We start from the raw sequence: 72,089 nt of genomic DNA, 5'->3' as shown, positions 1-72,089 counted from the left end.
AATTTTAACCTACACGCTGACAGGTTATGTGGATTTTCACATGCTAATTTACCAGTTCAATAAAAAAACCTGAATAGCCCAGTGTGTATCCTTGTCTAGTTCCCAAGCAACTTAACTTACACATTGACAAGTTATGTGGATTTTCACATGCTTATTTACCACTTCAAATCAAAATGTATCTACCATAGTAGCCTGTATATCAGATTACATGCAGAATATTCTTCTTATAACACTCAATAAATGATCTCATGTGTGTACTATAAACTGTAGATCTGTTTGCCAAACTCTGAAGAAACACAGAAGAAATGTAGAAGCTGGTTTTTCAGACTAATTTTACACACAGAGGTAGAATGGAGAAAGCAACTCTGCTTACCTTTGAGGGATGACTTGCACCAGTATGACTTAATTGTGACAACAAACCACATCCATCTGGGGCCTTTTCAATCAAGAATATCAAAGTGTTTAGTCAAGGGTTCTGTGGTACATCTCCAGTTAAATCTGTGAAAGTAGAATGCCCAACTAAAATGGCTCAACCTGGGAAGGGGGAGGGGTAAAATCCACGTATTTGATTTCCCAAGTTTAGGATTACTAAAATCTCTCTCAGGCTGGCTGTACAGTAAGTTTTTTAAAATTAGCAGTCACTTTTGAAAATCGTATCCTACAGGACTGGCCCAATAGTACAAAGTAGATTAATATTACAGCACAAAATTGAGCACAAGAGCTCTTGTACCTAGTCTGTCCATCTAAACACTAGAAATCACTAGCAATCTTCCCCTAAAAATAGCTACTAGGTACACAAACAATCAGAGACACATACAAAAAGGGTATGTTCATTCTGCAGGTTTGAGGGTTTTACATGAACTGTTTGTATTACTTAAATACAGGGTAACCTACAGGCATTTAAGAATGGACATAAGAAGTGGGTCAGACCAATGGTCCATCTAGCCTACTATCTTGTTCTTGACAGCCTCACCTTGTATGAGGGGGGCAGGGCCAGGTCTGCACCTGCAGCCAGGTAGACACCTTCTACCTTGAGGCTCTGCAGAGGCTCTTTTACAGTGCCAATAAAGCTAAGCAGCATGGTGCCTGATCGCACACGCCTTCCTTTGCTGCCTCTAAAGGTTCCAGTATGACTAGCAGCTCTTCTACCTGCAAAACCTTCCCCTGTGAGACCTGGGAGGGCAGCCAGAGTTCTGCCATGACCTGGAAGCTGGTCACCACCTACTAGGGTTGCCAACACTGACTAAAGCTATTCCAGGATTTTTTTTCCCCTTAACATGACAGTGACATTAATAAGGGCGCACCAGTAGAGAGCATGGGGGGGGCATATGCCCCCGCATCTGCACACGGGATGAGGAGTGGCCTGCTGCTGGGGGCTGGGACCGGGGCAGCACCGAGCTGCTTCCATTGGGGGGTTGGCCTGGGCTGCGCTCAGGGCAAGCAGTGAAGGCAGTGGTGCTCAGAAGGTGGCTATGGTGGGGAGCTGCAGGCACCCCAAAATTTGCCATAACCCTGCTTCCACTGCTGCTGCTGCCCACCCCAAGTACAGCCTCAGCCCAACCCCCCTGCTGGGAAAAGCCCGGTGCCACCCCTGGCCCCAGCCTACAGCAGCAGCCCACCCTCACTCCTTATGTGGATCCAGGGGCACAAGCCCCCCATGACATCCCGAGATTCATGCATTGGTGGGAGCTGTGAGCCCCCCCCGGCCCCCAAGAATGAGCCATGCCCTACCCCAGCTGTGCAGTTCCTGCCCCAGCCCCAGCTCCAGGCCCACTCCTTCCCTCATTGCTGAGGCCTCAATCTGCACCCCCATGTCTCTTCCCTAACAACAGACTTGCTTGCCAGACCTAGCTGCTCTCCATGCTGCCAGGCTGTGCTCCTGGCCACCTACATGCTACGTTGTGGCTGCATGCAGCCAGGGGGCATTTATCGGCAATATTATCAGCCATATCAGCCAACAAAAGCCAATTGCTGATACTGTCAATTTTCCTTATATCGGTGCCAATCTGATATGGAGCCAATGTATCTGCACTTCTAGTTATTAATAGTACTGTTCAACCCGTTCACAATATCCATCAATCCAGTCACAGCCCATTCACAATATCCATCTCCCAGAAAATTTCTTTCAGTAGTCACTGGGACATCAATGCCAATTCTGGTAGACTCCCAGCCAATCCAGTAGGGTTGGCAACCCTACCACCTACAGGTCTTCAAAAATGGTCACCTAACAGCCCCTGCTGAAAAACGTTCAGTGGTTGATACGGGTAACAGTGGTGCCCTGGGTGTGCCATAGGATGATCCTGACCAACATCACCCGTAGCAGGGACCTCCTGGATTGTGCCAGGCAACGGTGGGCAGATCCCTTGCCTGGCCCAGGGTATGGACATGCTCACATTGTGGGCCCTGCCACTTACTCCAGGACGTCAAGGCCACACTGCTAGACACTGCCCACCACCAAATCCAACAGGTCCTGTGAAAGGGCAGTTCCCACTCCACCCTTAGCTGCCTCGGCGGGGGGAGGGGGTCCATGAGCATCAGGCTGTGGCTTTAAACCTAGGGCCTTCTCCTGACCCTGAGGTCATCCTTCACTCAAACTTGACATGCTCTGCTTGGACTTTGGCTGCTTCTCCGGACCCTGAGGTAACCCCCCAGACCTGACTGCCTATGATCTGGCATGACAATGGGCACACATCTGGCACATTTGATGGACACCCCTGACACCTGACCCTTCTGTCAGCAGAGGGAGACAATGGTGCATACCTACCTTGGATATGCCAGGTCGCAGCCTCTTCACCTCCTCCTCAAGAATCTCTCTTTGGGGTTCTGGCTACACTACTTCCCACACCTGTTCTGTTAAGCACTCCCCATCCAAGGTGCCAAGACCCAGGACCTCTTGATCAACCTCCTCTAGGTCCTAGCTAAGTTAGCCATCTACCCAAGCAGGAAGGAGAATCTGGGTGGGATGACCCCGATGACATTTGGACTGCATTCCCATTTCATCCATTCATGCCTCTGCATTTTTACTGGGCAGTATCCACTGGCTCTATGGATTAGTTTGAGAGCCTATTGGGTGCTAGCTAGTGTGCCAGCTTGATGCCTGCCCCTCCCCCCCCCACACCCCTTCGCACCTGCTTTGGAGCATTAATAAATTTGACCCACATTCCCATCCCTGTTTTCACTTTATTTGCCCCAAGTAGTCAGCTGTTGCTGACACCTGCCCCTTCTGTCACCAGAGGGAAACCCTGGTACTAGCCTACCCTGACTGTAACGGGCCCCCCATCACTTCTTCAGGAACTTCCTCTTCAGGTTCTGCTGTACTGCTCCCTCTGCTCTTTTTTTTTTTCATAGATTTCATAGACATTAGGGCTGGAAGGGACCTCGGGAGATCATCGAGTCCAGCCCCCTGCCCAAAGGGCAGGAAGTCAGCTGGGGTCATAGGATCCCAGCAAGATAAGCATCCAATTTACTCTTGAAGGTGTTCAATGTAGGCGCTTGAACCACCTCCGCTAGCAGACTGTTCCAGACCTTGGGGGCTCGGACAGTAAAGAAATTCTTCCTTATGTCCAGCCTGAAACGGTCTTGCAGCAGTTAGTGACCGTTCGACCTCGTCATCCCATGGGGCGCTCTGGTGAACAGATGTTCCCCCAGATCCTGGTGGTCATCCCTGATAAACTTGTAGGTGGCCATCAGATCACCCCTGAGCCTGCGCTTTTCCAGGCTAAAGAGTCCCATGGCTCTCAACCTGTCATCGTAAGATCTGTTTTCCTGACCTCTGATCATGAGCGTGGCTCTTCTCTGGACTCTCTCAAGCTTCTCCACATCCTTTTTGAATTGTGGAGCCCAAAACTGGACGCAGTACTCCAGCTGCGGCCTCACTAAGGCCGAGTACAAGGGGAGAATGACGTCCCGGGATTTGCTCGAGAAGCATCTATGGATGCACGCCAGCATTTTGGTCGCTTTACTAGCCGCAGCATCGCATTGGAGGCTCATGTTCATCTTGTGGTCAATGATGACCCCCAAGTCTCTTTCTTCTGTAGGTCTATCCAACGTAGCACTGCCGAGCCTATAAGGGTGCTGCAGGTTTTTCCTCCCAAGGTGGAGAACCTTGCATTTTTCGGTGTTAAACACCATGAGGTTCTCATCTGCCCATTTGCTGAGCTTGTTCAGGTCAGCCTGGATAACCCGCCTATCTTCTGGCATGGATGCTTTGCCCCAAAGTTTGGTGTCATCGGCGAACTTGGCCAGTCCACTCCTGACTCCAATGTCCACATCATTAATGAAGATGTTGAACAGTATGGGTCCCAGGACAGAGCCTTGAGGGACCCCACTGGTCACAGGGCACCATGATGAGTGACTGCCATCAATCACAACCCTCTGGGTCCGACCACGAAGCCAATTTCCCAGCCAGCGGATCGTGGTGGAGCCAAAGCCACAACTGGCCAGTTTGGCCAAGAGGTGATCATGGGATACCAGATCAAAAGCTGTTTTGAAGTCAAGATATATGACATCAATCTCTTCTCCCTTGTCCAGGTGATAGGTCACCTGGTCATAGAAGGAAATGAGATTGGTCAAACAAGACCTACCCGCAACAAACCCATGCTGGCTATCCCTTAGGATGTTAGCCTGGGCCAGTCCATCAAGGATGGCCTCCTTAATAAACTTTTCTAAGATCTTCCCCAGGATAGAAGTCAGGCTAATGGGCCTGTAGTTAGCCGGATCCACTCTCCTCCCTTTCTTGAAGATCGGCACCACATTGGCCTTCTTCCAGCCTTCGGGCACTACACCAGAGCACCAGGAGTTTTCAAAGATCTGTGCCAGGGGCTGGGCTATGACGCTCGCCAGCTCCTTGAGTACCCTGGGGTGCAGGTTGTCAGGGCCAGCTGACTTGAAGGTATCCAGCTTCTCAAGGTGTACCTTCACGAGGTCAGCATTGATGGAGGGTAGGGGATCCCCCTCACCCAGATTTCCCTGTCCCATAGCAGGCATGGGCATCCCGTGTGACTGATGAAAGACTGACGCAAAGTACCTATTTAATAGGTTGGCTTTTTCCTGGGCGTCAGTTGTCAGTTGCTCCATCTGGTTTAGCAGGGGTCCAACATTGCCCTTGCTTTTCCTCTGGCTCCCCACATATCTGAAAAAGGACTTTTTGTTGTCCTTGATGCCTGAAGCTAGTTGGAGTTCAGTTGCAGCCTTGGCTTTCCTGGTTTGGTCCCTGCAGGACCGGACCAGCGCGGAGTAATCTTCCTTGGAGGTGAATCCCATCCTCCATCCTTTGTAGGCTTTCCTTTTTAGCCACAATAGGTCCACTAGGTCTCTGGAGAGCCAGGGGGGCTGCTGTGCCTTCTTGCTGCCTTTCCTCCGTGTTGGAATAGATTTAGCTTGTGCACTGAAGATCGCTTCCTTGAGAAGCAACCACTCTTCTTGAACTCCCAACTCCCTGGGGTCATGGTCCCTGAGGGCCTGACTGACTAGCCTCTTGAGCTTGTCAAAGTCGGCTTTTCTGAAGTCAAGGACTTCTGTGTTGCTGACTGACTTGCCAGCTTTACGGCGGATGGTGAAGGTGATCAGCTCATGGTCGCTGTCATCCAACTTCCCATCGATCACTAGGTCACTGATTAGGTTGTCCCCCGTAGCCAGTACCAGGTCAAGCAGCGCTTTGCCTCTCATTGGCCCATAGACTTCTTGAGTCAGGTAGAGGTCATCCATGCACGAGAGAAAGCTTTGCGCCCGCTCAGATTTAGCTGAGTGATCTTCCCACGAGATGTCCGGGTAATTGAAGTCACCCATGACAACCAAGGTCCTGGAGCAAGTGGCCTCAGTCAGTTCCTGGGCGAAGTCCTGGTCAAGCTCGGGACTTTGAGTGGGAGGTCTGTAGTAGACTCCCACCGTTGTGTCCCCTGTGCCGAATTCCCCAGAATTTTTACCCAGAGGGTCTCTAGCTGTCCATGCCGGTCGCCAACATCAGCTTGCAGGGACATGTAGCTTTCCTTCACACAGAGAGCTACACCCCCGCCCCTTTTGCCAACACGATCCCTCCTGTACAGGGTATAGCCCTCTATCCCCATGGTCCAGTCATGGGTGGAGTCCCACCAGGTCTCCGTTATCCCCATGACATCATATTTCTTTGCACTGAGCAGGAGGACAAGCTCGTCCTGCTTGTTGCCTAGGCTCCTGGCATTAGTGTACAGGCAGGCAAGTGTGCCCTTGGGGGCTCTTGCCTTCCCCACAGATTGTGCCAGGGCTGGGGCAGGGGTGGGGTCCCTTAAGTGCCCCTTTAAGTGCCTTCGTCCGCTGGCTTTGCAAGGGCCGTTCAGTGGGCCAGCAGGGGCAGTAATCCCCCCATCCCCCAGCGGGCTTAGTTTAAAGCCCGGTGGAGCAGGTCAGCCAGCCTGGCTGAGAAGAGCCTCCTCCCCAGGGGAGAGAGGTGGAGGCCATCTCTTCCCAGCAGCTCGCTGCCTCTCTCTCCAAAGAGCGGGCTGTGGTAATGGAAGCCAAAGCCTTCCCGATAACACCAGCGCCGCAGTCTTTGGTTCACCGCATGGATCCTCCTCTCCCTCCTCAGCCCATAGCCCGAGACTGGGAGGATCGATGAAAACACCACCTGAGCTCCCAGACCCCTAAGCCCCGCTCCCAACTCCCTGTAGCACCTCATGACCTGGCTGGGGGTGCTCCGAGCCGTGTCATTGGTGCCCACATGAATCAGGAGCATGGGGTAGTGGTCTGTAGGCCGGAGGAGCTGCGGGATCCTCTCCGCAATGTCTCGGATGTGGGCCCCTGGGAAGCAGCAGACTTCCCGGGCTAAGGGGTCGGGGCAGCAGATTGCCCCCTCAGTGCCCCGCAGGATGGAGTCTCCCACAACAAACACCTTTCGCTTTGTCTTGGGGAGAGCGGGGGCAGTAGCTGTGGTTGAGCCTGGGTTGCCTGCGGGAGCTGGCAACTGCGTGGGCTCTGCTGGGGCTGCAAGAGGTGCGAACCTGTTGCTAAGCTCCGGCGGGGCAGGTGCCTTGGTGTGGCGGGCCTTGGGGCCCTTGACCACCTTGGTCCATGCCCCTGACTGGGCAGAGCAGGAGGTCTCAGAGTCCTCCTTAGTTGCGGAGGGAGATGGAGCTCTCCCCTGCGGCTCCCGGGGGAGAAGGGCCTGGCAGTAGTAGTCTATCTCCTGCTCGCAGTCCCTGATGGCACGCAGTCTCTGGACTGTGGCCTGGAGCTCCTCCAGCTGGCGCGCCAGAGACCCCAGTAGGGAGCAGATCCCACAAGGGGAGGTGGCCATGCTCCTGGGCCCCAGAGCCTGAAAAAGGGACAGGCAGCCCCCGCAGCCAAGAGCCAGGGGCTCCGTCTGCGTGGAGCCCGGAACCATGGGCTCCGTCTGGGTGGCCGTCTCTGAGGCGCCCAATGGGGGGGGCCGCAGAGCCCGAGGGTACCCTCGGGGTGCGGCGCGTGCCCATCCGTGTCATGCCTCTGGTAGGCTGGCTATGGCTGGGTCTGACTACTCTGCGGGGGTCGCAGGCAGGGTCTCGTGCCCTCCCACGCCCTCCCCTGCGTGAACTCCGCGCTAACTCGAGTGCCTGTTTACGCAGCCTGTTCCCGCGGCTCCGGTTGCGGGGCTGCCTGGGGGGCTGGGCCAAGTCGGGGCCTGGGCGGGGGCTTGACCCGGCCGGGCACCAGGCAGCGGCCTCCTCCCAGCAAGCGAGGAGTTAACCTCTTCCCACCACGAGCCCGCTTACCTCCGGCTGTGCTGGGGGTCGGCAGGGGGCTCAGCAGCTGCTGAGGGGGTGTCTGGGGGGCTTCGGGGGAGTGGGGGTGCAGCGGGCTTCACCCGCGCGTCTCTCACCGCTCCAGAGCCTACCTGACTGTGGGGGGGTTTTTTGTTTTTTTGTTTTTTTTTATTTATTTATTTATTTTTGCACCACTCTTCTCTGACAGTGGCAGGTGTGGATGCTTTAGAAGAAGAATGCCAAACTGGATATATCAAGAGTGATCTATCCCCATTACCTTCCCTGGCATCCACCATTTTTGGTTTAGAGATGCTAGAGGTAACAGCACTAACTTTTATGTTCAACAGCTATTAATAAATCTGTTATCTATAAATATGTCTAGTTCCTTTCTTGAACCTGGCTATACCATCTGCCTCTACCAGTTCCTGTAGCAATGAATTCCACAATTTAACTATGCATTGCATACAAAGTTCTTTCTTTTTTTAGTTTTAAACCTGTTTCCTAATTTAAGTGGTTACCTCCATATTCTAGTATTCTAGGACTGGGTGAACAACAGCTGCCTGTTCACTTTTTCCACACCCTCCATGGTTTTATAGACCTTTATAAGATCTCCTCTCAGCCTTCTCCTTCCCAAACTAAGAAGTTCTAGACTTTGTCTCTCCTGGCAGGGCAATTGCTCCATACCTCTAACCATTTTGGTTACTCTTCTCTGTACCTTTTCTAATTCTACTACCGTCTCTTTGAGATGCGAAGACCAGAACTGTACACAATATTAAGGATGTGGGTGCACCATGGATTTGTCCTATGGCATGATGTTATTCTCTGTTTTTTTGATTCCCTTCTTAATGATGCCCAACATATTGTTGGGGTTTTTTTTGGTCACTGCTGCATATTGAACCAGTGTTTGTGGAGAACAATCTACAGTGACTCCAAGCATTCCTCAGTTGTAACAGCTAGTTCAGAACCTAGCAATGCGTACAAATAGTTGAGGGGTTTTCCCTCCCCACCACATCCCCATCCTCCCCATGTACATTACTTTGCTGTTGTTGACATTGAAGTTCATCTGCCATATTTTTGCCTACTCACTTAACTTGGTGAGGTCTTTCTGTAGCTCCTCTCCAACAGCTTAGGATTTGACTACCTGGAATAATTTGGTATCATTTGCAAACGTGGAGATTTTACTGTGTACACTTATTTCTGAAGCATTGATGAAAATGTTGAACAGAATTGGGCCTAGCATATATGACTTCCATCCATCCTGAAAAGTGACTTTTTAGCCCTACTCTTTGCTTCATGTTTTAACCAGCTCTCAATCTCTGAAAAAACTTTCCTTTCAATCCTATAGCAACTCAGCTTTTCTTTTTAAGCCCTTGGTGAGGGACTGCATCAAAAGCTTTTTGAAAGTCCAAATAAATTATGTCAACTGCAGCCCCCTTGTTCACATGCTTGTTAACACCCCCAAGCAACTCCACCAGATTGATAGGGTATGATTTCTCTTTAATGTCTTTAAAAATCCCATTTTAGAGATTTAGAAAAACAGCTTTCAAGCTGCCTGCAGGCTTCTTATGTTTTTGACTGATCCTTTAAATTTCTTTCTAACTTACTCATTTTTCTGTAATTTCCCTTCCTAAATTTGTATATCAGTGTGGTGGATTCTTTTGGCTTACTTCCCCCCACTAGAATGCTGAATGCGATTATGTTATGGTCACTATTACAGGGTGACTTGCCAACAGATACATCTTGAACCGGGTCCTGTGTGTTACTTAGGATAGGTCTAGAATTGCTTCTCCTTCTGTGGGTTCCAAGAGGAGTTATTCCAGAAAGAAGTCTTTTATGACATCCAGAATTTTATCTCCACATCTCATACTGTTTGCAGTGTTCACCCATTCTATGTGAAGGTAGTTGAACTCTCCCATTGTTATTGCTTGTCACATTTTAGCAGCTTCTATAATCTTCCTAAGCATCTTATAGTTTCTTTCACCTTATTCAAATATGGAATTTCTATCGACAGGGCTTCTATGGTAGCTTTTCTTTCAGATAAGATTTTTATGCTGTTACTGTCTATGCTACCCTTAACATACAGTGCCACTCCTTTACCTGCACATCATTCCTATATAAATTGTAACCTGGCATAACAGTATCTCATTATCTGATTATAATCCTTTTGCCAGTTCTCTGAGATGCCTGTTATTTCATAGTCACCATTTAATTTCTGCTCACCCATCTTTTTTTAGGCTCCTATTATCTTTATAAAATCATGTATAATTGTGCCCTTGTTCATCCGTCTATTTCTGCTCATGCTATTTGATTAGGATTCTAGATGTTCCGACTTAACCTATTATCTACTGTTATACTTCTTTCCCCCTTACTATCCTCCTTAGGACAGTATAGAATCTGAATGATGCCCCTTTTAGTTTTGCATCAACCTAACCTGTGTCCTCTTCCACAACTGCTGGCTTTCCCCCGCTTTTTAGTATAAAAATTACTCTACAACCTGTTTCATGTCAACAGCCTGGTTCCATTCTGGTTCATATGGAGCCAATCTTTTCTGTACTTTTGTGTTCCAACCCCAATAGTTCCCCAGTTCCTGATAAACCTAAACCCATCCTCCTTGTACAATCATATCATCCAAGCATTAAGACTGTGGAGCTCTGCCTGCCTCTCTGGCCCTTCATGTGAAACTGGAAGCAGTTCAGTGAATGCTACCAAGGTACTGGACTTGGATCTCTTGCCTAGCAGCTGCAAATTTACCTGCCAGGACCTCTGTCCTACGTCTGTGTCTTTGGTACCCACTTGGATCATGACCACTAGCTCCCACTCAGCATCTTCTAGAAGCCTATCTACACATCTCACAAGGTCTGCTATCTTTGCATCCAGCAGGCAAGTCACCATGCAGTCCTCCCAGATGTTATAAACCCAGTTATCTATGTATCCAATGATTGAATCCCCCACTACAACCACCTGCTTTCTTCTATTCTGTTAGGGTCCCCTCCCTTGGATGAGTATCTTTGGTGCAACAGGACACTAGGGCATCAGCTGGAAGTTGGGTCCCATCTAAGCATTCTTTTTGTCCTTTCCAACTTAATGTCCTCCACTCCTAAGACTCTCCTCCTCTTCAGCAGCACAGCGGCTGCTACATGGAGGCAAGACTTCTCTGCAGTGTCCCTGAACACCTCACGTATGAGGCTCTCCTCTCCAGTTCAGTCACCCCAGCCTTGAGAGGATGCACGTGTTCTCTCAGAGCCAGGATCTCCTTGGGCCCTTGGGCACTTTCACTCTCCGTCTTTCCAAAGATTCTAACTCATGCATTGGGGTTGGTATGAGAGTAGGTACAATGTTTTGACAATAACAACTTGTTTATTCTCATAAATATTCAAGTCTCTTCCTAGAATATTGCACAGCACAAGATAAAACAAAAAGACAATTTGTTCTGTTGTCAAAGGAATGCCATTAGCTGCTCTGAGATCTGCCTGCTATGAACAAAAAATGTTAATTGCTTTTAATTGAAACATTCTCAGTTGTATTCTGCTAGCCTATATGAGTGAAAATACTGGTAGGGAAAGTTAACAAGTTCAATTTTCCCATTCCAAACTCAGTGAGTTGTGTTAAGAAGTAAACATTGAAAAAAAAAAATTCAATATCACTGACTTATCAACAACAGAACTAAAAGCAATGTTAAAGAAGTTCTTAATGTGAGTTTTATGAAACAATGTCCCATTGAAATACCACTGTGACTCTAGGGCATGGTAGATATATTGATCCTGGCATGGGAGGACCCTGGGAGGCACAGTAAGCCTCTGATGAAGGGTGGCAGTAAGCCCAGAAACGGCAGGAGATGGATGTCACTCACCTGCAGGTGTGCAGCTTCTGACAATGGAGCAACGCTCACAGCCATGGCCCCGTTTTAGGAGCAGGTGATCCCTGCACGTCGATGCACACAGGGGATGATGCAATAAGTCTGCTCCTGGAGCTGACAGATGAGGAGGAAGCAGGGCCAAGCAGAGGCAACTTCAGGAGCTCCACAGCTTCAAAGACCCAGCAGAATCCAAAGCAGGCAAGAGGTGCAGCCGGATCCACTGACTGAAAACCTGGAGGGGTTTTCAGCCACCTGGTGACTCTAGACACTAAGAAGCAAGACTCCACATATATATATAATAATATATATTAGACAGACCCAGAAAAGGGGCACATGAGTCAGGAAGTCTTGGACACCTGGGCACTGTGACGACATTATTTTTCCTTTTGATTGCTTGAAGTAGCCAATACTGATTTTGATAATTATGAATTAAGGACTATATTGATTTGAAAGCCTAGGAATTGACTGGCAGCTGGGTTTTGATTCAGATGCATATGAATTAATTGGCAACTGGAATTTTGATTTGAAAGTCCATGAGTTGAGGGCTGAGATTTGATTTGATGATACGGAAATAATTAAGGACTACATTAATTTGAAAGCCCCCTGAAGTGACTGGCGGTAGGAATTTGATTTGGAATGTCCATTAATTCACTGAATACTGTACTGAGTTTGAAGTCTATGAAATGAGTAAATCTGTTGATTTGTGACTGCAATGGTTTGAAAGCCCATAAATTAATTCAAGACCTTGGCCCCGTATATCTGGGACTTGGGGCTGTCATCACAACCCAACACCTGGGTGGTATGTGGATGGGGTGAAGGGGAAGAGGAGCCCTGAAAGCATCCACAATAGGTGCGTATTCGTGAGGGTCATTGTTAACACTGTAGATCCCTCCCTATTATTACAAAAGATCAAGAAATAGCAGGAGAGTCAAGGGGCAGACCCTGTGAGCAGCATGTTCTGAGAGCAACGCTGTACAGCCTCAAGTGACATTCACCCATCTGGCACCACCTGTTTTGGCATAACTGTCCACAACCACAAACAAGATCTTTGACTTTGCTCTAGCTACTTTATGCTGTTACTGATGTTCAAAACTGTCCTAAAACCTTAACTACTTCCTCTGCACTAGCAAAGTCTGGATGGCTCAGAACTGCTATAGTGCCTCTGTCACTTTTCTACCACCACTTGAGAAACCAGAATACTTTCTATCCTGTACCAACCCCTGCAGGGATAGTCTGTTTCAGATTTATGCCTAACCTACTATCAGGGTTCTTCATACCAAGTCTGAGTAGAGGCATACTGGACCAAGCATCTAGGAGCTCCAAAACTGGTTAAGGCACATCTACCACTCTTTCCCCATCTCATGCTGAGCACAGCTTAACTGAACCAGAGGATCTGTCCCTCTGTCTCCTATCTGTTCATATCATGCTAATATAAGGAAAAAATCCCTACAAGCATCAATAATATAACCTTAGTGCCACATTCTGCCTTATGACTCTGCAAAGTGACTCTTAAATACATGCAGCTAATAGAACTGTGAAGCTATCTTGCGATTATAGCAATAACAACAGCTACTGATTTGGATAATTTTTTACAGGATTTAGAAAGCACTTTTTGCAGTTATTAAAGATTACCACATTCTTTCCAAGCAGTTACAGTGTTATTCATTTAGTCACATTCGTATAACCATAATAATTGCCAGTTAAGCCATCTTCAGACTAAGGACTTCAGGTGCAACACTTCTAAAAATCATATTGAAATCACAGTTTCATAGTTTCTAGGGTCGGAAAGGACCTGAGCAGATCATCAAGTCCGACCCCCTGCGATAGCAGAAAAGAGTACTGGGGTCAAACGACCCCAGCAAGATGTTCATCTAGCCTCCACTTAAAGACCCGCAGGGTAGGAGCCTGCACCACTTCTCTTGGATGTTGGTTCCAGATCCTAGCCGCCCTGACAGTGAAGTAGCGCCTCCTGATGTCTAGCTTAAATCTACCCTCTCCCAGCTTGTGACCGTTATTTCTAGTCACTCCTGGCAGTGCTCGGGGTAAAAGGGACTCCCCCAATGCCTGCTGGTCCCTTCTGACTAGCTTGTAACCGGCCACTAGATCCCCCCTCAGCCTTCTCTTGTGGAGGCTGAACAGGTTCAGGTCCCGTAGCCTCTCCTCATAGGGCCGGCCCTGCTGCCCCCTGATCATGCGAGCGGCCCTCCTCTGGACCCTCTCCATGTTGTCCATATACCTCTTGAAGTGTGGCACCCAGAACTGAACACAGTACTGCAGCTGTGGCCTGACCAGTGCCGCATAGAAGGGGAGGATCACCTCCTTGGACCTGCTTGAGATGCATCTGTGGATGCATGACAAGGTGCGGTTGGCCTTCCTAACTGCATCCCCACACTGCCAGCCCATGTTCATCTTGGCATCAATAATGACTCCAAGATCCTTTTCTGCCTCTGTACTGATGAAGTGCAGGAAAGGCTAACTGTACTGGTCTTGAATTATCATTTGTATAAAAGTACCACCTTAATAAGGAGTCCTTTGAAAGATGATGTTCCTGCATAATGGATTGGTAGTCACCAGGAAATATGCATACTATGTCAATATAGTAAGTAGAGTACATTTCATGTGTCATTTTAACTCTATTTTGCAACAAAGTTTTACAAACCCATTTCTCCTTCCAGCTGCCTCAGTGATACAATCAATATGCTAAGCTACTAACTAAAAGGAGGATAACTAAAGTTGGTATCTTTCTGGAGAAAAAAAACAAAACAGATTTAGGATGGCCTTTGGGGGAAGCAGTATGGCATACTGGACAGCACACTAGACTGGGGCTCAGAAGATGCTGGTTCTAGCTCTAACTCTCAGTGACCTCTTGGGTGCACACAGGTAAGAGACTTTCTCTTCTGTAAAATAGGCATAACAATAATGACATCAACCATAGTGTACTTTGAGATCTACTGACAAAAGCTTGGTATAATTATTATACATGAGAAGATACTCTTTAGTCACAGATGCTGGTGTCCTAGAAGATGGATTAGCTTGCCTGTGCTGACATCTATTGTGGGATAATAAAGCCCGCTGAATGTTTCCCCAGAGAATATGTAGGCTCCCCACTTTGATTTCAGGAATAATAAGAGTAACTAAAGCCAAGTTCCTCTGATGATAACTGCTCAGAAAGCAATCAAGATATAAACTCCATCAAAATATTTGTGGAAGCAATGGGTAGTTTTAACACTGCAGTATTCCCTGGGGCATCATTGTCTGTAATCTGATTATATTGCTACAATAGCAGATAATTTTGTAATGAATAATATACTCAAGATGAGCATGGAGTAGGAACATGCTGTGTGATGTTACTGAGGTTAATAAGAATTATATGAATGTGCATTAAAGGATTTGAGAATGAGCAAATCGAATGTGTTAATACAGACTATTATGTCCTCTCTTGAAGGGATTCATAGTATATGTAGTAGTATATATAATAATATATAATAAATATATAATAGTATAGAATTATAGTACTATATATTTTGGAGGACATGGGCCTACACTGTTAGCATCTAATGAAAATTCTCCATAAGCTCCAGTTTCTGGAGCTATTACTTTTGAGGGGAAAAAAAACCACTCACATTTACATTTGCAGTGAAGCTTTAAATGGCCGGTAGCAGTATGCAGCAGAACTGACTGAATTATTAATTATAAATAATATTAGTAAAGTATGTTAAGGTTTTTAACTTCAAAAAATAAGCACTTTCTATTTTACAAAATTGCATTCATTATTTATGGAGTCATTTAGGTCTATAGTGTGTATGAAGTGTTCATGCCAACTATTCACTATTCAGTGTTCATGTTGAGTGACTGGCCCACCTAACTGACACATTAGGACTACTACTTTCTGATGGAAGAACCAGAACAACAACAAATAGTGGAGAACAATTTTAGCCAAAAATTTAGACTCTAAAGCAATTTCCTTAATATTTAACCACCATTCATATGATCTTTCCTTCTCATGAATGAACCTCACAAATAGTAAATCTATGTTGCTATTTGGTAGCTAAAAAATGCAAGAATTGCCTTCAAAAATATTAAACTAGGTTTGCGGAGTAAAGCAGTGATAGAAATTTAGCTTAAGTGGATACAATGGTATTTTCTGATATCCTCCTGACACTGAAACCTGTATGATATTTGAGGATCACTTGAATGCTCTGGTTTTTCCTCCCCCTTTTCATTCATAGAGAAAGCTAAAAGATTATTCTTGTTGCACTTAGTAGCTGGAAGCACTGGAAATCTCATTCTGTTGAAATTTGCTACCCAAATTTAAAGTCTGGAGAACTGAACAAAGTTTGAGTTCTTATTGAAGTATTTAGATGCATATATGAACTAATCTTATCAAACATTCAGCCACTTCTAACAGACACCACATTGCTCATTTTTTTAGGGGCAGAAAGAAATACAGTATATTACTTTATATTTAGAAGGGACTTACTAATAGTTTCAGTGAAGTCAAGATTTTACTTAAGACAAATTTTCTAAAACCTCAAAATGTGTTCATAGCATGCACTACTGTGCACTCAATCAGAGAAAACTATAGGCAAGCTTCAGTTTAACATACCATTTAATAAAACAAATGGTTTGGCTTATTCTGGAAGGAATTAACTCCTTTGTAAACTCAGCCTTCATAGAAATTATGCCAGCTGCCACATGAATGAAATGGAAATGGAAAAAAAATGGAAATCTGCGGGAAAAAAAGCATCTTCAGTCTTAAACATGCTCTTTGGACATGATCAATGCATGAGGGCTGTATTATATGCATAGCTGATTAATACCCTGCATTTGCTTGTTTATTAGAAGAGTAACCACAGCCTCCTATCACTCTGTAGAGATAAAGGATCATTCTGTGATAATATGAAACAACCACAATTCATCATAGAATTACAGAAAACCAAGGATGGAAGGAACCTCAGGAGGTCATTTAGTCCAACGCCCTGTTCAAAGCAGGACTATCCCCAGATAGATCATTCTAGCCAAGGCTTTGTCTACCTGGGTCTTAAAAACCTCCAAGGATGGAGATTCCACAACCTCTCTGGGTAACCTATTCCAGTGCATTACTGCCCTCCTTGTGAGACTGTTTTCCTATTATCTAACTTTAAATTCCCTTGCTGCAACTTGAGATCATTGCTCCCAGTCCTGTCATCTGTCACCACTGAGAACAGTCTAGCTCCATCCTCTTTGGAACCACCCTTCAGGTAGCTGAAGGCTGCTATTAAATCCTTTCTCAGTCTGGTCTTCTGCAGAATAAATAAGCCCAGTTCCCTCATGCTCTCCTCAGAAGTCATGTGCTCCAGCACCCTAATCATTTTCATTGCCCTCCACTGAATTATCTTCAATTTGTCCACATCCTTTCTGTAGTGGAGGCTGGGTGAGGTGCAAAACTTGACCCCGTATTCCAGATGTGGCCTTACCAGTGCTAAATAAGAAGGAAGAATCATTTTCCTCAATCTGCTGGCAACTCTCCTACTAATGCAGCCTAGGCTGCTGTTAGCCTTCTTCACAAGGGCGCACTGTTGGCACATCTTCAGCTTATTGTCCACTGTAACCCCCACATCCTTTTCTGCACAGCTTCTACTTAGCCCCAGCTTATACCAGTGCATGGGATTGTTCTGTCCCAAGTGCAGGACTTTGCACTTCTTCTTACTGAACCTCATGATATTTCTTTTGGTCCAATCCTACAATTTGTCTAGGTCTCTCTGAATTGTAGTCCTATCTTCCAGCATAACTACTACTCTCCCCAGCTTGGTATCATTTGCAAACTTGCTGAGGGTGCAGACTATCCCATCTTCCAGGTCACTGATAAATATATTGAACAAAAACAGCCCAAAGACTGACCCCTGGGGCACTCCACTTGACTGGCAGCCAACTAGATATCAAGCCACTGATTACCAACCTTTTATCCCAATAATCTTGCCAGTTTCTATCCACCTTACAATCCTTTTATCCAACCCATACTTCCTTAGCTTGTTTGCAAGAATGATGTGAGAGACTGTATCAAAATTTTCAGCAAGAATTTCATAGTGATGTCTTTAACTGCTTTATATTCAAGGCTATGAGAACAGCGCAGTATTGCTCCACAGTTTTGATCTGTGGTCCATGATTTTGTGCTACTTAAGCAAGAACACTGGAGATGAAATGGATCCAGCTATCTGAGAACTACTGACACACAGAAGAGGTATCAAAGGGTACTGAAAAGGCATACTACGCCTTTTGTTGTTGCCAGTCTACCGTGAAATGTGTTGAAGGCAAAGAGAGGGCACATCTGAAGTGACGTGAAGTGAAGTGTCCTAGGGACTCCTGGCAGCTGATGGTGCTAAAGCAGCCTTTTTGCTGTTCTAACCTATGATCACCTAGGATACCTTTCCATATTAGCAGAGAGTTGCAATTGGTTCTTTAATGCTTTTGACTTTTCCCCATTCTGCTGCCCTGAGCAGAAGTCCTATACAGCTGAGAATACGGGTTTGAAGAAATACACTAATGTGATTCATACTGTGAGCCATTGGTGTAATTTTTTTTCATAGAAGTCACCAATAATATTTTTTGAACATGTAAATTGTGGGGGAGGTACTATGTTTACCTCTGTGCCTATATACTGCTTACCGAAGAGGTTCTCTCTCTAGCCCTGCTTAGGGACTTCTAGGAACCATTTAAATACTATTCTATGTAGCTTGTGCCTACCCTCCTGCCAAAGAATTAAAAAAGAAGTCATGCAGCTAATCTGAGGTTTGCAACACAATGGCAGCAAACATACCTTGTGCGTTATATCCTTTTTCCTATCACTCCCCTTTAAACTACTTAGTTTGCAAACTTTCCAAAGCAAGGAATGTCTGCTTTATGTTGTAGTATTTTTTCAGCACCCAGCACCACAGATTGTTCCTCATGTACCACTGTAATAAACATTGGTAAAGACAGTCTCTATGTCAATAAAGATGGGTGTAATGTTCTGCCCTGAGGACAGAACAGTCAAATGCACAAATAGAAAATTGAAATGCACTGTAGAAAAGAACTGGGAACTATAGTGGATTGCAAGCTGAACATGAGTCAGCAGTGTAATATCATTGTAAAAAAGTTAATAGTATGCTAGTATATATTAACAGAAGAGTCTTATGTAAGTCACAGGAGGCGATTCTTCCATTGCATCACTGATGAGGGCTCACAAGGAATACTGCATCCACTGTTGGAAGCTGCACTTCAACGGAGACATGGTCAAATCAGAAAGAGTGTAAAGGAGAGCAAGATGTTTGTCTGGAACGGTACAGGGAGGGATAATCCTACCTTGAACAGGGGACTGAAGTAGATGAATTCCTATTTTTCAGTTTAAGGCGAACACAAAAACAAATATAAACTTGTGGTCCTGGGTGCATATGTAAACTAAATTAAAATGAGTTGTATTAAATTCATGTGTAGTAGGACTGTGCAAAGCTTTGGGTGGTGATTCGATTCGAAGGAGATTCAGCTAATTAATGCACATTCAAATAAATACAAATACTATCCTGTGGAGGAGTATCTGGCAAAACAAGTTAATTCGTTTATTCCATCCTAACTGCAGCACATGTATAGATGGTAACATTTTACTGCAGACCTAATTAGTCAACCGCAATAAATGTCTGTGTTAGACACACCCATTAAAATTAAAAATACATCTCTTTCAGAGTCATAAAACAAAATCAGTCTTTCTTGAGCATCTTGAGAGTGCATCCAATGCTTAGCTGAAAGTTATTTTCACACCCATGTTCATGTTTTTAGCTAGTGTTAAGAGCAGTTTGCAGGACTATGAAATGGGAGCTACATTACCTGGAACCACTAACAGAGAGGAGAACTGCAGAACAAAGAACTGCTTAATTAGTGGAACATCAAGACTATTAAAAAAAGAGAAGGGGTTGTTAACACCAGTGGAAAGAAGAATTTAGAAGAAATTGGGCCCTGAAGTCAACTGACTCTGTCACTGATGCCTGAATAAAAATGCTGCTGCCATGCCTATAGGCAGACAAGGCTCTTTGGCTAGATAGGATATCTTTTATGCCCAGAAAGTTGGTTTTAAAATTTGGGTGCAGCAGGAATCCAAGTGGGGTGCAACTATACTAGTGCACCTCTCACACCTGGATCTGCCCCTGTCTATAGGTTTTACTTTCTAATTCATATAATGGGCATAATTAAACTTACTTTTAAAAAGCATTAGAAATGAAGAAGTTTAATAAACATCTTGCTCTTGCTGGCAATACATCCAGATCACTGATGTTTCACAGTGTGAACAGCAGAAGAGGGGTTTCAGTTGATTTTACTCATGATATTTGTCTGTCTTCTTCTACTAGGACAAGAAGTAGATCAAGTCTTACCTATTCAGACACTAATGTCTTATGACCTTGTGAGGGAGTGGGGCCTAGGATCGGCCGTGAACTCCCTAGCGCCCCCTACCGTCACTCAAGGTGGACTCAGCACCCTTGGATTCTCGCCCGCCACGTCTTTGATGACAAATAAGTTTATATGGGAGGCTGCCTTTGCCCCCAGGTGAACGGTACGTGTGTTCCTGCCCCTACTCCATATGGGGTACCGCTGTGCACCCCTGCCTTAAGGGCTATGCGTGCCTCCTACCTCCCCTTTAGCACACCCCAAGCCTTGCAGCTGTTCCCTGGGTGTTGTTTGGCCTCCTGCCCTCTGGCACTCTCTCTGGCACCCCTTTGGCTCGTCCCGCCCTGGTGCCCCTCTCTGGCACCCGGGCTTGTCACCAACCTGGTGCCCCCGGGCCTGGCCCGTAGCCACCGCCCCATTACCGGCGCCCCTGGGCCTGGCACGTAGCCGCTGCCCCGTTACTGGCGCCCCTGGGCCTGGCACGCTCTTGGGCTACTCTTCAGCCCACTGCCCCCCACTGAGGCCTATGACACTCTTCGCGGCCGTTGCCCACTTCTGGGCCTACGCCGCGCTCTTTATGTGCGCTCGCTGCCCCCCTCTGGGGCCTCGCCCTTGCTGGGGCCTATGAAGCGCTCTCCGCGGCCGTTGCCCCCTTCTGGGGCCTACGCCATGCTCTTCACGCACTCTTGCTGCCCACTCTGGGGCCTCGCCCTGTCTGGGGCCTATACCGCGCTCCTTGCGCTTGGGGCCCAGGTGGCCGCCACCGTGCCTGGCCCCTTGACCCTTCTCTGGGTCATTTGCCCCACTGGGCAAAATACCGCCCTTACGGGCTAGGGTCTGAAACCCCACACACACCACTTCTCCGGCGCAACACCGCGCCTCTCCGGCGCAAACAGTAGTGCCCCACTGGCACCGCTCCTGTGCCACTACTGGGCACCCGGGACCCCCAGGTTATTGGGGAGCTCCCGTGAGGCCTCCTCGCACCCCTACAGTCTCACCCGGTCCTCCGGTGTAACTATAACCGAAACCTGAGCCACCCGGCTACAACATAAACAACACAGAGCCTCCCTGCTCATAATGAAACTCCAAGCCCCTCTAGGGCTCCCAACCCTACCTCTCTTCAGGGTGTTCTCCTCCCTAGTTCTCTTGGGGTAATTTTACTCAAGATTCAAGTGAATTAAATCAGTATAGGTTATACAACTTCTCCTTGTTTGTTCTTATTACTCCGTTGTAAATGGACTGTATATCCTGCCCCCTAGAAATGGATTGTTTGATACTGTACTTAGCAATGTCAACATAAAGGGCTTTCTTCCTGTTCAGTGCTTTTAAAGCCAGTTTAAAACGCAAAGTAGATCAATGCATGTTTAATTTTCCTTTGGCATTTATGACCCCATTCAGTGTAATTTGAAATTTTCACAAAGGAAAATAGCACCCCAAAGTGCCTAAAGTAGGTAAAATTGTATCTATTTGAACTGCAGTTGCACTAATTAAGCAATTTTATAGGCTAAAAGGTACAAATAGTTTATAAGTTAATAAAAATAAATTTGAAAAGATTACCTGACCAGCATGATTATAATGATTTTCTGGAATTCCACAGCTAATACTTCTGTGTCCCCTGGGATTGATTGCATTTTACTGCCAAATATAAACAGTTAGTTCCATCGCTGTGCTACAAAATAGATGTCTAGTATATCTTCTTAGGTAATTGGAGGCTTGGAGTACAAAACAACAAAAGAATCATAGCCTATGGCTATGATGTAGCAACTTGAAAATAATGTGTCTCATGATGCATTTCCCTGATTCTCATAACAATATAAGTCAAATTGATATATATCACTTCTACTAGAAATATGCCAAACCATCCAAACTATGGTCCATTCAAGCAATTGCAAGGCGAGGTCTAAGTACAACTGTTATTGTTTCTACATGATTTGTTAGAACATTGACTCTTTCTAGTTGAAGATTAAAGAGCCAGAAAAATCACAATTATATCCCTTTCAAAATTTTACAGGCATAGATCCATGAATTCTAAGGCCACATGAGACAACTACGATCATGTAATCTGATTGCCTAAATATGCATAAAGTAGTATTTCTCCCAACAGAAAAGGTGGAGCCAATCAGAGCTCAAATATAGCATTGTGGCCAGATAAACAGACTTTGGCTTGCATAATATTAGAATTTTAAAGTTGTTTTTGTGGACAATTGCAGATTTCACATATTCCGTGAAAACACAAATAAGTAGGTCCCTAGATATAGTATATCCCATCATAATGCTAGGTACAAAGGCAAGATATATTCCTATGTAATATTCTTTGTCTTAACATCCATGAATCCTAAAAGTTTTTAGCCATGAAGAGTTCATGAGGCAGTCATCTATGATAGTTCCTAAGTCTTTCCATGAGTCACTGCTGTCCTGCTGTCCCAGACATTCCTCCATGCTGTGGGTATAAGCTTATGTTCTTTGCCCCATCTTTATTTGGCTATATTAAAATGTGTTCATGACCATTTAACCCTTTTATTCCAATTACTCTGAAATGACATTCTCTCCTCATTTACTATTCCACCAAACCATGTATCATGTGCAAACTTTACCAGCAAAGATTTTTCATCATTGTCAAGATTATGGATAAAATATTGAATAGTGCTGGCCCAAGAATTGATCTTAGAAAGCTCCATTTACCAATTTCTCCCCATTAACTACATTTTGAGAACTATCAGTGAGTCAGTTTTTAATCCATCTAATGCATGCCCTGTTAATTTGATACGATGTCAGTTTTTAAATCAAGATGTCATGTGGTATTAAATCAAATGACGGGGACAAATACAAATACACTCCATCAACTGAGCTGCTTTTATGAGCCATACTTGTAATACTGTCAAAGGACAAAGAGAGTTATTTGACAAGTTTTACTTAATGTAAATATTTTTCAAATAATCTGCTGCGTACAGTTCTTCATTTTTTCCTTTTAAAGATATCCTTAAATAGATTGTTTTCCTCTAATTTATTCACCTCTCTAATTTATTCATTGACAAGACTTCTAACTTTTGTTTGCTTTGGGATTCACTGCAAATAGCTGTAATGCAAGTCATGCTACAGAGCTGTGGTTGTCCAAACAAGTGACATGCTATTGTTTCTATACCCTGATTGGATGCAAATGGAAGTAAAATTAAGACTGTCAAATGTTTCTTTAGAACATCTGTCCTAAGCTATAGCTCATTGGAAACAATACCCTCCCATGCTGTTGAAGCCAGAGGAAACTGTAAAGGTACAACTGAAATTGAAAGGCAGAATGTTGCTTTTTCTATATTGCTGCTCACGGCCTAAAGCTGGGGACTACTGCTATAGAACAAATAAACAGAAACTCACTATACATAAACATAGTTCTTTTAAGAATATGAAAGAGCAGCCACAAATTTGTCTCTCTCTCTTTTTGAGAGATCTTTATAAGGTGACAAATATGTTTATATGGTGTGTGATTGTAACACAAGAGCTGGACTCAGTAATCCAAAAAGTCAGTAACCCAGAAGTAACTTCTGTGTTACTTGGAGAAATGTCAGTGCTTTAAATGGTATATAATATTGTCAGTGTAGAAACAACCACTCTCTTTAAGAGGTGTCCCTCTTAAGGTAATGGCTGACTAAATCCCAACCAGTAGGCCTACTTTGAGGTACAGGTCTGCGACATGTGTCCTTTGAAGACACAGAGCTAGCATGGAGATAGCAGGCCTCTCTGTGGATGGACCATAATTGGTACTTAGGAATCATAGGAAAGTACGGTTGGAAGGGACATCATACGGTCAACTAATCTACCCCCTGTTCAAGACAGGATCGTTCCTGAACTAAACCATCCCAGCCAAGTGCCTGTACATCCTGCTCTTGAAAATTTCCAAGGATGGAGATTCCACAACTTCTCTAGATAATCTGTACCATTAAGACCACCCTCATAGTCAAAAAGTTCCTCCTAATCTCCAATCTAAATGTCCTCTGCTATAGTTTGAGGTCACTGTTCCTAGTCCTGTTCCCTATGGCCACATAGAAAAGCCAGTTTCCTTTCTCTCTACAACTAACCCTCAGGTATTAGAGGACTACTAACAACTCCCTCTGCCAGCCTTCTCTTCTCCAGACTAAATAACTCTAGTCCATTTCTAGTAAGTCATGTTTTACAGGCCCTTAATCATTTTGTCACCCTGTGCTGCACTCTTTCCAATCTGTCCACTTCCTTTTTAAAGTGTGGGGCCAAAATCTGGACACAACACTCCAGGTGAGGCCTCATCAGTGCTGAAGGGAGTGAAAATATCACTTCCCTTGATTTGCAAATGGCACACCTGTTAATACGACCCAGTATGCTGTTGGCTTTTTTTGGTAACAAGATCACACTGTTGGCCCATATTCATCTTCTGCCCCACTGTAACTCCCAGGTCCTATAGCCTAGTCACTTGTTTTCAAATCTGTATTTGTGCATGAAATTACTCCAACCCCAGCAGGACTTTGCAGTGTTTCTTCCTGATTCTCACATGATCTTAACCCTGCCCTCAAGGATGTTAACAATTCTAACCACCTTGGTGTCATCTGAAAATTTGCTAAGCATGCACTCAATCTCATGATCCAAATTATTACTTAAGAAGTTAAACAATATCAGAACCAGGACAGGCCCCTGTGGCACTCCTCTAGATGATACCTCCTTCAAAATAGATGTTGATCCATTGATGGTTGCTCACTGAGCATAATGACCCAACCAGTCATACTGGATCCCACTAACTTACCATATTTTCTTCTAGTCTGTATATTCTTAGCTTGTTAATGAAAATATTATGGGACAGTTTCAAAAACCTTGCTGAATTCAAGGTATACTACACCAATTGCTCCCCGCCCCCATCCAAAAAGCCTGTGACATTATCATTGAAATAAAGCAAGTTGGTCAGGCATGACTTGTTCTTGATGAATCCATGCTGGCTATTTGTCATCACCTTGTTCTCTTCTAAGGGCTTCATAATAGACTGCTCGAGGACCTGCTTCATGATCTATCCAGGTAGCAAGGTCATGCTGACTGGTCTATAATTACCCAGAACCTCTTTCTTCCCCTTCTTAAAGATGGATGCTATATTTGCCTTTTTTCCAGTCATTTGGGGTCTTAACCAACCTCCGTGAGTTCTCAAAAATGATAGCTAATGGCTCTGAAATTATCTCGGCCAACTCCTTGAATATCCTGGGCTGCATCCAATCTACTCTGTTGACCAGAAAGCATTTAGCTTCTCTAAGTAACCCCTAGCCTGTTCTTTCATTACTCTAGGCTATTTGTGACCCTGCTATCTTTGCTGTCAACTTTACTCATCTGGTAGCTGCCCGTATTTGTGAAGACTGAAGTAAAAGATGCATTAAATGCATTCTTCTTTGCATTATCCATAACTAGATTGCTTTTTGCATCCCATAAGGGATGCAAAGGGTTTCTTTGGTCTTCCTTTTACTTTTCACATATTTGTAGAACCTCTTTTTTTGCCTTCTTTCTCTCTTGTTCAGGTATGCAAATCATGCTTTGGCCTTCCAATGTTTTTTTTTTTTTACCTGCCTGCCTGTCCAATACTCTTATGCTCTTCCCCAGTACTTCTTTGTAGTGGGTTGTCACCGCAAAGCCTTTTCCACCAGGCTTTTGGCCCTTCCACAAGTGTCTTTCAGCAAGCTTCAGTAATCATAGTCTTCCAAACCTGCTGGCTCCTGCTGCCTGGAGCATCTCTCAGTAATATACAGTTTTTTTTAAACAAAATAAAATGAGTAAATGAAAAAAAAAAAAGTCCTGGAACACTGGGAGGGGTCTATTGTGGCTTCAGCCTTCCCACTTCTTGCTTTCCTTATAGCCCAGAAGTTCCCCATTTCTGGGGTTTCCCCTCTCCCTCCATTCTGGTTCTGTCTATTGGGGTTTTTGATCCCCAGCAAGCCACACCCTTATTAGCCTTTCCATGGCTGCAGCCCTACAGCGAAGCTACCTGCCTTCTCTTAAGTGGACAGGCCACAATCTTACGTTCTTTCTGTAGACATTGCATATCCTGAGGAGAAATGAGGTTGAGAGTCTGGTCCACAACTTATTTTATTACCAAAAAGGGTGCAAATGATTTACAAACTGTATTCCTCTTTCCATGGAAAGAAGAAGTCCTTCAATAGGCACCTCATCTTCTGATATCCCTGGGATATGTTTCTTCTACTGGGAAGCGGGCAATCAGGCTCTATACTCCTACTATGAAGAACAGTTTTGCTGGTACTGATGCTTAAGACTTACTCTGAATGCTGACAACAGTCAGTGAAAATGAAAACTCAAGATAAGTCCTGAGAAGCACATGGGGCAGGCAGAAGGGGAGTTCAGAACAAGACCCCTGAGCCATTAATTAAAACAGTGCAATGAGGGGAAAATGAGGTATTAGTACATTAATTTGAATTGATGAAAATATTTTGCTTTCTCCAGTTTCTTTGGAAATCTCTGGTGGCAAGTAAAACATCTGCACTAATGTTAACCTCATTCTGTGGATGAAAACCCGAACAACTAAAATCTTTGAATTGAATAGGTCAAAATTTCACCTTGTGTGTCCTCCTGGATAAAGCTGTGTATTTAAAAGGTTGAGCCTGCATTTTTATGGAAAATTCTTCTGCAGTATGTTTTTCTGCTGTATCTGTATTAAAAAGATCCATAATGTTTCAGCACTGAATTGGCTTTACTGTCCAAAAATATTGTTTCATAGAAAAAATATTTAACTAGTCCTTTTTGTTGACTAAGCAAAGCCAATATAAACTATTCAAGCCAAATCAAGCGAAATTATATATTATTGTGAATAGTTTATGGCTAGATTATTAACAAGAGTCTGCAGATCCACTAGACACATAGTAGGAATTTGTTTAAACTCTATCTTATAGGGGAAGAATGTAAGATATCATATTTTAAAGTGAGTATGAAATCATATTAATAAAAGTGGCATGGGTTGACACTCAAAAATGGGAGTGGAGTAAAGGTTATAAATGTGTGATCTTAACTATAGCATTTCTTGAACTGTGAGGTCTTGATCAGATGAGGAAACTGGTATAAAATTGGCTATGTATAAATTTTGGGTAGAAATTAGATGGCAATTTCTAACTATCAGAGGAATGAGGTTCTGAAACAGCCTTCCAACAGGAGAAATAGATGAAAACAGCCTATCTAGTTTTAAATTGGAGCTTATCTATTTTATGAACAAGATTGTGCGATATGGTTGCCTGTAATAATGGGAGACTGAGTCAGTATCCCACGAGATCCTTTCTAGTCTTAAAATCCTACATGCAACTTTAATGCTTTTGAATATAATTTTCTGGGTGGTTTATTGCATTTTCCATCAGTGGAATTCTAGAGTGCTAGTTTCCTAAAGTGAAAAAGAAAATATTCACAGGTAGGGGAAAGAGAAAAGCAACAGCTGAGCCATATAAAGATGTGTTAGAAGAGCTTCAATGATTGAGTAGAAAAAGATTAATTCACTCTCTCTCTAGTATTTTTAATCAGTTTATCCACTTCAACTTGGTGCTCTAGCAGCAGGAGTTAGGTAGCTTCTAACACCATGGAGCGGGCTTAAGGAGAGAGAGAAGCTGATGGAAAAGTTATAAGATTAAGCTTACCAGGATCTTATTTCATGGATATTATTTTACAGGTTTTTTTTCAGCACAGCACTAGATTAGAGTGGTATGTGCTGATGTCAGAACAAAATCACACAGCCTGTGCCTACTGCATTAGTTGCTTAAGCTCCTGTAACAGGGCCCTGTAAACCAAAAGTCACACAAAACCCAAGTATACAAGTGTAGTGGTTACAGAGTCACTGGCTGAGACAAAAAGAGCAGATGTAACCTGATGAGCAGCTGACACTCATTTAGCAGCAGCCATGACTCACCAACACACCAGAGGAATAAAGAACCAGGTGTGCAAGGAGTAATAGAGCAGAGCACTGAAAGGAAGGGTTGTCTGTGCTTCTTTTTGGTGTTTTATCAAAAAGCAACAAACCTCATGTGAACCCTGCCAGTTCTCTTTCTGGGTCATGGTATGGATGGGAGGGAGCTTCCTTCACATGAAGAGGAATCAGTCTTACCTTTGTGTCTAAAATACCCTTGTCAACCAGCTGATAACTATTAAATATTACAAATTTGCAGTTTTTGGAATGTACAGAGGAGCTGGCTTTGGATTTGTCCCTGCTTGCATGTTTCCTTTGCCTTAAAAAATTAAAATAAGAATAGAAAAAATATTTTGCTTTTCATTTAACTTACAAAACTGCAGTTTTCACACTTACCATTACACTGAGTGATACAGTGCTATATAGTTTGCAATGTAAGAAAAAATGTATTAACAAAACATTGTACGGCTGGACTGTATCTGGACTGTAACCACTAGGTTTTTATCCTCTTTTCCTATTTTATGTCTTTGTTTCAAATTTCCTTTCGCTTTATGACTATCAAGATCAAAATGCAAAATGCATATGTGGCATTAAGAGCAGATCCTCCATCATTTAAATGTTTCTTTCAGAGTGAGCTGGATCCCTACATGACAGGCATGTAAGAGCTCCCCACTGAAAGAACAGGAGACAGATTTACATTTTCCTGGGGTGGTCAAGATCATCCTCAGAACATGACAGCTCCAGTCTATGCAGGGTGGATTAGGATCAGTGACTAAGATTACATTGCCTGTGGAGAAAATTGTCTGTGTCTCCCTGTATGGATTAAGAACCAGCTCTTGTGGCAAGATGTATCATTTTTGCATTAGCCATAGCACTGCATTAGACTTGGAGGTGGAACAGGATTTTGGTTAAAGTTCATGGTCAACAGTTATCTCTGTCAACCTAATATGTAATCTCATCAAGAGATGATACTGTTTGCTTAACAAGAGTTATGTTTCACAAAATGATGTTGATTGGAATTAATTATACAGCCATCCTTATCAGTCTCTATCTATATAAGCCATTTTATGATTTCACATGGGATTTCTGTCAAACTAATTGGGTTATTATATTTACTGGAATTATGCTGTTTACACTTCTACATTTTGGTACATTATTGGTGGATGCGGGGGACTTCTGTATAACCTCTACCTGAGCTATGTCCAAGATTGGATACTAGTGAAAAGTTCTGATAGACAATATAATGTGAGAGTTTATACTCAGTAAACTTTATATATCGTCAATAAACTTTATAGAAAGACTAGGGGCCTTTTATAACACTCTGGCAGCCAACAGCATTCATATCCACTATATAACATCCTTTCCATGGCTGGAATTGGAGTAGTTTTAGTGTAATTAGGGGCATCTTAATGTAATTAGGAATTAGGTCAACATTATACATGTACACACAAAATATTGGAAATGTTGAATTACTGCCATGACCATCTAACACTATTTATAAAACTAAATGTAGAACATCTTAAATATAATAAAAACCTTACAAACCCTACAAAGTGGGGTTATCAAATTTTTGGCTAAGAGATTAACTGAAGAAAAACTAAATGGATTGCAGTATTTCTTAACCAGTACAAACATACCACAATTCATTAACTACTCACATTAATCTCCCTACATACACTGATGCATCTACACATGCAAATAACCTAGCAGCAGTTTACTCTCAAGTAGTTTACTTGAGAGTAAACTCTCCCAGGCACATGTCTACACATAAAGAGAGGCAGGAGAGGATTTGCTGCTCCTAGCAGCTGACTGCTCCCATTCCCTATGGACCTCCAACAGCCAGAGGGAGCTCTAGGCTTCCCCTGGGTGCTAGTTCTGAGGCCAGGGGACAACTGTCTCCTGGAGAGGGCTGGGACATTGCTCCTTGCCCCCAGGAGCTGCCTGCTGCTGGGGCAGGCTCCACCATGGAGCTCAGCCAGAGACAAATGCAAGTAGTAAGGAGTTCCCACCCCCTACTCCCCAGTTGCAGAGCCCATGCTGGGAGACCCTTCTCTCACAGTGCCAGCTCTGCAACCTGCCAGCAGGTGATAAGGATATTCCAAGCCCTGGCCCCACAATCACAAAGCAGAGGCTGGGAGTCCCATTCTGCCAGGGTAGGAGGACATTGTCCCCATGCGGGTTCTGGTGGTGAAGCCTGTCCTGGCAGCAGGCAGCTCCCAGGGGCAGGAAGCAATCTACCTCCCCCTGTTGCCTGGCTGACTGGGATCATATTTGCTCCTGGTCAGAATCATCGAGTCATAGAAAATTACGGTTGGAAGGGACCTCAGGAGATCATCTAGTCCAACCCTCTGCTCAAAGCAGGACTATCCCCAACTAGATCATCCCAGCCAGGGCTTTGTCTACTTGGGTCTTAAAAACTTCCAAGGACAGAGATTCTACCAGACCTCTGGGTAACCTGTTCCAGTGTTTTACTACCCTCCTAGTGAGAAAATTCTTCCTAATACCCAACCTAAACTTCCCTTGCTGCAACTGGAGACCATTGCTCCTTGTTCTGTCATCTGCCACCACTGAGAATAGTCCAGCCCCATCCTCTTTCAAACCCTCCTTTAGGTAGTTGAAGGCTGCTATTAAATCCCCTGTCAGTCTTGTCTTCTCCAAACTAAGTAAGTTCAGTACCCTCAGTCTGTCCTCATAAGTCATGACCCCCAACCCCCTTACCATTCTGTTGCCCTCTGCTGGACTCTCTCCAGTTTGTCCACATCATTTCTTTGTCCCCAAACTGGACACAGTACTCCAGATGTGGCCTCACCAGTGCTGAACAGAGGGAAATAATTACTTCCCTAGACCTACTGGCAACACACCTACCAGTGCAGCCCAGGATGCCATTAGCCTTCTTGGCAACAAGGGCACACTGCTGGTTCATATTTAGCTTAATGTCCACTGTAACCTCCAGGTTCTTTTCTGAAGAGCTGCTGCTTAGCCCCCAGCTTGTATTGGTGCATGGGATTGTTCCACCCTTTGCACTTGACTTTGCACTTGTCCTTGTTGAACCTCATGAAATTCCTTTTGGCCCAATCCCCCAATTTGTTTAGGTGACTCTGAATGTTAGCCCTACCCACCAGCATATCTACTATTCCTCCCAGCCTGGTGTCATATGCAAACTTGCCGAGGATGCACTCTATGCCATCTTCTAGGTTGTTGATGAAGACATTGAACAAAACTGGCCCCACGACCAACCCCTAGGGCACTCCACTCCATACCAGCTGCTGACTAGACATCGAACCACTGATTATTACCCTCTAAGCCCAATGTTCCAGCCAGTTTTCTATCCACATTATAGTCTGTTCATCCAACCTGTACTTCTTTACCTTGCCTGCAAGAATGTTGTGGGAGACCATATCAAAAACTTTGAAAAAAATCAAGGTATACCACATCCACTGGTCTCCCCACATCCACAGAGCCAGTCACCTCATCATAGAAGGTAATTGGGTTGGTCAGGCATGCCTTGCCCTTGGTGAATCCATGCTGACTGTTGTTAATCATCGTCTCCTCCGCCAAGTGCTTAGATATGGATTCCTTCAGGATATGCTCTATCTTTCCAGGGACTGGGGTGAGGCTGATTAGTCTGTAGTTCCCTGGATCCTCCTTTTTTCATTTCTTAAATATGGGCACTATGTTTGCCCTTTTCTAATCATCTAGGACCTCTCCTGATCTCCATGAGTTTTCAAAGATGATGGCCAGTGACTGCAGTCACATCAGTCAACTGCTTTAGCATCTTCAGGTCCATCCCATCTGGCCCCAAAGACTTGTATATGTCCCACTTTTCTAAATTGTCTTTGACCTTTTCTTTTGCCATTGTTCATTGCTCACCTTCTCTCCAAACTGTGCTGCCTGGTACAGTAGTCTGGGAGCGGAACTTGCTTGTAAAGACTAAGGAAAAATAGGCATCAAGTATTTCAGCCTTTTCTGCATCCTCTGTCATAAGGTTGCCTCCCCCATCCTTTGTCATAAGGGACCCACACTTCCCTTGGTCCTTCTGGTATATACACACGTGTTATTGTGCAGTAAGAAATCTCAAGTAAATTTGATACTTGTATTTGCAGGTAGCAAATTTACACACAATTAGAGCCAATTACTGAGCAGTAAGCATGTGTGTGGGTAGATGTAGATGCTTACTGCACATTAATTAGCTTTACTGTGCAGTAAAGCATCTTTTGTAGACGCACCCAGTTTGATTTGTTTATTTTTAAAAAATGCAGAAATAAACCTTACTGGCAATATATCCTGGGCAGGAATTCTGTGGCTAGTGAGGCAGCTATTTCATGCTCAAGCCTGTCTTCCCTCTTCTGAAAGAAAGGTATTGGAAAGCCAATAATAAAGTCACTTCGTAGAAACATGGGGCATTAAAAGCGGATACTAGTTTTGTGCCTGGAATATTCCAGTTGTCACACACACTTAAATGGCCACCTGGGATGACACTGGAACTTTGCTACAGACTGACAGTTTTGAATGCCTGAAGCTTGGAAATAAATTCTTCAGATAAAGTTGATTCACTGACATATGCACACAATCACTGTCAGGGAAGTCTGGTTATTGCACTGGATCACAAGTGTACAGGCTCAGTATGGCTAAATCCATTACCCAACAAATAACTAAATCCAAATCCCTAAAGAATGGTCAAATTGCTATGCTATATGGGTGGCCTGCTGAAACCTAATATACTGACACATGATCACTCTTCACCCTATGGTAAGCTTGCACGGTTCCAGGGTTATTGCTTGCAAATTCAAACCATTAGCTTCTGTACTTAACAGAAAAAAAGAATATGGGGGGAATACTTCTGTCATTTTAACACTGATAAAAAATTATGTAAGCTTCTATGCAAGTTTGGTATAGCCCTAGGCTTTTTAGCTGGCTGCCAAAGGAGACTTTGATACTGCAAAGTCAATGCTCAGTGTGTGAAAAGGTTGGGTTCCCTTCATCAACCACATTTCTAAGACCTACATTTCCCTTTTTCTCTAGCATCCAAATATGGTTCATTCTTTAAACCACATTTTGAGATCCTAGCTAGTGTGCTGCTAATAAGTTTATGAGTGGCCATGTGTTTCATTTTGAGTTATAGTGCATCTAATTTAATTTCATTTCAAAAGGGAAAATTAAGCAAGAAATGAGGGCTTTTGCCTTGTGTAAGTGCCAACTGATGTAGTACTAGCTTCAATTGCTTCATAATCAACAACACCTCCTTTTCACTTTACCTTTGGCTCTTGTTGCAAACCTGGGATTCATGCAGTCCCCTGTCTACACTCCAATTGTTTCTGAAGATTTTTAAAAGCAAGTTATTACCTCTATTAGTTTCCTGCCGCTGATTGTTAGTACCTATGCAGCCTTTTCAAGGGAGAGGGAGAGTAAGCTATAAAACATACATTTTCAATTCATAGGAACATTTTTTTCCCTTTTCCTTTCTCTTGGATTTGTACTTAGGCATTATCCATCAAGACATTCCCATGTGGATTAAAAAAAAAGGGAATAAAAAATTAATACAATTTGATGACAGTTTTACTTTCATTGTCATTTTAAATGAAAAGGCATCTTTTCACCTGTACAAAGGAAGCTGGCTAGAGTTTTAAAATTGGTGGCTGACAAGTGATATTTATGTGCCCGTTATTAATGTTATTAAGTAATGGTACTCTTTCAGTGAGGCTGTGTGATACAGGTTGAACATTTACTGCTCATCTTACATTTATTTTTCAATTGCATTTCAACCACCTACAGCGGTTCTTTGTTTTTGACTTTTTTCCCTTGTAATTTCAATTTTTAATTATTTATTTTTGCTACTAAGAGAAAGAAAATCTTTTGTTTCACAATAGCTTTTGTTCACTTCTCTCTCATAGTACCAAACTGCATTAAAAGCCTTTTGAGAAACCCTTTCCAGATTCACTTAAAATAAGAAAAATGCAAATTCAACAAGCCTCAGTTCAACATCTAATGTTCAAAATACTCAGAATTCAACTCTGCCTGATAATTTTGATATTGGCTTCTGGGATTGGTTTCATAAGTTTATTTGGAAATATTCCTGAAGTCAAGGTAGGCCCAAGTTATAAGTTTCAGATGCACATTCAAACATAGTGCTGTCTGCTTTAACTTGCTGTATTTGTTGTTCTAAGCCTATATGAAGAAAGGACAGGTTAAGCTAGGTGTTGAGCCTCATAAAAAAACAGAGACTAAACTTCCATTCTAACAGAGAGAGAAATGCAGGTAACAATTTTCACGTGTGCCAGTTCTGGCATGGGAAGAATAAAAATGGCCTTCAAATTATGGAGAAATTGTAGTGCTTGTAGACAAAAGTTTCTAGTTTGTGTCATCCCAAGAATAAAACCCAGTCACCGAGGGTGCCTGTAGATGAGTAGGGAGGCTGCTCTGAAGTGCTGTAATTACATGTGTGTAATTACAGTGTGTCAGAGTAGACTTGATTAACTGAGTCTGCTGGAGTGTTTTAATTAGTGCACTCTAGCAGCCTCTGCATTTTGTGTATCAGCATCTCTGAACTTCAAAATGGTGGTGGGGGTGCTTTAACTAAAGCTCATTTGATGACTTTTAGTTAAAGTACCCTGTCCTCATTTTGAAGTGCTGGGATGCTGATACATGAGATGCTGTGGGCACTTTAATTAGAGTAGCTCCCAGAGCCACATTAATTAAAGTGCCCCTCCCGCCCACACCAGAGCATGTGTAAAAATGCCCAGAGTTCTGATTCAGGCCCAAACTTGCTTCTAAAGTTAAAGGCATATCTTAAGCATGAATCTTGTTTTGGGGCAATTTTTAATTGGATATAGCGAGCACAATTAGGTCTGGAAAAGAATGGAACAGAAATAGCACAACATGAGCTGGCTCTTTGTGGGGTAGTGTCTCCGTGATGGCCACTGTCCCCCTGCACTGGGACTGATTCCCAGAGGTCAAATCGCTCACCTGCGGGCTGCACGCATCTAACTCGCCTGCCACGACTTTGATAGTAATCTGGTCCAGTGTTATTGTCTGGCGCGTGCCAGTCCAGAAGTGGGATTCCTTGAGTTCACGGGGTCCCGCGTTTATGAGGGCTCCGCCACCCCTACACCCTCACCCGTTCCACCGGGTCATGGCCACCGATTTAGGTGGGCCACGTAGTACAGTCTTTCTTTCTCTTCCTCTTTCGGGTTAATCCACAACAAAATACAAAAGATCAACCCTAACACAATTCTGGCCAGGGGCTCTCCAGAGCTCAGATTCCCACCCTGATCCTCAGCAGTGGTTCCCTGCTCTTGCCCTGTATGCCGTCGGTAGAACCCCTTTCCTCAACTCTAAGTGGGTTCTTCAGCCCTCCCTGGGGCTCCTTGAGACCGCTCAGTCCTTCACTACTGTAGCTGTGAACTCACGGGCTGAGCTGCCCCCTTATTAAGGGCTTTACGGTAGATAGGTTTGCCGGGTGCCGATCGCTCCCAACCACCTTGTTAAGTCCTTCCTCTCGCTGGGCCCTCCGCCCGGGTTCATAAACCCCGCAGGGGCTTACCCTTTCTCCAAAAGGTGTGGTCGTGGTTCAGGACAGCGTGCATTTGCCCCAATGAGCTCCTGCCAGCGTCCATCTCCCTGCTGGGCTCTTCCAGTTCCGCCGGGACTCTGCTTAGCACTGGCGTCTTCTTTATACCGGTCCCCTCATTCCGGGCCCCTCCTACCTCCGTACACCTGCATATGTTCACGCCCCATGCTCTGGGTCTGAGAGAGGGGCTGTACCGCACTTGCGCCGGGGAAAGGAGTTTCAGAGCCCGATGGCTCCTTCTCTCCCTCACACTCTTCTAAAGGTATTTTGGTTCTGAACAGAGATGAAAAAGCCAAATATAGCAGGAGAAAAGAATAATTTCAGGACTCCCAAAAAGGGTTGTTTCTAGAAGTGGGGAAATGTCCGGGGAAAAGAGGACAGGTTCATGTTAACTAAAAGCATCACCAAGAGAATACCAGGAAACATATGCCACTGAGGAATTAGAATGCTTTGTGTAAGCCCTAGGCAGGGACTGCATACTCACAATGTCCTAGAAACAGGTCTCTGTGTGTACAGAAATTGGTGGCCTATCTTGAAAATTGGGCCCCTAGGCCCATTCAGTTTAGGGTTTAGCATGCTTTAAAGTTAGATGCAGAATTCTAGGAGAGAGATTCATAGAAACTGAGTTTGGTTCCTAAGGGCATTTATACACATGCCTTTTTGTGCTGTGTTGCACTGGAGATTCAACTGTGCTGCGTGCAGTTGTTCAAGTAGTGAAATGCATGTCAGCATATAGAAAATGGCGGAGGTGTGCTTTTGAACTAAAACACCTTCAATGTGTTTTAGTTCAAAAGTGCACTGCTGCCATTTTCTCAGTGCTGATGCACATTTTGCTATTAATAGAAATGAGTGCACTTTTAAGAACGCCCGGTGCTGTGTTGCAAGGATGTGTACACATGTTTTAAGTTACCTTTACGAACAAGTGAAATTGTTCTGTACCTCTATGGGCAACTCAGAAAGCCTAGGTTATAAATGAGGAACCATCTAGATAAATATGACTTTAAGAAAAAGAGTGCATCTGAATTCCCTCCCTTCTCTGGCTCTTAGGTCTGATTAAGGGCTATACACCAATTACCTCTCCCACTTCAGGATCCAAAGCAATGAGTTGTCTCCTTTCTTACTGACATGTCCATGATGGTGCTGCCCACTCTTAGACAACAGTGATTACAGCATTCACCCAGGAAGTGGGACACCTTGACTCTAGGCCTTTTTCCACCTGTGGAGATCCCAATAGTTGCAACCCCCTGTCCAAGAAAGAATCATAGCCACCAGCCTGTAGGATAAGCCAGTTCAAGAAGAGGTGGGTCCCTCCAACCCACTTACTGAAGCTTGACTACTGTACAGCCAAGAACACAATATTCAAAGGGACCAAAAAAAATGGATAAGCAAGTCCTGACTTTGTAGACTAGTGGTTAGGACACTTGGGAGGAGAAATAGATCTGAGTTCCACTTCGTATTCTTAGAACTATTGCTGGTTTTCAATCAGTGATGACTGCCTAATGTAAAATGCATCAACAGTTTAAGGGCAAACCCCAGGTCACCTCCGTTACAACTGAGTGCCCTAGCTGGTTATGTTCCTTTTTGTTTGTTCTGTCTCTGCCTCGCTGAGACGTGCATGAATTTAGGGTTGCTTGAAGACATTAAAAAAAAATGCTTTACTTCAACCCAGCTCTGCAGTATCTGTATAGATCAGGTGCTTCAGCAGGGCTTTTTGGTGCTTTTAGCTAAAGGTGATTCAGTCAGCTATTAGATAAAAGCACCAACCCCCCCTCCCCCCCCCCGCACTAAATGCAAAATTTTTACAGACGTTTGGTAGCTTGGTTGAAGTAACGCATTGCCTCTTCTGGGTACAAACTGAGTTTAAAGTAAAGCACCAGGTTTTTTTGTTTGTTTGCTTGTTTTTGTTTTTTGGGGGTTTTTTTTTGCTTTTTGGTTTTTTGTTTTTGTTTTTTAAAGTTTGCAAGCACCCTAAGAGCTTAAGAAGTTTCCTGACTGTTGGAGCAGGGTTATTTTAAATCAACTTTTGTGACCTAGGCACCCAAATTCTGCCAAATTCTATTGAGATGCCTACTTCACCAACTTGTATTTTGCCACTTTTGTTTTAGTTTTTCCATATCTCTAGAGGAGAGAGAATGCAACAACCCCATGCTTCATTAAGAAAGTACAATTTTGTGAGACCCAGAACCAGCCACACAAGGCTTCTGGTGTCCTCTCTAGTGTCTTGCTTTACACTCACATAAGGACCTGTTACAATCTGACTCCACAACTGGTATGACTCCCACTTCCCCTATGTTATACCAGAAGGATTTTATTCCCAAAGATAGACTTGCCTGAGGTTCACAGAGATTTGTGACACAGCAAAGGACTGAAGAAGGACACCCAATGCCCTGTTATATGTATTAACTTCTCTTTTCCACATTCTTTTTTCTGTCCCTCCCTTTTTTTTTTGCATCAGGTCCTGCCAAAAATACAACCTTACATCTTGTTCCACTAGCTTTGAAAATGATGAAAATCATAGGTAGTGCAAAACTGCAAACCAATAGGAAAAAAATTAGCTGCTTTTCCAAATAGCAGACTTTAAAAAAATGATTTAATGCCAAATGTTTCAGAATCTTCTTCTTTTGTCCAGAGAGGTTATTCATTTATGTAATTATCATCATAATTTTAGAATGAAGAAAAGCAAGAAAAAGAACTGCTAATAAGGGAATGGTAGATTAAAATTAAATTTGAAAAATTCTTGAATGATTGGTACAGGACATAAGAGAAAAAGACAGACATTTACTCTAATGAATAAAAGATTGGCACTTACAGCAAATCTGATATAACTGAATATTTCTTATAGTTTCCTGTAGTGGAGAGGTTCAATTAATGCAACTGTCTGTTGGAAAGGATGAAATAAGCTTCATTCTGGATGCTTTAACCAACCACCGATGCTCAATTCTGCAACTATTGCATCAATAATCCATACAGAAGTAATCCAGTTGCATCAGTGGGACAGTTTGTGTTTGTAGCATTGTAGAATAAGACCCTAAAACAGAGAGAAAATGCGTCCAAAAAGAGAGTTAAGTCAATCTTAAAAACTGCTTTCTCCAGCTTGCTAGAGATATAGCGCTGGACAGGCCCTTCTGGACCCCTGCACTCATAGTCCATCATTTACCTAAGGAATTCTCTAAATCACTGCTTGAAACTTTTATCCCAGGTGCAGTACCTGAATTATCAACATGCTGTATTCTGGAGAGAAATGAGGACTGCTAATGCCCACATATTACAATGACTGAAAAGCAATTGGTTGATATTTGTTCAGAAAATCCGAGGAAAAAGGAACATGCCCTGATCTGGGTAACTGCTAATCAAACCTGGGAAATAAACATATTCCTGTCACCATTCTGATAATAGTCTCAAAAGGCTACAGACAAGTACAGGAAATGCAGGAAAGGAGTATGGTGAGATTGCCTGCAATAATTCCAGGGGCACTGGATTCCACCATCTCTCTAGCCTCCGTTTGCCATCTGCTATACTTAACTGACTGTGACACATCCTTTTATACAGACAGCACTCAAGAGGTTATAGACAAAAGAAATTTAACTGGTTTCACATTTCCTCAAGGAAGTCCATAAATCATAGTTTTAGAATAATATGGAAACAGTGCAGTGTTCTGGCAAGTGACTACTATATGCACAACATCCGTGATAGCTATGTTCCGAAATTAGCAGAGTTCAGTTGTATTTGTCTAACCTGGAAGTGACCTTTCAGACATGGATATCATTTCCAGTCTGCTGTGGTAGAACGGGACAATGGTGTGCATTATTGCAACCACTCCCTCTATAAATTTAACCCAACAACTGGGAGCCTGAAGGAATATGAGCCTTATGTTTTTTTCAACTCATGAGCATTAAACTTATGATGGTAGTGAGATTTCTGAAGCCTTTATCTTAACACACTCATTTCTTTCTGCCGTGCCTCTTCCCTGTCTAAGGCCTGATCTAATGCCTACAACATCTATCAAAAGGTTCCCTTTGGGCACTGAATCAAGCCCTGAATGCTTGCTACTATGTCTTTTGAGCGGAGGAGGAGGAGGTGATAGCAGCTTTAGATGTCAATTATAAAAAGAAATAACTGCTAGAAGCAGTAATGGGAAGTTAATAGACCTAAGGGTTTTTTTTTCAGTAAATACTCAGTTACTGTAAAATGTGGTTTTGGTTTTCTTTTTGTTTATTTCTTATGTTGTTCTTCTGATTTTTGTTGTGCTGGTCACTTTCTTCCCATCCTCCTTGTATTCCCAGGACTAGATTTTCAAACATGCTAGGAAGAAGTTTAGTAAAGAATATCATTAGCAATCTCTCACAGTCAAGGATGATTGTCTTCCATGACTGCCTTATCTTGGGTCCAAAGGTAGATGACAAGGCCAATCCAGAATTGACAGGTTCTACCGCAATTTGGCCATGTATTTCCATTCCATGTATTTCCACCCACATTTCAGGGTGGGTGTCTCCAGATTCTTGATTTGGTCTGTAACTCCTGCTGTCATTGTGAGGTTTCAGAGTACTGAGATCACTGCAACAAACTCTTCCTCCATTTGGGGAGATCATGGGTGATAGTCTCCCATGAGTTGCATTTTTTCAAGTTGGCCTTGAAGATAACCTTAAAGCACTTTCTCTGACCTTCTCTTGAGCATACACTTTGACTAATCTGGGAGAATAAAACTTGCTTTGGGAGTCTGGAGTCAGACATCTGGATGACATGTCCAGCCCAGCAAAGCTAATGTCAAATGATCTTCATCTTGATGCTCATTATGTTTGCTTGCAAAAGGATGCTAATGTTGATGGGTTTGTCTTCACACTAGATTCAAAGGATCTTCATCAGACAGTGTTAATAGTACTTCTCCAGCAAGTTGAGGCATCTCTTCTATGTTTTCCATATCTCAGCTTTGTACAGTAAGGTGGGAATAACAACTGCTTGATAACCCATGAGATTGGTTTTGAGTCTGATGGTGTAATGTTTGACACCCATTTTCACAAGCATTCAAAGACTGCACTTGCACATTTGAAGTGATGTTGGATTTCTTCACTGATGTCAGCCTTCTGCAATAGATGGCTTCCGAGGTCCTGGAAATGCTTGACATGCTCCAGAGTTGCACCACAAATCTGAATTCTGAAGCTGAAGACTTCTCATTAAAAACTTGTTGATGGAGGATCTTCATCTTCAGAATGTTAAGCATCAGTGCATTTTCTTGTATGCCTTGGTAAAGATGTCACAAATTCACAGAAGTTTAGGGAGGAAGGGACCTTGTGAGATCATTGCATTCAGCCACCCTGCTCTGGGCAGGAAAGACTTCTGGTGTACATCCAGTCTCCTTCCAAAGATCTCTAGAATAGGTGCCTGCTCCACTCAGCTGGGAGTCTACTCCAGAGTCTGGTCACATAAACTGTGAAGTTTTTCCTTATATCCAGTCTGAAACCTTCTTCTAGAAGCTTATGACCATTGCTCCTGGTTTTCCCCTGGGGCGCTTTGGTGAACAGTTGTTCACCTAGCCCCTGATACTTTCCCCTGATATATTTGTAAGCTGCTATCAAATCCTTCTGAAATCTTCTCTTTTCTAGGCTGAACAGTCCAATATCAGTCACTCTTTCCTCGTATGGTTTGCTCTTCAGGCCTCTAATCATATAAATCACTCTTCTCTGGACTCTCTCAAGCTTCTCCATATCCTTCTTGAAATGTGGCACCCAGAACTGGATGCAGTACTCTAGCTGTGGCCTCACCAATGCTGAGTAGAGTGGCAGAATAATTTCCTCAGTTTTGCTTGAGATGCATCAGTTGATGCATGCCAGTGTATTGTTTGCTCTGCTAACTGTAGCATCACACTGGTGGCTCATATTCATTTTCTGGTCAATTATGCCCCCAGGTCCCTTTCAGATGTGGTGCCAGCTAGTGTAGCACCACTGAGCCTGTAAGTTTGTTGTGGATTTTTCCTTCCCAGATGGAGCACTTTACACTTCTCAGTGTTGAACAGCATTTGGTTCTGGTACACCCATAAACTAATCTGCCTAGGTCTGCCTGGATTGTCAGCCTACACTGATGTGTGGCTGCACTTCCCCAGAGCTTAGTGTCACTGGCAAACTTTGCAGTGTGGTTTTCACCTCCACATCCAGATCATTGATGAAGATGTTGAAGAGCACTGGTCCAAGTACTAAACCCTGGGATGTCAGGATTCCTGGGAACCCAGGCAATGTCAATGGTTGCCTGACGTTCCAAACAAGAACACACTACTGCATCATCAACATGCTGAAGCTCAATGATTGAGGCCTGGGTGGTGCTGGTTTTAGCCTGGAGTCAACTGAGATTAAGCAATTTACCATCCATTTGGTAGAGGCTCTTTAAAGAATATAGCATCCAGGAGGAAGACCTAGCTTCAATTTTTTTTTTCTACTCAAGTAATTTTGAACACACCTCTCTCACAAGAGCAGCCTAAGCTCTCAGAATTCTCTGAGAAATTGTTTCCTCAACCCTTTCTGTTGGAGTTGTTTCATTTTCCAATGAAATCCTTAAACACCTTCTAAGATAAAGAGCAAAAGCCTAAGACGGCCTTCCAAGCTAATGGGTAGGCCTTTGTTTTCATGTTCACTTAAATACATATTTAATGATGCATGTAATCGTGGAATAGTTTTGACATAAATTACTGAACAGAAGGGTTCAAATTGAAAAGGGGATTGAACCTGGGTCTGCCTTTTCCTGGGTGAGTCCTCTACATGCCTTGTCTCTGTCCTCTACCTAGTGAGTAAGAAAGAGGGCAGTGTTGTGAATCTAGCACTGTTTTTTCTTTGCTTGACTTATAAATTGACCAATTCCCAGTAGTCAAGCTTCTTTTCTTCTGCTAATTGTTTGTCTGCTACCCCTGGGAAACCTCTCCTTACCCTCCTCACCCCAATTTCACAGCTCTACTTACTGTTCTTAAATTTTGATGTGCTTGCTTTCCCTCTCAGACCTGAAGAAAAGTGCTTTGCATTCAAAACCTTATCTAACCTTACCCCAACTATACAACTGGTCCAGTAAAAGATATCACCCCAAAAAATCCTTGCCTTTCACATAATTCCTGGAATATCACAGTTACACTATCACTGTGATACTATACAAATGAAAGGCCAGGTTGAGCATAAGTCTTTAAATCAATTAACACTTTAAAAAAATCAGTTTGATGGAACCCAATTTCCCCTCTAACTTATGAGTAGACAACTTTTTTCTTGTGAAAATGTACTTTCTACAAACCATTTTTCCTAAAGAGTATTTCAGTTTGGTGATTTTATTTATTTTAAGATATAAGTTTATTCTAAATGGAAACATTTGGGGGGGGTTTCTGATGGACCGATATTAAAGTGTTTCACTTTTGGGCAGCTTGGAATTAATCTGTATTTACATGAACTCTTGTGATGTCTCATATAGTTACACCTAGGAATTCTATTTCAGGTACTTCATGTCCCCATGCCTCATCTGGCTGTGCAACTAGATAGTTACATCTTGGCTGCTGATTGCTGATGTGAATTTTGGGGGATTTAGCCCTCCTGAAAGTCTTTATGAGGGAGATATGACATAGCTTCCTCTCCTATGGGTTAGGGACAGACATTCAACAAGCCTGAGCCTGAATTGATTCAAACTTTGCAGGTTAGTCTAACGTGAAAAGCTTGAACTGATTTGGAGGTGGACAGACATTCTGCTTTCATTCAAGAAAAGCAGGCACATGTCTGCAGTGGCTCAGAGTAGAAGCCGGGGGGCTCTATAGCAGCCCTCCTTTAACTTCATAGTGCTGAGCTTAGAGGAGCATGGCCAGGCCCTGGCAGGACTCTGATTATTCCCTCCCATCCTGAGCAGCCCAGCAGGGAATGTTTGTCACCCCTAACTCAGTGTTTATCAACCCATTAAGAAAACAATGCTTTTCTCCAAGCTCTTCTTAAACAGCTTTTCCAAAGAAGGACAGAAAGCTACCTGTTGAGTAGCTCCAAAAAGCCTTTCTGCCTTTGTTGTTTCCCACAGTACAGACTGTAGCCGATGTGTAGTCTGCTAGCTAATGCTGAGATATCTGCCTAAGGCAGAGGGGAGAGGGGAATAATCTCTGCTTAGCAGGGAGAAGCCAGGCAGATGCTCTGTGCCTCCAAGTCTCTTCTGGAGCTCCACTAAGGGAGCAGAGGGGAGGGGCCAGCCCTGCTGTGGAGCAGAGAGCTCTGTTCAGCCCAGAGAGCATGCCAGGATATTGGGGGTGGGGTAGGGTCTGGTTTACCTTAAACAAGCAAGGAGTCTGGCACAGACATTACATCAACCAGTTTGACCCAAATTATAGATTGTAAGGCTGAAAGGGACATCAGAAGATTATTGGGTCCAGCCCCCTGCATCAAGCAGGAAAGACAACTGGAGTCAGGTGACCCCAGCAAGGTGCCCAGTCAGTCTTCACCTGAAGATTTCCAGGACAGAAGATTGTACAACCTCTGAAGGGAGCTTATGCCATAATCTGGACACCCTAGTTGTGAAGTAGTTTTTTCTAATGATGAGCCTTAAATGGTCTTTCAGGAGTTTGTGACCATTACTCCTTGTTTTCCCCAAGGGTGTCTTGGTGAACAGTTGTTCACCAAGCCCTTGATATACTCCCCTAATGTAGTAGTAAGCTGCTACCAAGTCCCCTTTCAGCCTTCTCTTTTTCAGGCTGAAGAGTCCCAGATCCCTCAGCCTTTCCTCATATGGCTTGTTGCATAAGCTTCTGATCCTACGGGTGGCTCTTCTCTAGACTCTCTAAAGCTTTACCATGCCCTTGTTAAAGTGTGGCACCCAAAACTAGATGCAATACTCCTGCTGTGGTCTCACCAATGCCAAGTAAAGTGGGAGAATCACTTCTTTGGTTTTGCTGGAGATGTAATGATTGATGCATGCCAAGGTATTGTTAGCCCTGCTGGCTACAGCATTGCACTGCTGGCTCATGTTCATACTGTGGTCAATTATTACCCCCAAGTCCCTTTCATTCATAGTGCTAGTCAGGTTGGCATTGCCAAGCCTGTAGGTGTGCAGGGGATTGTTCATCCCCAGGTGAAGCACTTTACATTTCTCGATGTTGAACTTCATCTGGCTCTGGTCTGCCCAACTTGCCAGCCTGTCTAGGTCCACCTGTATCTACAGCCTATCTTCAAGCATGACCATGCTTCCCCATAACTTGGTATCATCCACAAACTTGGCCAGTGAGCTCTTCACCCTGAGATCTAAATCATTGATGAAGATGTTGAATAGCACTGGACCAAGCACCAACCCCTGCGGGACACCACCGACCACTTCTCACCAAGTTGGCATAGATTCATTCATTAGAACTCTCTGGGTCCTGCCCTACAGCCAGCTTCCCACCCACCTGACTGTCTTGTAGTTAAGACCACAGTTTTCCAGTTTTCTCATGAGAACATCATGGGATACCAGATCGAATGCTTTTTGGAAATTGAGATATATATTATCAACCTCCTCTCCCTTGTCCACGTAGCAAGTTGCCTGACCTCAATGGAGGTGAAGTTGGTAAGAAAAGACGTACCTGCAATGAAGCCATGCTGGCTGTAATTCAGAATCCTACCTTTTGGAAGCCAATTGCATAGACGTCTTAATTTATTTTTCCAGGATTTTCCCTGGGATTGAAGTTAGGATAAGTGGCCTATAGTTATCTGGGTCCTCCCTCCTTCCCTCTTTAAGATGGGCACAATATTGGCCCTCTTCCAGTCCTTGGGGACCTCCCCAGAGTGCCAAAAGTTTTGGAAGAGCTCTGCCAGGGGTTCCATGATGACTTCAGCCAGCTCCTTCAGTTAAGTCAGTCAAGTCTAATACTAGAGTCAACCAGGTTCATCTCAAACCAGTTTTATCCATTTTCAAACTGGTTTATGTGTATTGAAAAGCTGTTCTGTTACAGGTTTAAATCAGTTTCTGATCACTTAAACTGGTTTGTGTGTAATATCTGTCCCTAGCCATGATGTTCAACAGAAGTTTATATGAACACAGCTCAGTGTCACAAACAAAAAAAATGGTTTTCATTATAGTTGAAAAATGAAAAAAGAAAAAGGAAATGGCTTGACATATTTCAAAATGAATATTGTTGTACCACACCAAAAATTAAATACCTCAAAATTTCATTCCAATTCAGGAAGAAAATATTGAATATTGGAAAATTTTAATTTTCAATTAACTTTAATTGAGAGAAACCCCTTTGAGCCATGTCTTACCTCCAGGACCTGAGGAGAAGGATCCCAGATATATAAGGTTAACCATGCAGTTAATCCAATAAAAGATATCCCCCACAAAAAAACTCATATCTATTGCATATTTCCTGGACCAACATGGCTACAATATCATTTCAACACTATTTAATAATGAATATCAACTTATTAGAAGAGGTTACTTTTAAAACTCTGCATAAAAGTATAGTGGTGGTTTAACCCATTGTTTCTAAGCCAGAAGATCCTAACAGTATAAGATCCTAACAAAGTAAAAACCAAATGAAGTTTTAGGCCAGTGTTTCCAAACTTTTGATACATGAGCACACATTTTTCTGGATTGAGTGGTGGCACACTTCACTGTTACACTCAAAAAGGCATTATATATACAATGCAAAACACATATAAGATGTCCCATTCCTCTGCTAGAGGAATCCCTGTTCTGAGATTGACTGTTAGAAAAATTACACCAAATACATTTTTCTTTAAGCAAAGGATTCATTTCTTACTAGTTGTTCTCAAGCTTTTAAGCTCAAGGTCCCCCTGAATAACTTTTCTGAATCCCCCCCTGCCCAGCCTTTGAAAAACCCCCCCAAAAAACAACACCATTGATCTAACTGCAGCCACTTAAGTGTGGTGAGGGCAAGAGCTGCTGTGCTTTGCATTTTCCCCTGTCTTCCCCCTTCCAATCTTTGGACAATACCTCAGGGGGTAAAGGCAGCCCTTGCTGCTGGGACTGCTCCTGCAATATGCAGCTCTATCTGTGTATCCACCTGCCTGCCCCCTTGCAGCAGTGTGCTGCTGGGACCAGGGGGAGGGAGGCAGCAGAAGCAGTGGCAGTTCCCCAGAGGAGCAGCACCAGGTGCTGCTGGAGTAGCTGAGGCAGGCCCAGGGTGCTGAACATGGGAAGTTCCTCCTCATACAGGGTGGGGGGGAAGGGTCTCATAGCACACATTCATCTGTCTCGGCACACCCTCTGGGAACCACTGTTCTAAGCAGCACCAAAAGCACAATGCAATTGGGAGTGAGGATTTCAATAATATGGCTTTTATGCAAGACTAACAGTTCCCATACCATCAGGATTCATCTTTGCTTCTATCTAAGGTGACATCTAAATCCTGAGTTTCTCCCTTGTATTAATTAAATATATTTTTAACCCCTGATCCATAGGTAGGAGGGCTTCTTTATCAACAGTGAAATCCATTCCAAAAGCTTTTGTATCACCCATGGAAGATCAATAACAAGATCAGAGTAAACAATGGTAGGTGTTAAGGTAGGGAAAAAGATTAACATCGAAGATAATATTTTTCATTGCTTATTTTTTCTATTCCTCCTCCCTCCCCCTTTTCAGAATAGTTAGCAGTTTCCTCTTAAAAATCGACAACCCACTCAAAACTGAGGATGCTCACTAATGAAGGAGCCTTTTGAAGAGCTCTAGCTAGTGAACTGTTTTCAATATCAATAGCAAGAGTGCTGAAGGGCAGGCTACAAGTGTCTGCACAGCCAACGTGTCTTTTTCTTCCTTCCTGTTACATCTTCCAAGCAAGTTGAGGTAAAATATTAAGCAATCAAATATTACAATAGGTTTGACTTTTAAAAAAATAAACTAAAAATAATTTCATTCTGCTGAAGGGTGCCATTGACACTCTGCAGATCAAAGGCACCTGAAGAATTGTTAACTTAGATGACAGGAGAGCATTTCCATTATACTGTCCAGCAACATCCCTCTCTCTGCACCTGAATGGTTCACTTCTTTGGGTAAAGACGGATCCAGTTTCTACAGTATATGACCACTTGGCTTGTTTACTCAGAGTGCTGGAGACTGCTCTTCTACCTTCATGTTGCAGATGCCTATCTGCAGGTAACTGGCTTGCGATCAATGTTTGGGGAAAAGATGAGAACGATGATTTATTAATGAAAAGCTGTGAAAATGCTAGGCACTGCCCAAAACACAGGAAAATACGGTTCTAAGGAGTACACTATGTATGTAAATTAGAAGTCATTATATTTCAGAAATGAAATATTCTGAATGAATAGAGCCATTTCAAAATACAGATGCATGCCCCAAAACCTACTATTAAAGGGGAAAAAAAGGGATTTCAGCATTTCTTTAGGGTATCACAAATGTATGGAGCACACTGAAAACAAAGATAAAGCCATACAGTCAATCTCTGCCCATTCAGCTGTCCTTTTGCACAGAAACATCCCTTTTCAATTTGCCAAAGAGGAGGACCACCAGCAATGACTACAAGGGCCTTTTTCCCAGCCAGAAGGAAGGTATTGGACAGGAGCCATCAGCACAGAACGAGTTCTTCATGAATGCCTCTTCCTTATAAGCTGTTTGCTAGATGAATTTTCAGTGACTGGCCAAGCAGAAATGTAAGATGCCTGTTTAGTTTAAAATCCATTCTGCTCTATTAATCCAGATATGAATTTAAATGTACCTGGTGCTTAATTAATTTTTTCCCTGTGTGTTAAGCCCAAAGAAAGTAAAAGTTCTGAATATTACAGAGGAATAACAAAATCCAAACAAAATTTTGGGAGACATTAATTAACTTCACCACATATTCTCCCTATTTCCATTGATCTGGAGTACACAAAAATTGATCAGACTATTAATTTTTGGTCATCTTCCAATTGTTTTTGTGCAAGCATATGGCAGTGGAAAATAGGAATTGGGTGCATGCACTGCAACCAGTGTTTTCCAACAGCTTTGTTACTTTGCCTGTACTCACAAGGGCATCTTGTACTATAAAATGCCTGCTGTGGGTAAGGCTAATAAGGCTCATAAATACAGGACATGGCTTAGAAATATCTGAATGTGCTGGGCATCTGATTCAGCAAAGATATTTTTCTACCATCTACTCAATTATTGTCATTGAGAGGAATGGAGGGTGTGAGTGAGACCTTAAAAATCACTAGGGAGACATGTTACAATGAGATCTAAATGCTGCAATCATCTTATAGCTGTAGAGAAACAAGGGGACAAAACCCTTTTGAGAGTAAAACAATATACTAAGGAAGAGATACTTCAGAACAAGATTATATCACCCAACCTCAGCTATTTGAAGTTGCAATGATGAATTGCAACTGCGGGTGTGATGGTTACTGCAAGACTAACCCAAGGATAAGCCATGCAAGGAAAATGCACTGTTTACTGAAACACTATAAATATTTCCTCCTTCAGGGTGTAGCTGTGATATCTGTTTCATGCATATCACAAATATAGTGGCAGCTGATGATAATAAGCAGAAGCAAGTAGACAAGACTGCATAAGGTGGCTGACTAAAGAAAATGCTGTCCAGAAACCCAAGGGAGATAATACAGCTTGTATCTTTGAAATAAATCTGGTCTGTCTGAGCAGATTCTCTTACCTGGAATGGAAGTGAATCTATGAATTGCAGTGCTGCTGTGTACCATGCCAGAGTGCTGCACAGCCAGTAGCTATTCTGCTATATCCCTTCCCATCTATTATTTATGATTAACTAACATGTTAAAAACAAAGAACCATTTCATTTGATGACAGAAATCATCAACACAATAAAAATGATCTGGTATACCACCCCCTGACAGATATCTGACCTAATCAGAAATGAATCTATCACTTGAACAGCAGCCCTGAATTCAGTTACAGGTAAACGACAAAATGGCAAACATACCAATGTATATGGATCTCATTATATGCATAATGTCACAAATTATTTTATTACACACAGTCTTGCATCTAGTTCATGGATGTGTGACTCAACGCTGACACCACTATCTGATATGCTAGTGAGAAAATGGTGCACACACATATACAACACCATTAACTTACTAATTTCTTAGTTACTTACTTAATTAGAATGGAAACATATTAAATATAGGATTCCCACGTACAATTCCCAGGTGTGGCATTGATTTTCTCTATAACTGCACAAGTCACTTTAAGACGGATCCAGATTAGCCTTATAGGCACCTCCATTTAGGCTTCAGCACATATGAAAAGTAAGTGGCTTTCTTCACAGGCTTAGGCATCTACAGTCTCTATACATAGGGAGAATTAAGTGCCTCCACAGGAAGCCCATTAAATACAGGATTTGACTTTGACCACACTTTCATTTTGAAACACAATGTATTCATTCTGTGTTGCATGCAAGGAAATTGAACAGCTTACACTGTATACTCAGAAGCACTAGGAAAAGTAAGAATTGATCAGAACAACAAGATGGAAAAGTACAGAAGCTACACCTGTGTGGACTGCATAGGTCAATTGATGTTAGCATGAGTTAATGATACACAACCTATGCACTTGCTAGATGTATAAAACATTTTTCCTCATGGAATATTCTGCAGTTAACAAACAATTCTCCAATTCCCATCAGGCAAAGATCTGCTAGTCAGGCAATGAATTAAATAAAAGGGACCAACAATGAGATAGTGCTCTTTTGTAGGCAATCTTGTATACACAAGCCAGATGACATTGGCTGCTTACAGGCGTGAACCCCCACTCCCCTCAAAACAGCACTTTAGTTTCAGCTCGTTGTGCCCCTGTGCCAAGGACAGTGCATGCCCAGAAGAGGATGCACATCAGTTTGACCTGGCTCACCCAACATGTGTACAGATTGGATCCACCATTTTTGGTGCTTTTATCCAATAGCTAATTAAATCAGCTATTAGATGAAAGTGCCAAAAAGGCCTGCTGAAGCACCCAACCTGTACAGATCCTGGGGAGCTGGGTCAAACTAAGACACTTCCTCTTCTGGTAAAGTGCTCTTTTGGGTGGGTTTTTTTCTTTTTCACATCTGTAAAGCAGCCTATGTGTCTATGTGCAAGTTAAACTGAATTATGGTAAGCTAATAGACATGGCTTATATTACATTTGCTTCTTTCCCTTCTGTCCATCAGGCCCATAAACTTGTTATAGAACAAAACTTGATTAGACATGATTGGCTGTTGACAAATCCATATCATACAGGTCTAACACTGCCTCTTGACAGGTAAGTAGTACTTATACAACTGAATTTAGCTGTATAAGTGACCTTTTGACTTGCTTCAGCAGATTTTAATTTTACTTCTCCAAGAAGGTGCATAACTCTGTGTAAGTCAGGAGAAAGCAAAGGAGGCCCCTCTTCGCCAGACTCCCTAGTATCAGGAAACCTGGACGAGGAGTGAGAGGCTAGTCTTAGCACTTTTCCAGAAGCTGTTTGAACCCATCTCCTCTACTTCCCAAAGGGCTTTAACCATCAAAACATGGGTTAAACATTGTTAATGAGTATTCAAGGGAAAAAAATGTAGGGCAACCTAAAAATGTAGGGAATATAAACCTAAAAATGTAGGGAAACCAGCATGGGTTCATGGCAGGCAGATCGTGCCTGACCAATCTAGTCTCTTTTTATGACCAGGTTACAAAACGCCTCGACGCAGGAGGAGGGGTGGATGTCGTATACTTGGACTTCAGGAAGGCCTTTGATACAGTATCCCACCCCATACTGGTGAACAAGTTAAGGGGCTGTGACTTGGATGACTGCACAGTCCGGTGGGTGGAGAATTGGCTGGAGGGTCGCACCCAGAGAGTCGTGGTGGATGGGTCGGTTTCGACCTGGAAGGGTGTGGGCAGTGGGGTCCCGCAGGGCTCGGTCCTTGGACCGATACTCTTTAATGTCTTCATCAGCGACTTGGATGAGGGAGTGAAATGTACTCTGTCCAAGTTTGCAGATGACACTAAGCTATGGGGCGAAGTGGACATGCCGGAGGGCAGGGAGCAGCTGCAAGCAGACCTGGACAGGTTAGACAAGTGGGCAGAAAACAACAGAATGCAGTTCAACAAGGAGAAATGCAAAGTGCTGCATCTAGGGAGGAAAAATGTCCAGCACACCTACAGCCTAGGAAATGACCTGCTGGGTGGCACGGAAGTGGAAAGGGATCTTGGAGTCCTAGTGGACTCCAAGATGAACATGAGTTGGCAGTGTGACGAAACCATCAGAAAAGCCAATGGCACTTTATCGTGCATCAGCAGATGCATGACAAATACGTCCAAGGAGGTGATACTTCCCCTCTATCGGGCGCTGGTCAGACCGCAGCTGGAGTACTGCGTGCAATTCTGGGCGCCGCACTTCATGAAGGATGCGGATAACCTGGAGAGGGTCCAGAGAAGGGCCACTCGTATGGTTAAGGGCCTGCAGGCCAAGCCCTACGAGGAGAGACTAGAGAAACTGGACCTTTTCAGCCTCCGCAAGAGAAGGTTGAGAGGCGACCTGGTGGCTGCCTATAAGTTCATCAGGGGGGCACAGAAGGGAATTGGTGAGTATTTATTCACCAAGGCCCCCCCGGGGGTTACAAGAAATAATGGCCACAAGCTAGAAGAGAGCAGATTTAGATTGGATATTAGGAGGAACTTCTTCACAGTTTGAGTGGCCAAGGTCTGGAACGGGCTCCCAAGGGAGGTGGTGCTCTCCCCTACCCTGGGGGTCTTCAAGCGAAGGCTAGATGTGTATCTAGCTGGGGTAATGTAGTCCCAGCACTCTTTCCTGCTTATGCAGGGGATCGGACTTGATGATCTATTGAGGTCCCTTCCGACCCTAGCATCTATGAATCTATGAATCTATGAATCTATAGATCACTGTGGTGGACACTGCCCTTGAAGGGAAAGATCCCTAAGTTACTGTCACTATTTTCTACTGAAGCAGAACCTATTCCACTGGTGTCTATGCATCTTATGCAGTCACTAATAAATGCAGAAACATTGGAGGGCACCTATCCATTAAAATAGGTGCCCTCCACAGCCTGAGTGGACTCAAACCAACATCTTCCACCTTCCAGGAAAGCACCAAAGCTACAGAAGAACCAGGTAAGGAGGAACAACCCTCCACCCCTCTGGCTGAAGACATCCCACAGTGCAGCCAGGGATGCAAGAGTCACAAAAGGAGGAGGAATGAAAGCAAGAAGCAGCATGATTCTCTGGACAAGGGCTGAGGGCACTTCTCTGGAAGAGAGAAGTCCTAGGTTACTATTCTAGGACTTATGCATTCTATATTAGAAAAAAACAAGTAATCCTGACAGCAGGGACAAGAATCCTCTTCTGTGGGCACTGACTTCATCACCGGGATCATCAGTTGTGGTTCCTCTGTTTAACATCTTTCAACCCCACAGCTATTGCATTCTTACCTGTCCAGTAACTGCAACAGGAAGAATGAAGTGCAAAATCACTGAGACTTTTCTATGGAGTGGGGATTAAGGATTTGAGTACCTCCAAATTAAGAAAACCCTAAAAGCTAAGTCTCCCATTCACTGGCTAAGTTCTCCGAGTACAGTTCCCAGTTAGACATTATGTAAAAGGTGGGGTGCCATGATACCTCTTCCTCTTCTGCTGTGTTCTTCAAGTAACAGCCCCCACAAATGCTTCATTAATATTGAATTCAGTATGGTTGACATGAACCCGGGTCAGGGAGTACCTAGTGGATCAGAACTATGTGGACTTCTAGTGTAGCCATATCTCCAGATCTGATCTTCATAACAATACAGCTTAATCAGGAGTTCAGTGCCTAATTGCTCTGACTAGAGTGCTTCTGTGGATACTTGGAAGTCTAGTCTACCCACTTAGAAATTTTTTCAGGTGAAAATGTAGTCACCAAATGAATTAGGCACTGAAGAGGTCTTGCAGCCACTGGAAAAGGGCAGATCTGGATTTCTTTTTGAGGCTTTAGCACCTAAATGTTCCTAAAGTACCTAATATATTTGACCCTTCATTTTTCTCTGCTTCAGCTCTCCATCAGTCAAATAGCTTTTTACTTTGCAGAAACACTCAGACACATTTACTTATGGAGCCCTTCTGCATACGCTGTTTGGCAAAAACAACTGGTTAATTTTTAAAGGTCCCAGCTAACAAACTTGTGGAATATCAAACTCCCACCCAGAAATCTGGGACAACTCAACTCAACCTTTTGTGCATTTATAATAACACTTATAAGCCACAAGTCCAAGGCTTGACCAAACACAATTTTAGGGAAGAGGGAAACCACCATACCAGCAACTGTAGAAACAATGAGTGAGGCTAACCCAGGTTCTTTGATAACAGTCTTCACTGAGTCTGCTTTCCACATCTGTAAATGGTTGATGAGTTAGCTTACCACTACCCTCCCCTCTTCATTATGCCCACTCACAGTTCACAGTCCGAGCTCAGAGGAATCCATGTTTCACAGCAAGCTTCTCTCTTGAACTCCAATGTTTTGTGCAGACAATTCTGTGCAATAAGAAATGGAATTCTGTGGGCTGCAATAACTGAATCTTTATCAAGAGCATTTCTTGTAGTCCTGTTGAGATCAGAGCTAGCATGCAATCCCCAAGCACATGGAGCTTTCTGGAAGCTTACTGATGTCACCCTCAAGTTATCCCTCCTACAACTCCTGTTTCAACCTGCAGGTTCCCTTATGAGAGAGACAGGTTAAGGGACTTAACTATTGGTCCCAAATGAAGCAACTGCTTCTGGACAACTGCGTCTGTCGTTTGACCCCAGTACTCTTTTCTGCCTGTGGCAGGGGGTCGGACTTGATGATCTGCTAAGGTCCCTTCTGACCCTAGAAACTATGAAACTATGACAAGGGAGATCTCACTGGAGTTCTTTGGGGCTGGCAGGTCCACAGGGAGAAGTAGCAGGGTTGGGTGGGGGCAGGAAGATTGGAGGGATCAAGGGGGCCTGGCAGGGCTGTAGGGAGGGCTGGTTGGTTTTTGGAGTGGGAGAAGCTTGCTTGATGGGGTGGGGGAGGGAGGAGTCAAGGGGTTTAAAAGAAGCCCAGTCAGAGTTGGAGGTGGGGCAGGTAGGAACAGCATAGTCTTGGGGTTGAGTTGTGAGCACATGTAGGCTGTTTGCTAGATCAGGTAACCCTTTATTAATCTAAAGTTCACTTCAGGAGATGAACTTAGATTGGGCATGCCATTTTTGGAGCAACTGAAGCCCTGTGAATGTCTGCATGAGTGTCCATTGAGATTGACCTAAATGTCATTAACCTGATCTAAATGTAACTCTTGTATACATTCATAGCATATACATTAGGGCTATGCGAAATTTTGCTTCCAGTTTTGTTTTGACGCTGTTTCAAGGTGGTTCAGGGTTGAAACAGCAAAATAAATACAGAACAGATATAGTTGAAACAGCCCTGAAACAAAATGAAGTAAGTCGAAACGTTTTGCCGTTTCAACATTTTGCCTATAGGCTATAATGGGGAAGGACAAAACAGCCTATAACTTTGCCATTTCTTGCTTGATTTGAATGAAACTTGCAGGAATGGTATCTCCTGCTGAGGGCATGAAGTCCACAAAGTTTCAAGGAGATTGGTGCAGGAGGCTTGGGAAACCTTCCCCCCAAAGTTTTTGAAAGAAAAAATTGTGTCACGTATATGTGTTAAGCCATAGTGGGGCTTAACCAGTCATGCCAGCTCCTGTGGAGGCTACAAAGCCTGCCAAGTTTCAAGGGGATCGGTGCAGGGGTTTGGGGAAATTGTACCTCAAGTAACTGACAAGCAAAACTCATGACATGGATGACACTGTGAGTGCTAAGGCACAGCAGGGTAAAAGCTGCAGGCCTGTTAGCCCCTGATGAGGCCACTAAGCCTGCCAGCTGTCAAGGAGAAAGGTGCAGGGGTTCTGGGTTCTGGGGCCCTGCACCTCTAGCTGCTAACAGGCAAAATTTGGGACATGGATGCTTACGCAGTTGTGTCTGTCTTGGGGCACAGGGGTCAGGGGTGAAACTACTGCAGGCCTAGCTGCTAGGCCCTGCTGTGGCCACAAAGCCTGCCAGCTGTTAAGAAGATAGGTGCAGGGGTGTTCTGGCCCTGCACCCCTAGCTGCTGACAGGCAAAACTCATGACATGGGTGCTTGTCTCTGTCTTGGGGCAGAAGCCATTCCTGACTCTGTATTGATTCTTTCCTCTCCTTAGTTTGTGGTATTATAGGTGTTAATCCTTGCTTATTAACTACTGTGTATCAAGCTGGTCCCTGAGTAAATCATGATTGATTGCATAACACAGTAGCTAGCTAGAACAAGCACCCATGTCATGAGTTTTGCCTGTCAGCAGCTAGGGGTGCAGAGCCCCAAAACCCCCCTGCACCTATGTCCTTAACAGTTGGCAGTCTTTGTTTTGACTCCGCTGTGGCTTAACACATACAAGGGACATGAGTTTTGCTTTCAAGAATTTGGGGTGAAATTTCCCCCAAACCCCTGCACCTATATCCTTGAAACTTGGCAGGTTTTGTGGCCTCAGTAGGGGCTACCATTTCTTCAGGTTTCATCCAAATCAAGCCAGAAATGACAAAGTTATAGGCTGTTTTGTCCTTCCTCATTATATCCTATGGGTGAAACGTTGAAACAGTTTCGCTGTTTTGACCCTGTCTCAACAGAAAATGGAACAGCTGTTTTGAATTGAAACAAAATTCAAAGCAAAATGCTGTTCCATCAAAACACTGGTCGAAATGGAACACTGCCATTTCACACAGCCCTAATATGCATAGGTATTTGGTGACACACATATATACGCACACATGAAACTATGTAGAAAAAGGTGGTGTTCTACATCATTAAGTATTCCCCACCTGTCCCCAAAATGACCCTCCAAATAATGAAATTTTTATAGTCTTATAAAAAATACGAATATCTTATTTTTTCTCTTAATAACAATTCAGGAATGTGACTTCTACTATTTTAGTCACATAAAGTTCCTTGTATGGCTTCAGGATGGCATAATTAGAGGCAAGCAAAATAACTGCAATTATTACAAAAGACAATTTTATTAATAAAGAAAGGGAAAGGAATAAAAAACAAAAAGGGAACATAAGAAATATAAAAAAAAGGATTAACTTTCTTTACATTTTTTTCAACTGGGATTATACCTCAGAGAACAGATTGACCTGGTTGGGTTTATAAATGAAAATGAAAGTGTATTATGTACAATCAACATCTGTTAATTCCTATCTTAGGGTCTGATAGGTAATTAAAACACCTTGTATATGGACAAAGGGATTTTGTTTTAGAGTTTAATCTTGTTTGGTGTATCAATGGGGCAATCCTACCTAAGTTAAATTATTAACTTATCTAGTTGTGGAATGATCATGAGACTATCAAATTCATGCATAATAAGAATCTTACATTTCCATCAAATTCTACTCTTTCTCTCTATTTAAAAAGACAAAATTACATCTTTTTACCAAGAATATGAAATCTAAATAATCTGGAGTTTTACAGGGGAAATGATTAAAGTCTTAACTTACTACAGAATTTTAATATTCTACTAAAATTTGTATAAGAAAAAAATAGTCCTCTGGAAGTATCTTTGCCAGCTACATCTCACCAATGAAATCTCAATGATGCCATCAAGTTGCATCCAGAAACAGTGGAAGGATACTTCTTGATGTTGCACTGTGGTTTCTTTCTTCTTACCTGCTTTATAGATACTGTTTTGTTTGCTGGCAGAGATGAGATAAACATATTGAACTGCCTGGAGTAATGACATAGTACCCGTGGGAGTGTCCACACATGCATTTGATCTGGGATCAGTTTACCTGTGAGTAAACTACTTGAAAGTAAACACTTCCAGGCAAGCATGTGCACATGCAGGGAAGTAAGAACAAATTTGCTGCTAATGAGAGCAAATTGCTCCCATTTCCTGAGGCCCTGCAATGGGCCCTCGCCACCACCAGGGGGAGCTCTAAGGCTCCCCCATACCAGGTGCTAGTCCAGGGGCTGGAGACTTGGAAAGAGCTTCAGGGGAGGAGAAGGTACTAGCCCCCTACCCCAATCTGTTGGTGGGGCAGCTAGCAGCTTGCTCACTGCTAGATGCCCCACTGACAGATCAGAGGAAGGGACTCAGGTCTACCACACTCCAGAAGTTCTTTCCAAGCACTGTGCCTCAATCACCAAATCAGGGCCTGGGGCTGGGACCTGCCCTGATGAGGACAGTTCCCACCTCCCATTCTGCACATGGCGCAGAGGCTGGGGAGCCAGTTCCTTATTCAGCTCTGTGAGCTTGGATCTAGGTGGAGAACAAGCTATGGAACAAGTTCCATAGCCTGTTCACCACCCATCTCCATGATTGCAAAGCTGAGTAGGGAACAAGATTCTCAACCTGTTCTCTGCTCAGGTCCATGCTTACAGGGTGGGGAACAGGGTCTCCAGCCCCTACCAATACAGAGCACCCAGCTACAGCTCTGCACTGCAGGGGTAGTACTGGGAGACCCTTTTCTCCCAGCCTGAGCTCCGTGGCATTGGGGCTTGGGCTCAGATACCCTTATGTCCCAGTGCCAGCTCCACAACTGCAAGACCAATGCTGGGAGAGTCTTATATCCCAACTCCAGCTCCATGGTCATGGGGCCAGCACTTGAAGATTCTTGGAGATCAGGGTCTCCCAATCTGAGCCCTGTGGTGTGGAGATGGTGCTGGGAGATAAAGATTTCCTAACCCTTGCTCCCTGATCATGATCTTGGAGTGGGGAACTAGGAGCTCCCTTCTGCCAGAGCAGGAGAACATAGTCCCCCATCTGGGCTCCAGTGGTGAAGCCTGCCCCAGCAGCAGACAGCTCCTGGGGGCAAAGAGCAATCACCCCTCCCCCCCGTGGACAGCTGACCAGAAGCAGATTTGCTCCCAGTCAGGCATCTACATGAGTTCTCCTGCACCATTACTAATCAACAATAAATTTACTGCTTGCACTTTCAGGTTGCAAATTTACTTGCAATTAGCCAGGTTTAAGCATGTTGACAAACATGCTTACTGAGCAGTAAACTATGCTACTGTACAGTTACCGTCTAGTGTAGACACATCTGCAGTGAAAGAGAAAAGTGAGTTTGTGAGTGCCTGAGATGGCAAAGTCAGAGTGTAATCAGTGTAAAATGGATAAGTAAATGATTATGTGTTTCAGTTCAATGGAATTTATACTTTTTATTTCCCATTATCTCAATGAAGGAGAAAGATCCCTCTTGCAGGGACTTAAATTCAAATATCAGTTTCATCATTGCCGACACACAGGGGGGCACGTGGGTGCACATACATGCCTTGAGATTGGTCACCAATGATGCCAGCGGCATCTGTGGGCTCACCCCCTTCCTGCCCGCATTGCCAGTGACACCGCTGTGGCTGCTGGTGGGTGGCCCCTCACTTGGTCCGCCCTTGCCACCAATATCACTGTGGCTGCCTATGGGTGATCCCCTCTCACTGCCGCCACACACCCACTGCCGCCACTACTGCCACCACTTGTCCCAGCCTTGGAAAGCACAAGGCATTCATGGCTTCCATCACTTTCTTTGGCTCAATACTCAATACTTGGCATGTCTACACATGCAAATGCTGCTGGGTGGGTTTATTCCAGTGTAATTTACTCTGAAGTAAACCCACCCTAGGCAGGCATCTACACACGTGGGACTTTGGGAATAGATTTGCTGATCATGTCAGCATTCTGCTCCTGCCCACTCTGGCCCTGCACTGATCCCCTGCAGCAGCTAGAGAGAGCTCCAGCCACATCACCCTGTGGCCAGTGTCCATCTTTAAAAGGCAGCCCTGCATGCTGACACCCAGACCTTGGCAGGGATGCTGATGATGCACACCTGGATGCCATCACTGGGGCCATCTGTGGGCACCTGGGGCTCCAGCCCTGCTACCTGTGGGCCTGCCTATCCAGCCAGGTATGGTGGCTGCATATCATCCAGCACACCTGGGATGAGGATCAGTGGTTGGAGTCATTTTGCATGACCAGGGCCACCTTCTAGGAACCCATTGAGCAGCTCTGCATGCACCTGCAGTAGCAGGCCACCACCATGCAGCTGCCCCTCCTTGTGGACACCTGCCTGGCTCTCATCCTGATCAAGCTGGCTACACCTGCCTGCCTCCACAATGTCTTCCACTGCTGATGGTATGGGCAAGGTGACCACTGCAGAGGTCATCCTGGAGGTGGGCAGCACCCTCCAGGACATGTTGGGGCACACCATACTCTGGATGAATGAACCCCTGGAGATGATGACAGAGTTCTGTGCCCTGGGTTTCCTCTAATGCATCAGGACCCTGGATGGGACCTCCCTGTCACCTGCCTGCTCTGCAGCAACCACTTGTACTACAGCCTGTGGGGCTTTCACTCCATCATGCTCCAAGCTGTTGTTGACCATCACAATGCCTTCACCAATGTGAGTGTCAGTTGGGCAGGCAGCAACCACAATGCTCGCATGTTCTGTAACTCCACCCTGCCAGCCCTTGTGGAGAGTGGGTGTTTTATACCATGGTGCCAGACATCCAGCTGGATGCAGTGGCAATCCCATCCATCCTCATCAGGAACCCCACCTACCCACTGCTCCCTGGGTTATGTAGCCTTACACTGGCCAGCTGGACCCCTACCAGGCACACACTAACTGGTACCTGGGCCAGACCCACACACTAGTGGCATGAGCCTTCAAATACCTGAAGGGACACTGGTGCAAACTCACAGTCTGCCTCAAGGTTGCCAAGGCTAACATCCCCCAGGTCACAATCACAGCCTGCATGCTGCATAACATCTGCAAGGCCCAGGGGGAGCTGTTTTGTGAGGCCTAGGTGGAAGAGGTGCAGCAGGCCTGGAAGTGCCAGCTGAGGTGGCATTGAAAGTGGCAAGCCCTCCCTGCCAAGGCCCCAAGCAAGCTGCTCACCTACCAGTGGGGGACAGGGTACTGGGTGTGAGAGGCAATGGCTGACCACCTCATTCTGCACTCCCTGCTGTAGTTTTCCTGGATGGCCAGCCCTGGAACCCAGCCCCACAGCACATCCCCAGCACTACAGACAGTTCTCAGAAAAGTTGTTTATTACCCTTCACAAACATAGGCCCCCCTCCCTTCACCCTCCCTAGCAACATAGCCTGTCAACCCCCTCTCTCCTAAACCACAGATCCCTTCCCCTCCCTCCCCTGCACTAGACTCCCATCCCCTGCTTCCCACCGAGACCCTCCACCACCCACCCCACCAACCAGATGACCACCAGATACTGGACACCATCCTGACCCTGGCAGTTACTTCCATGCCATCCACTGCACTGCCGGTGTTGGCCCAGGCTTCACAGCTGCTGAATGAGGCCATGGGCAGAGAGCATGGTGGGATGACTTCCTGGTGACCCACCAGTGATGTGTTGCTGCAGGTTCCAGGCTGCAGCAGAGGCTCAGGCAGACCACCCAAGCTGGAGTAGACAGCATGGCTCAGGCCAGGGTCCCAGGGTGTGAGGAAGTTGTCCAGTTGCCACATAAAGCGTGTGTACTTGCAGGCAGCCCCGACTAGCAGTTTTGGTTGGTGACAGTGACACCCCGTGCCTGCAAAGCCTTTATGTTGCACTGATGCACCTTTATGTTGTACACATGCTTCCTCATGTGGTCTGTCAGGCCCTCATAGATGTGTTTGTTGGAGTGCCTACTTTGTGCAAACTGCTTGAAGAACTCAACCTTGCCCCACAACACAAGGTTTGCAGTCTCCTTCTTGGACCAACTGTGGCCCTGGGAAGCAGCATGTGATATCAGGGAAGATGCCAATGTGGTTCCCTCATTGGCTTGCTAGGCCTCTGCATGACAGTCTGGGTGCTGCTGGGCCTAGGCAGGTGCATGGAGTGCAGGTGCATGGCATGGGACAGGCAGGTGTCCTGCAAAACTGGGTCAGGCGCCAGTGGAAGGGTCTTGGCAGGCTGTTGTTGGTGGCCTGGGCCAGTTGGAGTTGGACCCAGTGGCTAGAGGCTGCCTGCAGGTGGCTCAGGGTGCTGCTGGGCCTGGTACTGCCAGGCTGATGGGTGTGTAATGCAGGTGGCTGCAAGTGTCTCAGAGTGCTGCTAGGCTGCCGGGCCTGCAGAACTCAACACAGAGCAACAGTGTGGACCTGACAGCCGTGCAGTAATGTGGTGCCAGGGACCAGTGCCAGGCTTCTGCTGCTGGCCTGGGGCCTCTGCTGGGATCAAAGGGTTGCTATAGGTGGCCCAGGGCCCCAGCATCCCTGCAAGCTTTTAAGGGCTGGGCTGAAGAAGCTCCCTGCACTGGGGCCCTAGGGAAAAGTTGCAGGTGTCCCCCTGATGGTGGGGCTGACTGGGAGCAAATTTGCTCCCAATCAGTATCTACATACGTGTTACTGTGCAGTAAATATTCAGAAGTTAATTTGCTACTTCTATTTATAGGTAGCAAATTAAATCACAATTAGAGCATATTACTACAGTGATGTTTACTGTGCAGTAAGTTACAGTAGTGTGCGGTGTCATGTGTAGACACTCCCACTGGGTGCATCAACATGTTCCTTAATGTGCATTTGCTACTGTGCATTAAATTTAATATCTGTAATGTGAGGTACTAATTAAATGTGTATTAGGCTACCCTAATGCACAGTAGTGATATAGCATTCTTTTTTAGTGACACTTAATGTGCAGTAGTCTAAGCCTACTGCACATTAGCGTATTAGCAGTTTTTGCTATGATGCTCTAATGTGCATTAAAATAGGCTACTGCACATTAAAACACATATATAGACACACCCACTGAATAGTATATTCAGCTCATGAATTTACAAGCTGCTGATACATATGTAATTGGATTATACTTGCTTTTGTCTTTGTGGCAGGAGAGTCTTTAAAATTAAACTTTAAACTCTTTATTTTATTTAGTCCATTTTCTAAGATAACAGCTTAGTGCTATTAGGAAGCTGAAAATGTGTTCCATTCATTCCTGTTTCATATGTAAGAATGTTTAAACTTTTAAATAGATTTTTTAAACTCTTAAAAACCCTAAATTCTTAAAGAAAATCTTTACATTTGAATCATCTTCAGAAAGAATGATCTTTTCTTCCTAATATTCATCTTGCTCTTCTCAGTTTTACAAATATATTTTAAAGCATTTCTATATAAATATTCCAAATTCCACAATCAAAATGTCTTTTGCATTGGTAACCAGTTACAGTTATCATCAAGCCCTCATTTAGTGATCCAAGAAAACCTGACCACATATAAGATTTAGGGAAAAGGAACTCAAAGAGACTATTCTTAAAAAAGAGTGTGTCAGCATTTAGTTAATAATCATCTACATCTATACCGAAGTATTTTAGGCCAATATTCTCATATATTTTTTCACCTTTCTAGCAAGTGTAGCATCTTGTACAGTGGCAGGCCAAAATCTGTTTCCAGCTCTGGTCAAACACAATACCTTCTTTCTTCAGTTTTGCTGCTGTTTTTTCTCCCTCCCTAGACTAGCTTTCTTCTTCTCCCTCTTCTAGCCCTCCAACAGCATCCCAAATTTTTTTGAGATGCTACTCTCGTTTCGTCCATGCTCCCCTCCCCACATGAGCAATTTCTGGCTTATAGAAACACTAGACCAGGCTGGGCAATGTCCAGCCCACGCCCCAGATTGGTCCTGTTATGGACTCCATTTCCCAGCAGTCCCTGCCTGTGTTGCTCCTGTCAGTTTCCATAGAGACCCCAGGAGTGGCAGAACCATGACAATGTAGGTCCAGGGTCTCCATGAAGACCAGCTCAAGTGGCATTGGCAGGGCATGCAGCTGGGTGGGTAACTGCTCCAGGGCTAGCACTGTGATTTTGCAGTGGTGACAGTGTGAAGTGGAGCCACATTCAACTGCTTGCATGCACCTGCCTGGGGTATGTGGGTAGCAGATTGTAGCTCTGCCCTGGCTCTGGCCCACACTCTCACTGCTGCAAAATCCTGGCCTCAGCCCTGGAGCAGCTCACTGCCCAGCCATGCGCCCTGCCAACACTGCTTGGGCAGGTCCCCATGGAGACCCTGGCCCTGTGCTGTCATGATCCTGTGGTTCCTGGGGTCTCCATAGAAACTGGCTAGAGTGTTGTGGGCAGGGGCCGCTGGGAAATGGAATCTGGCCATCAGCTGGATCCACCATTTTCCCCACCCCTGCACTAGAGCCTTCCCTGTCTCCAAACTTCTGGAAGGATCCATGTTTATTTGGATCTAGCTGTTTATGTTACTCCAGTCATGAAATGATCTTGCTTTGTTTCTACATAAAACATTTTCCTGTCCATGTAAGAAAGATGTCATTTGGCTGTTATATGATGACTTGCAGGGATACAAAATATTTGCAACTAAAGTTTGAAAAGAAGTTTAAACTGTTTGAAGGACAACAAACTTTTATTTCTACAGAAATATATGTTATAAAAACCTATATCTGTAAAAATTCTCTATCTCCAAATGTTCTCAGTAACATTTGGAGAATGAAGGCTTTAAAATGTTTATTATACAAACCAGTTTCAATAGTATATTTCTAGAATACATTGTGTGGGCTTAACACAAAAGGTTTTCTCTTTGCAGAGAAAGTAAAAGAAGTCTACTTTTATAACTGACTTTATAGCTCTGATAACACATCCCTAAGGATCAATTCTCTTGATTAGAAAATAGAATTACATCCTTTACACAACTAGGGCTTTCTTCTTGAATATAAATGTCTTTCAAAGTTTGTTCTGTTGAGATAAAGATCATATTGGTGCCAAACTAGTACCTTGTACAGAAAGGCATTATAGTCTTTGTGAAGATTCCCTGGTAGGTGCTTTGCCTTTTGATCAAGTAGTACTTACATTTACAACTTCTAATCTGCATTGCCTTTGTAATTAAAGTCTACTGTCACATACATGAAGCAAACATTAAAAAAAAATATTTAAATCTTTAAAAGCCTAAGATTGTCAAAGCAAAAATACTTATGAAGCTTTGTTGAGAGCTCAAAATAACAAACACTATCAAAAATACAAAAGGATTTTTGATTAATTACTATGTGAATCATTATCTTCTTCAAGTTTTATGCACATGGAACTCAGAAAAGGCAGAGGGAAAATTGTTCTAAACTGAAAATGTAACTATACATAACATTAATTTTATAAATAATGGCTTTTGCATTAATATTAAGGATTAAGCTTGATGGTACTATGTGACTATGAAAAATAAAAATTCATAACTATAGATTTATTTAAATTTAGTTAAAACTACTCACTGTCTGTAAATAACTATCATAAGAAAAGAAACTGATTTGGAATGTACTATATACAAGTATGAAGATAATTAGTATATTTTTATAAGAGAAAGAGTGAAATGCATGTCAGAGTTATGAAGAATATGGCCTGGAGCCCCACCTGTTTGATGTTTTACCTTGCATCAGATCTTAATCGTGGGTTGCTGGCTCTCCCCCCTGACTGACTTCTGCCCCCTCAGTGGTTCTCGTCTGCCATGACTTCATGTTTTCAAAAACTGGGGGGGCGGGGATCTGATTACATCCAAAATTCTATTCCAGTTCTGTGTGACGGGGCAAGGGGTTCATTGTGGTCCTCCTTCCTTCCCTGCACCCCAGCCTTACTACCACTAATGGTTGTCTTACTTAAGTTCCTTCTACTCAGAGAGCACCTCTCATGAAGCCATTTAATGCCCCTTAAATGTCCATGACCATAAAGAAAAAACCAAGAAAGGAAACAAAATACTGGGACCAGTTCACCCTGTCTGTAGACTCAGCCCACTGTCTCAGGTTGTGGGGAGTCTTCTGGTCTTTGGTACTCACTTCCCCAAGACCCCCCAAATTCTATGGCCCTGGAGGGCTAGCTACTCACACAGTCCAAGTTTCCCCTCCCTTAGCAGGGCAAAATTCACAAAAAGAAAAAGAAAACTGCATAACAATGTCCTCATCCAACTGTCCACCCAAACATCTCAGGGGATCTACAGATAGTCTTTTTTAAGGGAGAAGCCCCACACAGTATCTTCTCATCAAGATGTCCACATGTCTGCCTTTACATCTCTAATGGTTAAATCACCATCTTCTCTTTACTTTTGTGTCTCTGGTGGCTCTCTTCAGCTTCCCGTGCCTTCATTGGCTGAGCTTCCTCTAGTGGGAATCCTCTGATCACCTGCCAGTCCTCCTGAATACCTCCACTCTGTCCTCTATCAGCTGGCAGGTGTTGACTGGAGAACTGTCCCAGCATCCTGACCCCCACGACATCAAAACTTTCCCAAGCTGCCCCTCTCTGGGGCTGGAAGTACTTGCCTGGTTTCTGCCTGGACCAATCACCAAGAAGCACTCATTCTAGAAATGCCGCTCGGTGCCTTTCCACATGTTTGCCTTCCTCCTGAGGTATGGCATAGGCAACATGTAGCGGGGGTATGGGAGGGGCACGTGCCCCCTGTGAAATTGATCCTTGCCAGCTGGGGAGTGGTGAGCACTGGATGGTTCCCTCTCTGAGAAGCACCAGCAGCACTTCTGATTTTGCTGGCAGCACTTCTGTGTTTGCTCCCAGCACTTCTGGGGTCATCAATGAGCCACTGGGGGACCCGCTCACCCTGGTCGGTGATTGGCTGCTGATGCCCCCCCAGAGTCATGAGGCACCAGTTACCCATGCCTTCTAAGGTTCACTTCAGTCCCCAATCTTCCCCTACCACAATTAAAATGGTAAACAGACAATATAAACAGTGATACATTTATTATTATTTTTAATTATTTAAATCATAGCATTAAAATAATTTTAAGGCTATTATCAGAAAAAAGGTCATTTTTTTTAGACACTTTACAGTGTCTCTTTCAACTTGCTTTTTAATTTTAGGCTATTATTTTACTGTATGTCCGTGATGGAACTGAGATAAGTTTCTGCATTTTTATATTATTTCCTCTTAAGTACTCCAAAAGAGATGCTTAATCCTATTGACCAGTTGTAAAAGTAAATATCTTTTTAAAAAATGGTCAATTTCCAGGTCATGTACCATTACACTACACATGCCTTCCTTTAAAGCATATAACATACTTTAATTAGGAACAACGTCCCCCCCAATTAACAAAAAAGTATGTATTTGTACTAAGATCACGATTATTACATATATTTATAAAGTATATATGTAAACAAGGAACTATCTTAAAATATTGTGGCTTTCCCCATCTGTTTATGCATAGAATAAGCTTTTAAAAATAACATTGTATTTTGCTGCCTCTCAAGAACATAATTATTCAGTACCAAGATGTTCACATGTCTGTGCCTTTACATCTCTAATGATTAAATCATCATCTTCTCTTTACTTTTGTGTCTAAACTGTAGAAAAATGTTACACTGGGTGCTCATCTAAGAGTTTATTGTATCCTAATCAGCAGGCAGAAATTCCAAGGTTGAACTAATGCTTGGCCTGTTTTAGTTGTACAGACAATTATTTCTCCTGGCAGTGTCACTGCTCTCACAGGAGAAACCATGAGTGTACAGATGTTTAGGCTTTTTCTTCCAAGGTAAAAATGGCTGCTATAAGAGAAAAATAACCTAACAACCAGGATTAAATTACTCAGCTTCTGCCCCTGCTGCCATTCAGGGTGCAGATCCTGGTAGATGTGCCTCTGGTGCAAAGTTATTCAGGAGCAGGCTGTTAAGATTTTATTTGCTAAAGCAGAATTTGCTCTCTTGCTCACTGACAGAGATGGGTAATCATGATTAATAACCAGATTTCAAGTGTTTTCCTTATTATAACTGCTCTTTCCCATATTCTCCTCATCTTATACATTTTGAGGAACTAACTATATAAAGTTCAGTACTAGTACTATTTCACAGAGATGAAAGAATTTAATCAAATCTTCAATTACTGAGTACAGTACGAGTAGCTGGAAGTCCAGGTTAGGAATATTTTTTCCATGTTGGCCACTTATATCTTGAGTAAGAATTATTGTTAGAACTAGTGTTCTTATATATGTTCTGAAGAAATCATCTGTAATTAAATCATCTTCAGACAAAAAGACCTTTAACTACAGATGACAGAATTTCATATCCCCTCTCCCCTGCTCCCCTCTTCCACCAAAAAAAATTCTTTGGGTAGAGTTGGGCCAAAAGTTTACGTCCTAAAGAATTTTAAAAAAAATATGTGCTTAACACAGTTGAAGAGGAACACATCAAGGCATTTTGGACATCCTCAAACATGGCAAGGATACTGAAAAGAAATAAGATAGAAGCTGGCACCTAAGACTGATTTATGGAGGTCCCCAGAGGGAGTTCAGAAAATGACTATTTTGGAAAATTCCTGTAAAATTTTTGACAAAACAGCACTCTGGTTGTTCTTCTGAAACAGGTGAGGAACAAGCAGATACACATGGGATCGATCATTTTCTGAAATGTGTTCAACCAATCCTTGAATAACATTGTCTGTTTTGATAGACTCAAAATGTTGTTAAATGCCAACATCTGAATAAAGCTAAGTAGAACACATATTTTTATGAAGAAAACCTTGACAAAATGCATTTTTGGTTTGATTAAAAATTGTAGGTGTTGTATTTTAAATAAAAATCCAAATGATACTTCCAGCTAAAATCTACCCAAACCTGAAAAATGTACTTTTATTTTGGATTTTATAATGAAAACTTGAAAAAATGCAAAATGAAAAGACTCCCTCAAGAAATCATTCAGTTAAAGAATGTCCCCTGGGGAAAAAAAAGATATTTGATGAAAAATATCTGTAAAACACAGCAAAATAATCAAGTGTCTACAAGCTCCTCCACAAGAGTGTGGTACTTCCTTTTCCAGTGAGTTTGTGGATCATTTATTTATATATCACCCTCGGGTGAATTTTAACAAGTTATATTTACATTCAATTATGATAAAGTAATGTAAATAACAGTAGGCCCCAGCTTGGCTTCTTTAATTTTCAGTGGGAGCTTGGCTTTGAATGCAATGAGAATAGAATTGGTTCTGAGGTCTTTAATTTAAAATGAGAACAACTTAGTGTTTTTACTGCATCTATACAAGAAGACCATGTTGTCTAAATGCAAAAAGAACCAGTAAACCTCTCGGTTGCTTTGCCAGCTGTTTTTCTGGGTCTGACACAGAGCAAGAAGTACAGAGCTGAAAACAAAACAACAGATTTTTTAAACACAAAATTTGTCCAAACAACATTGGGGGGGGGGGTGCGGAGGTGAGGGGGTGTTTTTTGATAGAAGAACTGAATGGCTTCTATATTAGTGCTTCCTAATGAGATTACATTTTCCCCTGTAATAAACAAGAAATTATCATCTTGATATTAATAGCTTGAACTTTCCTAATCTGTCTCTTGGACAGTTATTAATTTTCAAAGGGCATCAGAGTATTTTAAAGTTATTATTTATCACAAGGTATCAAATATGCACAATTTTTATAAAAGGGTATGCAAATGATCAATTATCAGTTTTGATTATTGACTTGTAATAAAGATTTTTTATATCCTCTTTTCCTGCTATGACAATTTTTTATATCCCTTTTTCTCGCTCTCAGAAAAATATTTTCCCTTGAGATTTAACTTATGCAATAAGCATCAATTCTCTGAGCAGATCCTGAATAGTGAGCGCGAACACTTCATTTTTAAATCCTTTAATGACATCTCTATCGTATTAGTTTGCAACCATTCACGGTTGTAGATCTTTCTGATCACTATTGAATAGTGCTACTGTCTAAATGTCCTACCCATGGTAACAAGAGTACCAATGTAAAGTCAAGTCAAGAAACCATACTGAAGTATACTGTTTCACTACTGGAATGCCACTAATCCTAGCTTGAGTATATAAGTAATGATTCTGACAATGCTGAGCTTTTAGATGAGCTTTTAGAGAGGGGGACGACAAAGTAATGCTCTATACCTATAAAATATGTCTGGGAATTAATCTTTTTGGGCTTATTAATGCTCCATTTGCTAAATTTGAAGATATATTTGTTATCCATCCTTTTCAGTATGGATTTAAACAAAATGGTACAGGAAAAACTCAACAGTTTAAATAAAAAGTATCTACACAAAACTAATAAGACAAGAGTTGTTAACACTAGCAATAGACAAATTGCAAAAACATTGGAACATTAGGCTTCATTTTCATTAACTTAAATTTCCAAAAGTTTAAGGCCAAGATTTTCAAGAAAAGGAGTCTGTTGTTAATGATCTGGATGGAGGCTTTTAAAAACAGCACAGGATATGTAGCTAAATATCAGCTCTTCATTTAGTTTGTAATTTAATTAATATACTTTAATTAAATTCTGAAATCTTTATTCCATTTTGTCCTCAAAGAGTTTCCTTATATTCTGTTTGGAATATTATTATTCTTATTAAATCATTAGTTTTCTGGAATATAAACAGATGCTAGCCTGTTCACAATTCAGAGACATCTTTATTGCTAAGAAAAAAAACAACCATTATGTTTGATTGAGAATTTTCAGGTAAAATGAGTTTTTGTTAGAAAATCCATTTGCTGAAACTGGAATGTTTTCTTGAAACATGTTAGCTTCATCAAAATAGTCTCTCTGCTTTAACAAATAAATTAATCAAGACTCTGCTCCCATATCCCATGATTCTGGAGTCTCTATTTTTTTATGGAAAATAAAAATGACATCCATTTTTATTTCTGAGGTGAAAGAACCAACCCCCCCACCCAAAAAAACCCCAAACCCTAAATTTTTTTGTAAATTGATATTCTTGTTCTTTTGTTCAGTTCCTCTAACAACCAAATATCCATGGAAGGTATCTGGCTAAATTCTTTCTATTTCTTTGCAAATCTGTGAATCTGTGAATCTGTGAAATTTCAACCTTAAAGCCTTACTTAGAAATCTAAATGAAGTGATCCTATTTTCTAAAGTAACCCGATTTTTAAAAAAAAATAAAACTTTTGAATGCTTAGCAGATGAGCATGAATACATGTGACACCCCACATACAGGCATGTCTGTGGCACCACACATGCAGGCACTCCCTGCACTGCTACCTTGCAGCATTGGGGGAGGGGGGGTTGACCCTGGGAGATCCTTTTGTGCACCGCCCAAAGCTGGAGTGTGGCCAGACGGATTCATACTCCAGCTGCCAGCCAGGCTTTCTGCCATGGCTACAGCACTAGGAGGTAAGGCTTCTGGGGTCAGCACAGTTGCTGACTTCAGCTATCCTTTCCCAACCCAGGGTGACCTTCCATTGCCATTCACCGGAGCACATGTGGCATGGGCATTCCCCAGGGACAAGTAGTAGCATCACAAAATGCCCACACTCATGTGGATGTGTCCGAGAAGTATATATAAACTTGGGATCTCCCCACAGGTTTCTATATTTGATATTCCAGGCTTATACACTTACAAAAAACTTATTCAAATGATCCAAACAAAAATTGTTCAGGGACTTTCTTAGGAAAAAAATCTTTTATTGGATTTCTTGTACTTCGTAGTCTAGCTAAAAATATAATGTCCCTAGCGAGTCATTTTATTATTTGCAGAACTCCTGAGAGAAGAAATTCAAGGGAAAGGCAAAGAATGGTGGTAAAGTAAGATTATCTTAAAACCTTCTTTTGTCTCCTCCTACCACCCAAACACTAACATATATTTGGTTCAGACTGGATTTTATCCAATTCTCCCATTCCTAACTTGAAGCCATCAGAGAAACAACTTTTTAAGGGCTCCAGCTTGGCAAGAGCCAGAATGGGAAAGGTTTATCTCAACATTACCTTTCATTCTAATAAATATATTTATTTTATTTTGTTCTGCATGGTTGTTTTCCATTTAGTTTCATTGAATTATTTTTTGCCCTGTCTAACTTTATAGATCTTTATTATTTTACCACTAAAAATGGACTTTGACTTTCAAATGGGTCTAGGAAAACATTTTGCTAAAATGTGCTTGGGGAAAAATACTTATCCTCTTCTAGTGGAATTGGTCACTTCTAAAAAGTTCAAACAGGGACTCTTCTAAGGCCACTCAAATGCCCTTTGTTTGACAGTAATGATGAAAAGATACTTTGAACCTTAACTACTTGTTTGCCTCTGTCTCTGCCTCAACTGATGCCTACAATATGGATTTTATACAAGACTCAGATGGGGTGATAGACTGAATTAGAGGCATGACACTGAAAACAAAATAGGTAGCATAGATGTACAGCTGCAGAATTATGTACTCATGACCCCCATTAATCAAGCTAAAATGCAAAATATGAAGAATAAAATATCTGTCCAAAAGAATTACACCATACCTACATTGTAAACTTACTGTGCTTCTGAGAGTCATCTTAATGTATACAGTTCTACTGTGGATGGGCTAATTTTTATACTAGAGGAAGTGGAGTGTGTCTTTACAGTACCAATTAGACATCCTCATACAGATTAACACCTCATGGTGCCAGGCAGATTTGACTATGTTGTGTCCAGTTTCACATGCATCCAATTTAGATGCATTTAGGCAGGATTATCTCTGATCCATCTTACCCAGCTTGTATTACACTAAGGTGTAGCCACGCTAGGCTACACCTTACTGTAAACCCCTCACCAACACCCTAGATCCCTGCTCACACCCTGGACCCTAGTCTCCCCTCTCTCTTCCCACTTACTTGTAGTTGCCCATGTTTGTCCTGGGCAGCAGGCAGAGAAGACTGGGAGATTCTGAGGTAGAAGAAAACTCTGATGTGGGGGGTCTCCCATGCCCAGCTGTGCAGGCAGGCACCTAGTTCAGGGTACAGCTCCCACCTGTGGCAGTGGTTGAACCAAGAACC

This window comes from Crocodylus siamensis, chromosome 2, assembly GCF_052110815.1.
Source record: "Crocodylus siamensis isolate JL-2025a chromosome 2, ASM5211081v1, whole genome shotgun sequence".
Taxonomy (NCBI): domain Eukaryota; kingdom Metazoa; phylum Chordata; order Crocodylia; family Crocodylidae; genus Crocodylus; species Crocodylus siamensis.
Note: the sequence above shows the minus strand (reverse complement) of the source record.